At 34.1% G+C, this 72,089-nt stretch overlaps 1 pseudogene; it reads left to right on the plus strand.

The window, feature by feature from the left end:
• The first annotated feature begins 49,961 nt into the window (after nt 1-49,961).
• Nucleotides 49,962-56,685, plus strand: LOC102506376 (annotated as a pseudogene).
• Nucleotides 56,686-72,089: the final 15,404 nt, after the last annotated feature.

Here is a 72,089-nt window from a genome sequence, read left to right on the forward strand (position 1 = left end):
CTCCAGGAGCATCCATGTTGCTGCTAATGGCATTATGTTGTCGGTTTTTATGGCTGAGTAGTATTCCATTGTATAAATATACCACTTCTGCTTTATCCAGTCACCTGTTGATGGACATTTAGGCTGTTTCCATGTTTTGGCTATTGTAAATAGTGCTGCTATGAACATTGGGGTGCAGGTGTCATCCTGAAGTAGATTTCCTTCTGGATACAAGCCCAGGAGTGGGATTCCTGGGTCATAGGGTAAGTCTATTCCTAGTCTTTTGAGGAATCTCCACACTGTTTTCCATAGTGGCTGCACCAAACTGCATTCCCACCAGCAGTGTAGGAGGGTTCCCCTTTCTCCACAGCCTCTCCAGCATTTGTCATTTGTGGATTTTTGAATGACGGCCATTCTGACTGGTGTGAGGTGATACCTCATTGTAGTTTTGATTTGCATTTCTCTGATAATTAGTGATATGGAGCATTTTTTCATGTGCTTTTTGATCATTTGTATGTCTTCCTTGGAGAATTGCTTGTTTAGGTCTTCTGCCCATTTTTGGATTGGGTTGTTTATTTTTTTCTTATTGAGTCGTATGAGCTGCTTATATATTCTGGAGATCAAGCCTTTGTCGGTTTCACTTGCAAAAATTTTCTCCCATTCCGTAGGTTTTCTTCTTGTTTTATTTCTGGTTTCCTTTGCTGTGCAGAAGCTTGTAAGTTTCATTAGGTCCCATCTGTTTATTCTTGCTTTTATTTCTTCTAGGAGAAAATTTTTGAGATGTATGTCAGATAGTGTTTTGCCTATGTTTTCCTCTAGGAGGTTTATTGTATCTTGTCTTATGTTTAAGTCTTTAATCCATTTTGAGTTGATTTTTGTATATGGTGTAAGGGAGTGTTCTAGCTTCATTGTTTTACATGCTGCTGTCCAGTTTTCCCAACACCATTTGCTGAAGAGACTGTCTTTATTCCAATGTATATTCTTGCCTCCTTTGTCAAAGATGAGTTGACCAAAAGTTTGTGGGTTCATTTCTGGGCTCTCTATTCTGTTCCATTGGTCTATATGTCTGTTTTGGTACCAATACCATGCTGTCTTGATGACCGTAGCTCTGTAGTATTTCTGAAGTCTGGGAGAGTTATTCCTCCAGCCTCTTTCTTTCTCTTCAGTAATGCTTTGGCAATTCTAGGTCTTTGATGGTTCCATATGAATTTTATTATGATTTTTTCTAGTTCTGTGAAATATGTCCTGGGTAATTGGATAGGGATTGCATTAAATCTGTAGATTGCCTTGGGCAGTGTGACCATTTTAACAATATTGATTCTTCCAATCCAAGAGCATGGAATATCTTTCCATTTTTTAAAGTCTTCTTTAATTTCCTTCATCAATGGTTTATAGTTTTCTGTGTATAATTCTTTCACCTCCTTGGTTAGACTTATTCCCAGATATTTTATTACTTTGGGTGCTATTTTAAAGGGGATTGTTTCTTTACTTTCTTCTTCTGTTGATTTATCGTTAGTGTAAAGAAATGCAACTGATTTTTGAACGTTAATTTTGTAACCTGCTACCTTGCTGAATTCTTCAATCAGCTCTAGTAGCTTTTGTGTGGACCTTTTAGGGTTTTCTATATATAGTAACATGTCATCAGCATATAATGACACTTCTACCTCTTGTTTTCCAATTTGGATCCCTTTTATTTCTTTCTCTTGCCTGACTGCTGTGGCTAGGACTTCCAGGACTATGTTGAATAGGAGTGGTGATAGTGGGCATCCTTGTCTTGTCCCAGATTTTAGTGGGAAGCTTTTGAGTTTTTCACCGTTGAGTACTATGCTGGCTGTAGGTTTGTCACATATAGCTTTTATTATGTTGAGATACGTTCCCTCTATACCCACTTTGGCGAGAGTTTTTCTCATAAATGGGTGTTGAATTTTATCAAATGCTTTTTCTGCATCGGTTGAGATGATCATGTGGTTTTTGTCCTTTCTCTTGTTGATGTGATGTATTACACTGATTGATTTGCGTATGTTGAACCAGCCTTGTGTCCCTGGGATGAACCCCACTTGGTCATGATGTATAATCTTTTTTATGTGTTGGATTCTATTTGCTAAAATTTTGGTGAGGATTTTGGCGTCTATGTTCATCAGTGATATTGGCCTATAATTCTCTTTTTTTGTAGTGTCTTTGCCTGGTTTTGGTATCAGGGTGATGGTGGCTTCATAGAATGAGTTTGGGAGTATTCCCTCCTTTTCAATCGTCTGGAAGAGTTTGAGAAGGACTGGTATGAGTTCTTCTTTGTATGTTTGGTAGAATTCCCTGGTGAAGCCGTCCGGTCCTGGACTTTTATTTGTAGGGAGGTTTTTAATTGCTATTTCTATTTCCTTTCTAGGGATCGGATTGTTCAAGTGTTCAGATTCTTCTTGATTCAGTTTTGGTGGACAGTATGTTTCCAGAAACTCGTCCATCTCCTCTAGGTTATCCAGTTTGGTTCCATATAGTGTTTCATAATATTCTCGTATGATATTCTGTATTTCTATTTTGTTTGTTGTAATTTCTCCATTTTCCTTTCTTATTTTGCTAATTTGTGCTCTCTCTTTTTTCTTCTTTGTGAGTTTGGCCAGAGGTTTGTCGATTTTATTTACTTTTTCAAAAAACCAGCTTTTGGTTTGGTTGATTTTTTCTATGGTCTTGTTAATCTCTATCGTATTTAATTCCTCTCTGATCTTTATTATTTCCTTCCTTCTGCTGCTTTTTGGGGCTTTTTGTTCTTCTTTTTCTGATTCATTCAGGTGGTGGGTTAAATTGTTTATTTGAGATTGTTCTTCTTTTTTGAGGAAGGCCTGTATCACTATAAACTTCCCTCTTAGCACTGCCTTTGCTGTGTCCCATAGGTTTTGAGTGGTTGTGCTTTCATTATCATTTGTCTCAAGGTATTTTTTAATTTCAGCTTTGATTTCCTCATTGATCCATTGTTTTTTCAATAACATATTGTTTAATCTCCATGCTTTCCTTGTTTTCTCCTTTGTTTCTCTGTTGTTGATTTCCAGTTTCATGGCATTGTGGTCAGTAAAGATGCTTGAGATAATTTCTATCTTCTTAAAATTGTTGAGGTTTCTTTTGTGCCCAAGTACATGATCGATCCTGGAAAATGTTCCATGTGCACTTGAAAAGAATGTATATCCTATTTTTGGGGGGTGTAATGCTCTGAAAATATCCACCAAGTCTAGTTTTTCTATTGTAGTATTTAATTTCTCTGTTGCCTTGTTTATTTTCTGTCTGGAAGATCTGTCTAGTGATGTTAATGCAGTGTTAAAATCTCCAACTATGATTGTATTCCCATCAATATCCCCCTTTATCTCTGTTAGTAATTCTTGTATGTACTTAGGTGCTCCTATATTGGGTGCATATATATTAATGAGTGTAATATCCTCATCTTGTATCACTCCTTTAATCATTATAAAATGTCCTTCTTTATCTTTCTTTATGGCCTTTGTTTTAAAGTCTATTTTGTCTGAAATCAGTACTGCAACACCTGCTTTTTTGGCTTTTCCATTTGCATGGAATATCCTTTTCCATCCTTTCACTCTCAATCTATATGTGTCCTTCTCCCTAAAGTGGGTCTCTTGTATGCAGCATATTGAAGGTTCTTGCTTTATTATCCAGTCTGCCACTCTGTGTCTTTTGACTGGAGCATTTAGTCCATTAACATTTACAGTAATTAATGATAGATGTGTGTTTATTGCCATTTTGAACTTATCTTTGCAGTTGAATTGGTGTATCTTCTTTGTTCCTTTCTTTTTCCTTTTGTGGTTTGGTAATTTTCCTTTGTATTATCATGGATTTTATTTAATTTTTTTGACTCCTTTGTGAGTTTTTGGCTTGTGGTTACCTTTTTTTGTAAATCTATCAACCCATTACTATAACTGTTTTTATTAAACTGATAGTAACATGATCTCAAACCCATCCTACTGTTAAAAAAATTTAAAAAAGAAAGAAAATAATATTCTATATTTCCCTGCCTCCCTCTCCCACTCTCAGTGAATTGTATGTCTTCTTTTATAATTTCATGTTTACTTTATTTGTAATTCATGAGTTATCACCTTTCCAGTTGTGTGTTTCTCATTTCTGTAGCATCCTGCTGCTTTTCTATTTAGAATAGCCCTTTCAATATTTCTTTTAGCATGGGTTTAGTGTTGCTAAACTCCTGCAGCTTTTTTTTTTTGTCTGTGAAACTCTTTATTTCTCCTTGTACCCTCAAGGATAGCCTTGCTGGATAAAGGATCCTAGGCTGCATCTTTTTTTCATTCAGGGCTTTGAATATATCTTGCCACTCCCTTCTGGCCTGTAGTGTTTGTGTAGAGAAATCAGCTGAGAGCCTTATGGGGGGGTTCCCTTGTAACTTACTCTTTGCTTTTTCTCTTGCTGCCTTTAGAATCATTTCTTTATCCTTGACTCTGGCCATCTTGATTATGATATGTCTTGGTGTGGGTCTATTTGGGTTCTTCCTGTTTGGGACCCTCTGAGCTTCCTGTACTTGGATATCTGATTCCTTCTTTAAGTTTGGGAAGTTTTCAGTCATGATTTCTTCAAAAACCTTTTCAATCCCCTTTGATCTTTCTTTTCCTTCTGGGACCCCTATTATGCAAAGATTGGGACGCTTTATATTATCCCATAGGTCCCTTATGCTATTTTCATTATTTTTTATTTGCTTCTCTTGTAGTTCTTCTGAATGGGTGCTTTCTATTGCCCTGTTTTCTAGATCACTAATTCGTTCCTCTGCATTATCTAGTCGGCTTTGCACAGCTATTAGATCATTCCTCATCTCTGTCAATGAGTTTACCCATTCTACTTGGCTCTTCTTTATAGCTTCAATTTCATTTTTGACATACTTTGTATCTCTAAACACACTTTTAATTCCTTCAGCAATTCGATCACTCCTTTTTTGAAATCTTGATCTAGTAGGCTATCGATGTCTATTTCATTGATCTTTCTTTCAGGGGATTTCTCTTGTTCTTTTAATTGGGAAAGGTTTTTCTGCTTCTTCATCTTGCTCATACCTCTTTGGCACTGTGGTTTATGGAGTATCAGTTGTTTATTTTGGTCCTTAAGGGTTTTATCTATCTAATGCCTATTTAGGAATAGAACTTAGGAAAAAAAGAAAAATAAATAAGAGAGAGAAAGAATTTTAAAAGAAGGGAGAAAGAGGGTTTGAAAACAGTGTATAATGAATAATAGAAGAGTGAGTTGAAGCAGATTATTAATCGGGTTGAGATGTCCTTTTGAAAACCTTTACAAAAAAAAGGGGGGGGGGAGATGAATAGATGTATTTGAAACCTGTGTCTAATCAATAGCAGGACATCAAAACCCAAGAGAAATAGAAATGAATTAAGAAGTAAGAATTAAGAGAGTAATAGAAAATAGAACAGGTAAAAACAGATTTAAAAAAAAAGGGGGGGGGTTTGTCGGTGTTCTCCTGGAGTCTGTGTGCTTTCACTGTGAAGTCTTTCTGTCTTCGTCCTGTTTTGGAAGCTCAGCTTGCTGTTTTCAGAGGCCCTCCGTTGGCGCCCTCTTCTGTGCTGCTCCCAGCACCTGTCGGCAAGCAGATCGCGCCTCCTCCTAACACTGGGTCAGGTGCAGCTCTCTGCTGTGGGCGGGCAGGTCGCTGCCCCTCCGGATGCCTCAGTCAGATGTTGCAGACTGGCCAGGTAGGAGGGCGGGTCGTGCCCCCTCCCAGCACCTCGGTCAGGGGCTGTGTTCCTGCCCGAAAGGCGGGGGGGCCGCTCTCCCTCTACCTGCGCCGCCGGTAGCTCCGCTCTCTGTGCGGCTGCGCGCTCCTCCCTGGTTGGCGCTCCGCAGGTTGGCTCGGGGAAGACCAAGGGACAGCCCTGTCCCTGCTCCGAGCCAAAACCCAGCTCCTTGTTTGTTTTTGTGGAGCAAGTTCTCTGAGGGACCAGGATGGAAGGATCCTATCTGCCCTGGGCTGCAGGCCAGTCTCAGTCTGGCCTTTGGGGCTGCTAAGCCCTTCGGTGCGGATGCAGGTTTCGCCCCCGCCCCCGCCTGAGTGCTCAGGGCGGAGGATATGGCGGCTGTGCCTGAGCCCCGCACCTCTTCCCCCGAAAACTTTCCGCGGGTTTTCAGAGATGGGGGTGTGCACCCTTCCCCCGAGAGCACATCAACCTTGCTGTTTTATGGAGGGCCCAGGTTGTTCTGCCCTGTGCACCCACAGCCAAGGCGCGCAGCCCCTTGCGTTCCCCTGGGGCTGCCTCCGTGCAGCCACTTCCGTCCTCCGCCCGGCTTGTGCAGCCTGGCCCTGCCCGCCACTGCCGGCCCGCGTCTCAGGCTGGGTGTCGGGGGGATGCTCTGTGTCCGTTTAACTTAGTTCTGTTAGTCAAGGGCTGCTCTGTACAGATGCGAGCCTTGGAGGCTCCCCTTCCGTCCCGCTGGCCTCTCAGTTGGAGAGGGGAGACCCAGCGAGCGAGCGCCAGTCCTCCTTTGCCGCTCCCTCCCCGCGGGACCTGTCCCGCGCTGCTTTGCCTTTTGTTCTTTCTTTTTTCCTTTTCTCCTACCAGATTTTTGGCGTCTTTATCTTTTGAAGAGGGCGATGTTCTGTCGGAGTTCCACAGGTGCTCTGGTTGGCTGAGTGGGTCTGTAGATGTGGGTCTTGGTGTATTTGTGGGAGAGGGTGACCCTACGAGCGTCCTTCTACTCCGCCATCTTCTCCGTCTCTCCCCAAACAATCTGATGTTGAAGAAATAAGGTAATTTCTGATTAATAAGGGTTAGTAGATGTTGCTACCTCATGTTCTCATATTAGGGAATTATAACATCTTAGTACAGGCTGCCAACATTTTGTGGAAGGATAAACAGTGGCCTAATGAGCCAACAGAAGCTAAGTTTATCTACTCACCTACATTTTATCAGTCTTGTCTTAATGGGAATTTATATGCTTTACCTTTCTCATTCTTAAACTGAATTCATCCTGTGACTTGGAGTACATTTATAAGGTGTTAGTTTTGTAGTGAGAGAAACTCTCTCCTACCTTGCAACCAAGCTGCTGATCCAAGCCTAATTAATGCAGTACTCCATCATACTAGCTACATGGAATATAAATCAAGATCTGAAACTTACACAGGTCTATCTATTTGGGATAAAGGTAAGGATGGTTGGCAAAAGTTTACATGGCTAAATATTTAATAGGGATAGTGTTATGTGTCCTAATCTATTTTTATGATAAATATGACAGTGTATTTTCCGAGGAGAGTTGCAACAGTAGTTCCTATTTCATATGCTCTTTTCTTAATGTGGCTTTGCATTTTTTTCCCATCAAAAACAGGAGTATATTACTTTTTTCCCCTTTATTTTTTTTTTCAATCAGGCAAGTATAGGGTGAGTGTTCTATCATTAGAATATGTCAGGAATGATGCTGGCCTAGCAAGAAGCATCTGCTACTTCTTAGGGGCACTCACTCTTGTGATGCTCTCACTCAGGAACCAAACACCACACTGTGAGAAGAGAAGCCCACTGTGTCAAGGTCACATGCAGGAATTCTGGTCTCCAACTCCAGCTTAGTTCCCAGCCAGAAATCAGGCATAAGTACTACTCAGGTTAGTGCGTCATTTCCTTTGACTGTACCCAAATAGGAAACCTCAAGTGAGAGTCACTCACCTGACCTTAGTCAACTCACTGAACCACAGGAAAGATTTTGTTTGTGTAGATGAGTCACTAAATTTGGGCTATTTGTTATGCAAGGACAAATAAGTGGAATAACAGCAAACACTCCAGCCTGGAAATTGATAACCCCATCATTAAATGAGTTAATAAAGGAGCCTAAGGAGATCTCTGGAATTTTCTGTGGGCTTAGAATATAGAATGTTATATCATCTAATTAAATAAAGCATATATATACCATCACTATCACCCCCAGAAAGTACAAGGAGAGAGTTAGATAAATGGCTTCCAAAAGTTCTTTTAATGATTTTCCGTCTCTCTATTTTACTTGAATATTGAATTTAATTTCCCATTTAGATGATAGGGTCAGGAAATTTTTTTGAATTATCATAATAAATGCTGTATTAAATTCTTTTCTCATCTATGGACCTCTAAAAATTCTGTGGTCACAGTTGAACTGCCCTAATAAAATAGCTTCTTCATTGAATATATTCCATAAAGTAAGATGCCTTTCTTCAATAACAAGTTAACCAAGTTAATTTGTCGCAGGGATAAATTATACTTCCCCTGTTGCTTTGAATTTTAGTTTTTCTTTTTTTCTTTATCTTTTGTAATTGAAGTGTAGTCAATTTACAATGTTACGTTAGTTTCTGTTGTACAGCATAGTGACTCAGTTTTATATATATTACTTTTCCTATCCTTTTTCATTGTAGGCTATTACAAGATATTGAATACAACTCCCTGTGCTATACAGCAGGACCTTGTTGCTTATCTATTTTATATATAGTAGTTAGTATCTGCTAATCTTGAACTCCCATTTTATCCCTTCCTACCCCCTTCCCCCTCCCCCCCCCTCAGTTTGTTTTCTATGTCTTTAGGTCTGTTTCTGTTTGGTTCAATTGTTTCATTTTTAAAAATTCTGTATATAAGTGATATCATATGATACTTTTATTTTTCTGGCTTATTTCACTTAGTATGGTAATCTCTAGGTCCATCCATGTTGCTTCAAATGGCATTATTTAATTATTTTTTATGGCTGAGTAGTATTCCATTGTATAAATATACCACAACTTCTTTATGCAATCATCTGTCATGGACATTTAGATTGCTTCCATGCCTTGGCTATGGTAAATAGTGCTTGTATCTTTTTATTTTAAAATGGTAGAAAATTATCAATAAATTATAAGTCCCTTAACTGAATAGGTCTTGTATTTGAGCACATTTATGATAGCCATCTAAAAGATAGCTAGCAATTTCATTTTTAAAGATATTTTAGGGTTTTATTTTTCTTTTAATTCAGTTACATCAGATACCAGAAGATTAATAAACAATATAATCTGGGCAGTGAATACTGTACAATTATTATAAGCTATTGGAGAAATACAGCTATGGAATTAAAAGATACGAGATAAGCAAAGTTTTAAGAAAATCCAAGAAGATTAATTATATCACAATAAATGTTAAAATGAAGCTATCTTAAAGGTAGAAGATAGATGTTATTCTTTTTTAAAAAGTCAATAAAATGTTCTTCTTTTGGTTAGTGTTTCATTATTTGTTATAACAATCTGGAATTTGAACACATTCATATCCCATTATTGTCAGGAGAATACTTACTTGATGGTATTTGCACCCTTGTGGTATTTTAATACTTAGACACATCTGTAAAGTATTTCAATAAGCTGTTGAAATTAATCTGCTCATGGCAACTGGATTTGTCATTTGCAAAGAGTTGTCATAAATGACAGTGAAACTGGATTGAATCTTAGAAACTTATGTTTAAAATGTTTGGAAATTATAGTGAAAATGCAGGGTACTGTTATATTTAGCGAAAGTTTATCCATACTTTAGTATAAATTAAGTAAACACTTGATAATATATTATGGATTTTGATAGAATGTTAACTTTGAGTGCTGTCTGTCTTTCCAAACTGTTCACAGAGAAACAATAAAATATTTAGGTCGTTGGATCTTGTAAATCTCAAGTTCCCTGCAATTATAAATAAGCAAGTTACCATTAAATTAAGAAACAGATTTTTAAAACTCTATTGTAGTATATCCAAAGTATTAAAACTATTTTTAGTGCAACATCTCATTATTTCTTACCAAATTCTATTTTAGCATGAGGAGAAGAGATTGGAGTCTTCATATTAGTGTTACAGAAACTACTTTTTGCTGCCCGATGTAGATGGAACAAGCAAGAGCAAAAGCAGGGGAGGGGACCATATAAAAGATTATTTTATTCACTTAGTAGTAATAACCTGGGCCAAAACATTGCATGTGGAGATGAAAAGACAGGAAGGACTTTGCAAGGTATTCAGAGTATTGAATTGGACTGTTTGGACATGCAGTTGACCAGATTAATAGGTAAGGTTCTCTGAATATTTAGTGTGCTAATCAGATAAAAATATTTTTAGAATAATAAACAGTAAAATAATTGAAATAAGTTCTTTTGTAAATACTGTCAATATTTCTCAGACTACCAAATAGCAGAAAGGGATAACAAGAGCAGTGCTGAATTACCAAATTGAAAATAAGGGATCTATGTAATACACCATTATTTGTAAGTCAGGTCATCATGCTGCATACCTTGAGCTTATACAGAGCTGATTGTAAATTATATCAGTAAAGTTGGGGGAAATAAGGCACCTACATTCATGTTTCTTCCATGTAAGCATCTGTTTCAGCCCTAAAAATGTCTTCCAGACCCCTGATGCAGTGACTATACCACTTCATGTGTCATGCCCATTTATGTTTGCAGTGAAGCTGTACTCCCAGAGCCTCAACTGCTGTTGCTTGCTAAAGTGTTTCTTCTGAACCATTTTTCTTAACATCTCATGTGATGCAATATGGTCCCTTTTCCTATTTCCAAATACTTGATGGAAGTCACATAGTTACTCTTTTCTTCCTTTAGACCTTATTCTTTCCCTCTGACAAATAATCAGGGTAAGTCAACTTTTTTTCTTCCCTTCCTTTGGCCTTATTCATTTCTTTGCTAAAACTGTCTGAGATCATTATTTTACATCAAATAGTACTTCCAGGCCATTAAGTAATAGCCATTCTTTTTTGGATGTTGTAGTTGCAAGACTGGAAGTTGATACTAATCTTCTTGAAGAACTAAAAATTTTAAGTTCACATTTCAAAGAGTGAAAAAACAGTCTGGGTTTCAAAAAAGTTAAAATCACATCAGACTGAAAAAGAAAAGAGCAGCCCTGCAGTTCAGTGAGGTTGGAAGGATAGAGAGAAAGCCAGCTGCAAAGTTATCAGAAATGTAATTTCTCTCAAGGTCATGTGGTAGCTATAAAATGCTGTAACCAGTCCTTCTCAGTGATACTGCCTTTTAAACACACACAAAACAGTGGTGCCGTTGGATGTCCTTACTCTCATGAGGGCAGCACCCTGTACTTAGTGAATTTCCCTTTCTAATCAGCGTTAGAAGCAAAACCATCTGCAACTCACCCCCACTTCCCTTAAATTCTTCTCAAAACCTTCATTGGGAACCTAAACCTTCGAAATGACACCACTCAGCACTTTCCATAGTTCTTCTGAAGAGGCTGTGCTACTACATTAATCCATAACCCTGATTTCATCAAATTATAGGCTTATTCCTGTAATTACTGCATTTCCAATGCATGTGCATTACAATTGATTATAAATATCTCCACTGGCTAGGATTAATTTATGTAGTAATAGTGAATTCCTTTTCCAAAAGTTGAAATGTACATGGTTGTCAGTTTCATGCTTTCATGCTTTTGGGCTTTAGAATCTTCTAATTCATTTTCTTAGGTTTTTCTAGAAATTGGAACAACTATGAACAAAAATTAGGATACTGTTGTCTCACAGTGTTTAAAAAGTATAAAATAAAAATTTAATTCTCTGGTTAAATGTCTCAGTCTTAGAAGGTAGATATTTTCATTGTTCAGAAGATTTTTAAAATCTTTCTTTTGAATATTTCATTGTTTCATATTTCTTACAATCAAACTATTTTAAGAATGTTTTACCCAAGCTGTGAACCAAGTTGAAGATATCCTGCATTTGGGAAAGTAACAAATGTGCACACTCAACAATTTTTCTACTCATAGATGGAGAATCATATTCATAGGTTCAGAATATCTCAGGAATATTGAAGTAAATAGAGTTGTAGCGAGAATTGAAAGCACCGAGTAGAAATGATTGGGTTGAGTAGAAACAACGGTTATGTTTGCAAAAATGCAAATATAAAATATCCCTAAAAAAGGTATTTAGAAGTAAAGTCAGTCAAATTATAGATTAATTTTGGTAACAATCAAAATAATTGATTAAAGATGAAGAGAACATTTGATAATTTCCTAATTTTACTGAGGGTGGTGCCAGTCCTCACAGTTTAAAGTTAGGTCTTAATAAACAAAAAATACTGGTTTTTGAATGTTTTAAAACAGTCACTAGTAAAATGTAGACCTACCTATAAAGGTGGAAAGCAACAACAACAAAACTAACCAGAAAGAAAAAAAAAAAAAAAAGAAATGAAAGCAAATTAGAAAACATTTTTTTAAAAGAATAACCTAAGATAAGTGAGAACAGTGCTATAGAAAAGAGATTTTTACTTCGATTAGAATCTACTCACATGTATTTAAAATACTCATTATCCTCTCTTGTGATAGGATTCCATTAGTAGCTATACCTTTATGAAAGCAGTGTACACTTAGGAGTCAAAAGTCATGCAAAAAATGAGTAACATGCAGAATCAATCTCATCCTAGAATGTCTATAGAAAATTCTTTATGCAAATAAGAGTAGGTATCATTTTGCCATATAAATATAACCCAAAACACTGTTTACATCTAACAAATCAGCTTTGAAAATATACAATATATAAATTCAAAGAAAACAGACTCCTATTGTATAAAATACAATACATAAGCTATTCATAAGAGGTATACCTAAGTGTAACATAGATATTCAAGAAATGACATATCAAACCAGCACAAATACTTAATTTTGATATTATGAAAGTTTTTTAAAGAAATTGAAATTCAGGGTAAAAGTGATTCAATGTGGTATAAATAACTATTTTCATAATTATAAAACTTCAAGGAAAATTAAAATAGCAATTGATGCTTTTTCTACAAAATAGCCTAGCATCAGAGTATTGTTGGAAACAATAACATATATTAGGAAAAACTTTTTACAAATCCTGTAAACAGAAACTAGATAGAAGATTAATCCTATAATTGAGGACAATGTTTATCTTGTGAGGTGAAACTTTAGTACATGTTTGACAGCATTTAATAATATTGAGGAAAGAATGGGGAGATTTGCATAAAAAGCCAGGGCTTGAGTTGTTAGACTTTTCCAACCATGAATCAATGGTAGACTTTTTTTTTTAACTAATAAAGCCCAAATATAATTTTATTGTGCTTTAAACATTCCATTGACATTATTAAATGGTATTAAAAGTTAAATTTTGATTCAGAGAAAAACTTTGTGTTAAAAGCCGAGTATCGAAAACCAGTGTAGATAATACAGGACTCTCAGCATGTTAGTATCAATATAAAGACAAAACTAATGGGCAAGTTTTTGCATTAAATTTGTCAAAGAAGAAAAATTTCCTGGGTTTGAAATCTGTTGGATGCTGAAAACTGAGAATTGCTATGCCCCAAATGTGTTGGCAGCTTACATCGCAGTGGGGTAGTAGAGTGGGTGAATCTAAGAGCTGCATGTTACCAGTTTTGGCATGGAGCACCACGGGCTGAGAAGAACATTGAGGGAAGGGAGGATCATCTTCTCTTGGACTTTGAAGAAACACTGCACATTTCTAAACTTGGGCTATTGACAGTGAATGGTGCTTAGTTTCTGGGTTTTTGTTTGGTCTACGGGTGAGCTTAGCATTTGCGTTCAAAAAGTCCTGTTTTTCAATCCAACAACTTTACTTGTGAAATGTGACACCTTGAGCAGGCTGTTTAAACTCTCTGAATCATAGATTCCTTGTATATAAAATGGAAATAATATTTTCTGGACAGCGTTGTTATAAGACTAAAGTAAGATATTCTTCCTAAGTTACTTAAAACAGTGATGTATGTCATCTCTATTGTCAATTATGATATTAAGTACAAAGAAACATTCACTAAATTTCCACAACTCTCCTAAATTGTGCATAATATTAAAGCCAACAACAAAATTAATAAAAATAAAATTTGATAGAGCTCTAAGTATTTCAGAACATCCAAATTCAAAACTCTATGTAACTGAGTAAAAAATGCAGTCAAAAAGATAAACAGAATATTATTTTAAAATAAAAAAATAGTGCTAACACTCAAAACTTTGTGTGAGGCAAGTGCAGAATTATATAATTCAGACAATGACTGCTGGAAACATACTAATTAAAAATTTAATCAAAAATGATGGAATAGGATGACCAGATAAAATGCTGGATACCCAGTTCAACTTGAACTTCAGATTTTTTTCTATAAATATATCCTAAATATTGATTGTCATTATTTGTCTGAAATTAAAATTGAACTCGATGTTCTTTATTTTTATTTGACATATTTGGCAGCCTTAAATAGACATCAGTGGACATTAAAGAAAAAATAAGAATGTAAAACAAAACATGTAAATAATTATTCTAGAAATTAGCAAGTATTAACTAAAAATTTAATCTATGGGCAATTAGCATGATAAAAGCTTGAGAACATCAATTATTTTATTAGAAAAGGCAAGTGTAAGATTGCAAAAGAAAGAAGAAATAACTCAAAGAAATAATCCAGATATTACTATGTAATGTTTGTAAAATATTATAGTGTACTTAAATTATTAAAAAGAACCCTGGAGCAGGTTAAATCAGCTATGATGATGTCAAAATGAAGGCTAAATTGTCATTGCGGAAACAGTGAATGACAGAGGAAAACATCTATGCTGTATTACCAAGAGATAAAATCAGTGCATGATAATATAAACAAAAAAATCATAATCATGCTAGTAAGTATGTATTTGAATATAAATTGTTTACAAAATAAAAATATATCAATATTAATTTTTTTAATTAAAAAATTTTTAATTGATGTACAGTCAGTTACAATGTGTCAATTTCTGATATACCGACGAATGTCCCAGTTATGCATAAACATACACATATTCATTTTCATATTATTTTTCATTAAAGGTTATTACAAGATATTGAATATAGTTCCCTGTGTTATACAGAGAAAACTTTCATTTAAAAATATACTTAACTAAATATACTTTCTTTTAAAAATATACTTATATAAATAAATAAAGTATATTTTTAAATATACTTAAATATAGTTTAAATAAATGTGCTAGGTGTGTATCTTTTGTCTTTTTAAATAAGATTTTTTTTCCACAGAGAAGGATAATTTAGTCTGTTTTCTAGCATGGTTGACTAGAATCTGGTTTTTATAATTGGGATTTTTAAGAAGTTTCTTTTAACCTTACACCTCATTAATACAGTGTACATTTTTAAGATTATTGTCAAAGTTGAGGAAAATTCTACTAATTTTCATGCAGGCTGTCAGACTTCAGGGAATTTCAGGTTGTCTTATATTTATTTATCCTCATATCTTTAGCACCAGGTGCTGAAGGCCACATTCATATCATTATGTGATGGCTGACTCTGCTCTTTAGTATCATATTGCCTAGTGAGTCAGCAAAGCACTTGGTAAGCATCCAAAAACCATCTCTAATCTGGTGTGGGTAGCAGTAATTCACTCTGGTAGGCAGAATTCTGAGGTTTCAGCACCTTGATGTACACACCCTGTATAATTCCTTTCTGCTTGAGTCTGGATGGAACTGTGAATATGATGGACAGCACTCTGCTAATTAAGTTTAGTTGTATGATAAAAGAGAAGGGACTCCATGGGTGTAAGTAAGGTCCTAAATCAGTGGACTTTGACTTCATCAAAAGGGTGATCATCCTGGGTTGGCCTGACCTAATTAAGTAAGCCTTAAAGGGGACTGGGCTCTTCCTGAAGTAAGAGAGTCAGAGCATGAAGATCTAAGAAGGCCTACAGAGGGAGCTACATGGGCAAGGAACTATGGATGGCCTCTCAAAACAGAGAACCACTGGCTGACAGGCAGAAAGACAATGGAGACCTCTGTCCTATAAATGCAAAGAGCTAAATCTTACCAGAAATCTCGTGTGCTTAAAAGAGGACCCTGAGTTACGGAAAGGAATAAAGTCAAGCCAACACCTTTATTTATACTTTGTAAAACCCTAGTGATAGATAGAACCCAGCATAGCCACGTTCAGACTTTTGATTTATATAAATTTTAGATAAAAAATCAGTACCGTAAGACTAACATAGTCACAATACACAGAAGTGATACAAAACCTATGCTTATATCTCCTAACCCTAAATATATTTCTAACTTAATTTCCCCTTAGCCTGATCTTGAAAATGTCCTCGTTTCATTGTACTTGGCAAAAAAAAAAAAAAAAAAATGCAGAGGAAATACTAATAGAATGAGATAGGAATCACCAGAGTCAAACTATTTTGACTTTATAAAAATTACACAACATGTAAGAAAATGTGAAGATGTTTCTAAACCCTCTCCTAGGGTGTTGGGAGGGGCCCATAAACATGAAATACTAAAATATGTATTATTTTAGTATTATAAGCTTTCCATGTGTCAAGCACTGGAATAAACAGTTTTGTGCATGATCTCATTGAGTAGTTAAATCAGTGACTGAACAATAAGGATCAGAAGACAAGTTATTTTACTGTGGATCCTCTGATCCTAATTGTTATGCCATATGGTATTGCCTAATTGCGGTCAGGTCAATTTCTCTACGTTACTGGCAGACAAAAAACCGTTAAGAAAACAAACATATGGTGGTCAATATCAAGAAACTTAAATGAAACAGTTTTAGGTTGACTTTAACATTGAGCTTTACTAATAAAGATTTTGTTCTGTTTGTTTTGATATCTTAACATTCAATAAACGTACTCAAACAAATGTATTCATGAGCATTAAAGTCCCAGCATACTAGGCCCTGTGCTGGAGCAAGACCCAGCACGTACAGGGGGAAAGAGATTGCTAATACTGTTTCCTTTTCTAGAAGGAAAGTTGTGGACATTATGTGGATGCACCTTTTAGAAAAAACAATGTGAAACAGCATTGAAATACAAGTTTTAAGCTGAAGAGTAGTAAGAACATTGAGTCAAAATTTCTGCATATTTAAACCTTGGAGTTTTCATTAGGACAATTAAAAATATTTTCCTGGAGGAACAATTTGAATCGCAAACAACATCTGTATAAAATAATTTGTTGTTATGTTAGTTTGGTAACTGAGCTTAAATGGGATTTTCTCAGAAACTTTAGAACTTGAATTGAGAATGAGTTCAGACAATTAACTTTAAAGAAAAAGACAGGTAGAAATCCTCTCTCTTCTGCCAGGTAGACTAATGTTAAATTCATAGCATTTCATTTTTCATACTGGGAACCAACCAACATCATATTCCTCAAAAGATAGCTGTCTGTCCATCTTTTCAATTCAGAACAAATTAAGACTCTGAAAAAAGTCAAAGAAATTGAAGCTATCCTTTTGAGAAATAGAAACTAGATTGGATAGGGGAAACTGGGAATTCATGGAAACAATAATTCTATTTGCAGAGTTCTTAAAAGAGAAAAATGCAAATAGGATATAATTGTTAGGAATTTTAAATAGGGAATTTATAATCTTTTAAGCAACTAGAGTTGTCAGAGAATAAAATGAAAACAATAATATGGATAAGATTGAGAGTGTCTTTCCATTTATTTATTATTGAAAATCACATAATTTAAAATCAAGTTTCTCTGTGATTTTGAATGCATTGATTTAAGACAAAAGCATCAGAACAACATAATTTGCAAAAGATAACTTTCATAGTGATAATTCTAATTGTAAAATCAATAAATTATTTTTTGGATAATTTGTTATGTGGCTATGCTTATTAAGTTATATTAATGAAACAGATACTAGATGATTTAATACAAATATACATACTTGAAGCCTTAAGATACATAAAGTTAAAATCAGGCAATGTTCATTGTTTGTCATTATTTTTAAAAATACTTACACATTTTGCATAATTTTTTTATGTTCAGCATTGATTGATAATTTGAAAAAGCTGGTATTACTAGCCCTCCATAGTGTCATTGTGTAATTGTTCAGACTTTGTAGTGGCTGCCTCTTGTAGAGGAAGCAATGCTTTCCTGCTGCCATTATGTTGCAATCTTCCCCAACTGCTTACATGCTTAGCCTTGAGGCTTTTGAGTTTGATTATTATCTTGCAGACATGCAGGCATATAAATAATTTGGGGTTAATGATAAAAATAGATATATCCTTTCTGTGATGTGTGTTTCTACAATTTGTGACAATGTAAATGTGTTTAACATTTGGACTCTACATATAAAACAAAGAATCTTATCTCACTTGTAAGAAAATGCTTTGCATACCTCTTAGAAGCTTATAAATATGTTAAATTATAAATATGTTAAAACTGAAAATTGTACAACTGAGTAAGCATTTATTTCCTATTTGTGCAATGCCTGGTGCCGACTCCTTTGATATGGCCCCTGATCTCCAGTAGCCTATTCTTTGTATGAGAGATATGTATATATTGCCATGAAACCAAGAGAATTTGAAAAAAACACAACACATAATTATCAAATAGTGATGTGCTTGGAAATTATAATTTTTCTTCAAGAGGAATTAGAGAAGACTTTGTTTTAAAGGTGACACTTAATCCTTGTCTTAAAAGATGACTGGGATTGTATCTAGTGGAGATTATCGATAGTTGAGGTAAAGAATGAGCAAAGGAAAAGAATGCAGAGAACTACCAAGTACTTTGGAGAATGGTATTTTTGTTTCTCATCTTTTAAATAAAACAAAGATGTGTATCAGAAGGTGAAAAAAGTAAATGGAGCCAGAACCAGAGAATATGACACCAAATTTTCATGGTGTATCAGTTAGAATAAGTTAAATTATGCTGCAGTAACAAAAAACAATCCTTAAATCTTAGTAACTCAAATAATAGTTTATTTTTTGCTTATATGCGTATCTTGGGTTACCATAGATAGTTTGTTTCCTGTCATGGTTAATTCTGGAAAGCTAACTCCTGTAGGTGGCATCTGTCATTTAGATTTTTTCTGGTCACTGAGGAAGGATGAAGCAACATAGTGAATCATTTCCTTGAAGACTCCATCTGGAAGACATATTACTTCCGTTCATAATTTATTAATAAAATCAGGCCATTTGGTCATGTCTGTTGAGAGACAATTACCCATACATATCTCACATTTCTGCATAATATGAGCTAAGACATTTATACTTAGGTGAAGTTTGTTAGTATAAGAATACATTCCAGGATATAATAAAGTTTAGAGATGTCTTCCTCCCTGGAGGTGTTCCAGGATAGTACAGATCAACACATTTTCTTACCATTTCTGGGGAAAGATTAGTTTACCCTCCAGAGTGAAGATAAAATCTCTTTCTTTCTGGAAGGAAAGATGGGTATGTTATCAGCATCCTGATATAAGATCAAAATCTCATCAACTCAGAATTCCTCTCCTTTATTACCTTCCAATGCGTGTGCAAATACCATCTAACCCTCACCATGTCACTCTCTGTGGATTGAGACTTGGGAACAGATGCTATGATGTTACTTTGGCTGTTGCTGCTTTTCTCATGAGTAGTAAATTCTTTGTCTCTGATCCAGACACCTCAGATTTTCTGTCAGGGTATAAATATAAAACTCTGGCAGGTTAGTTGCTATCTTGAAAATACAGTAAAACCCCAAAAATGTCACAGTTTCTGAACTAACACTAACATCATGGAGTCAGGGAAGTACAATCTTAACATGAGCCTAGAAAGGAGATCTGGGAATAGCAGTAAACCATTGGAATGACTGACATGTGGAAAAGAAACTGGGGATAATTTTTTTGGTTTCTCACTATTTTATGAAAGGCATCCTGGTTATAGTTACCCTGTACTTATATTTAATACTACAGTTAGACCCAAATAAGAGAGGTTTTTAGGGGCTCTTATCTCCATTCCTATATATCACAAATGCAAAAATATAAATGCTTTAAGAAAATTTGGAGACTTCTGTCACTTGTGTTCTGACGTTCAGCATTAGCATAATGCAGACTAATAAACATAATATTTGTTCTTGGACTAACATCATTCAAGCCCCAAGTAAAAACTTTTCTACATCTTTTTTTCCTTGAAGCAAAAGTTGTTTATATCTGAATGGCATGAATATGCCTGGATTCTGCTGCTATATATGTTGGAAACAAATACTACTTTAGGGTATGGTGAAGATTTGTGCAGAGAAAGTACTTAAATGTAGACAAAATAATGGCCTATCCAAGATTTGCAAGGTCTAATGTCCAGAATTTATTGATATATTAATTTATATAACAAAAGAAATTTTGCAGAAATAATTAATGTTAAGGACCTTGGATTATCCAGGTGGGCCTAACCTAATCACATAGACCTTGAATAAAGCAAAGGATCTTTTCTAGCTGTGACCAAAGGAGATTAAGTATCCATGGAAAATGGGTCAGAGAGATGCAGTTCTTTGTTGGCTTTGAAGATGGAGCTGGGAGACAGGAACCTAGTGATGACAAATTGAAATTATAATGGAGTAATCATAGTTCAGGCATACAAAAATGGAGTTGGGTGACCATTGAGAACCTGGTCTCAGACATGTCCCTGCACCGCTGAAAGTGTAAACTTTCAGCAAACTAGAGACCAGCCATTTTAAAAACATCTGCAAGCTGCAACCTTGTGTCCTTAACATTATGTCTCATATTTGGTTGTAGCAAAATAATAAATTTTCTTGACATTAAGGCTATAAAAATGAGCTTTATGGAATAAAATAAACTGTTAATTATGTATTTCTTTTTTTGTCAGACATCTAAATATTGCTGACCCACTTCGTATATATCATATCATACACAGGAATAAATTCAACATCCTTTGGTATTTTGCCAAATTTTAATCATATAAAAATAACTTTGTATGGATTTTTTATTTTTTCTTTTCGAAAGCATAATTGTTAAATTTGATGTAGAAAACATTACATTTAACAGCTTACTAGTATAATTTTTAATTTTAAAATGTAGAGACATATGTTAAATGGCCCTCCTTTTGTAATCCTGCAAATATTTGCAAATATTAGATGGAGGCCTATATCAACTGTCGCTAAATTTAAATAGTTTCCATTAACTGACCTTGTTCACAGCTCTTCTTATTACTGTCACTTTAGGTTTTGGTCTGTTTTTTAATATTGGTATTTTGTCTGTCAAGGTTATTTTCCATTTGAAGTAGGTTCGACAACAACAAAAAAACCAGAATTAATTAGCATTTAAACTGAAGTGATTTTGTGTATTAGAAAATTAGAAAAACTAATGGAAAATAAATATATGTGAAGTAAATATTTGTTATTGAAGGAATGACCACAATTCCATATTCCCTTCAAAGCAACAACTAAGTGCTTTATGGGGCCTAAGAAATAGAAATCCCCATAGATAAATCTTTGTTATAGTTTCTTACTACATTACATTCAAACTCTGAATGTAAAAAATCATTAAGGAATTTGTTTTTATATATATACACACATATATATATAATACATATTATATTTTATGTGACAAGTAATAAAAACTGTATTTCTTTAAACCTAACATCTTTCAGTAAGTATGAAATAATTCTGAATGATATGAAATTATGGGGTCATAATTTATGTGAAACTATTTATTTTTGTTATTCCTTGGATGTTCATTAAATAAAGCATCTCAAGATCAATGGCATGTTAGGGTAGATAAAATATGATAAACGATAGCTAAGGATGCTTATCCTAGGAATGCAGGGATGTTTTATTATGGAAAATTAATGCAATATACTATTTTAATGGGTTAAAGGGAAAAGCTTAAGAACCTTAATAAATGTAGGAAAGGCATAAGCAAAATTCATCAGTCTTCCATTATTCTAACATTGTAGGAAAATAGGCACATAAGCCATCTTCCATAATCTAACGTAAAACATCTATTACAAAATCAGAAAAAAAAATCATATGTACTGGAAGTTGCCTAGAATCTATCCATTTTATCAGGAACAAGGTCAGGACATCCACTAGCACCACAATTTTGCAACATTGCACTGGTAGGTAGAACCTACCAGTTACAGTAAGCAATACCAAAAGCACAATGGAAAAAAGTGTACATAAATAAGTCACTAGTTTCCAATACACTGTTTTCAAATGAGGATGTAAAACATAATAAAAAGACTCAGTTGACAGTAGTAATCAGAACTATATGGCACCTGAGAATGAAGCTAATAAAATATGTAAAAAGTAAATTGAAAAAACATAATTATTGAATAAAATCATAGATAACCTATTATTGGAACTCTGTAGTGATATCATATATTAATCTGTAAATGTAGTGAACTTTCATTCAAATCTCAAAGGGTTTTACATGAAACTAAACTATTTCTAAAATTTATGTAGAAAATACACACTATGAACAAACAAGAATGTGTGAAGAACAGGATGAGAGTAAATCTTACATATAACTCATATTTTTACAAAGCTGTATTAAGACTATGTGATTGGTATACCAACAGACAAATAGACTAATGAAAGGTAAAAAGCCCAGAAGCATCTCAGTGCAAATACAGAAACTCAATATATGGCAGAGCTGAGAATGTAGACCAGTGGAAAAGAAAATCTATATCCATATCTCATTATATATAACAATCAATTTAAGTGTTACAAGCAACCTATACAACTTTTAGAAAAATAATGAGTATTTTATTAATGTTGGGTAAAATACTACTATTTTATGGGAAAATTTTAAAAGCAAATTTGAATGTAAAGGAAGACGTTGTGTTCATAATATCTAAATTTACAACACAGGACAGCGTGAAATCAGAAGACAAGCAGAGAGTAGGTAAAGATGTGTGCGGTATACATAAACCTTTGGCACAGAATGTTAATTTACAAATCTTAATTAACGGTAAAGGAAAATATTTTCAAAATGGGTATGAACAGGTGCTTCACAGTAGAGGATGTTTATCATCAATAAAGCAGTAGTCTAGTCACTTGTTGCTATGTGACAAACCATCCAAGATTGAGTAGGCTCTTTTGGAAGGTTTTCCCTTAGAATCTTTAAAGCATGCACAGTCAGAATATGAATGGAGCTGGAGTCACTGTTTTCACCTTGTAGCACTCATTCTGGATGGCTAGAAAAGCTGAGGTCGGTCAGGCTTCTCTCCAAAATAGTGAGAGGCTACTTGAGGTTTTGTAACGTCATGCTGGACTTCTTACATGATAGTTGACTGCCCCCAGAATGAGCATTCAAAAAGACATGAAGATTAAAATGCCAGCTTGGGCCTCAGAATTGGAACAGTGTCACTTCTGTCATGTTATTTTGGACGTAGCATTCACGAGCCCACCTGTTTTCAAGGGATGAGGACATATACCTCAACTCTCAGTGGGAAGAGCTTTAAAAAGTTTGTGCCCATCTTTGATCTGCCATGAACTTTGAAAATAACCTGAAACTATAAGAAGTCAAATAAGTAAATTAAAACCATGATGAAATGACATTTAGCCAACATTGTATTGAACCTGGAAGTTTAAACCCTGAAAATGGCAAGTTTTTGGTGAAGATTTTTTTGTCTAAAAAAGTCTCATGCACTCCTGGGTGAGAGGACATGGGTACAACTCTTTGGAGGGCAGCATTTACTCTATCTAGTAAAGTTGAAAATGTTCAAATTCAAACCCTCGGGCTCAGTAATTCCACTTCTTTGTGTATAACCTTGAGACACTCTCACAAATGGGCATTAGGATATTTGTGCAAGAAGTTCATATCAGTCGTTGTTTATAGTAACAAAAAATGCAAATGCTGGATTGATTCTCTCCTAGCAGAGAAAAATGGGAAGAGGAAAAGAATTGAAGTCTCATTTGTATCTGCTCTATTTAATATTTAATTTCATTTCTTAAAAATCTGAGATGAATATAGCATAATGTTAAAATCTACTGAAGTTTATAAATAAGTGTCCATCATATTAATATATTATTCTCAGTGAATAAAAATGATTTCAAAAGTTTAATAAAAGAGAACCTGGAAGAAAACTCAAGTTATACTGGATTCTGTGATTTAGAGTTCAGAAAGTATGTTGTAAAGGAGAAAAGATATTTACATATATTAATGTGGTTAAAACAATTTTTATTTGCAAAGTTTTCTTTAGTCAAGCCCTCAATTTGTACTTTAAGCTGTGCACCCTAAATATATCAAAGATTAAAAAAACCCTAATTTTTGTTTGCTTTCTGCATGTGTAAATATTATATACATATCGTATTTTTTCAAGCTTTAATGCATTGATACAAAGTGAAAATGGACAGCTATGTTTCAGATTATCATTGTTATATCATAAAATATATGCATGAAATAATTTATACTTTGAATCTACTTTAATATAAAGAATTTCTCATGGTACAATTTTAAAGTGATATAATCATGAACCACACAAAATATTTTTATGTTTGTAGTTATAACATTCAAATAGTGATCAGTATATACATTTGCAGATATAAAAAAAAGTAGTCTCGATAAGTTAATTAAGGAATAGTCAATATTTTCTGGAGATGTTCTCTTTGCTTATTTAGTAGTAATTTTTTGAAAATGTGTACTTTGTGCTTTAGAAAACATGCTCCAGATCTAAGATAAGTTTTTTATAGATGTATGTTAGGTCATTCATAATAATTGATTTGTTTAAATCTCTATTTAATTGAGTTTTTATCTGTTCATTTTGTCATTTACTGAGAAAACTGTCTTAAATCCTAACAATATTGATAGGAGATGTATGAATTCCTCTTTGCAGTTCTGTTAATCTTTTTATTATGTAATTGAAGCTAGATTATTAGGGGACATAAATTTTGAATTGTTGTATCACCTTAATTAATGAAACTTCTGCCATTATGGAGTGGTTTATTTTTTTTTTTCTTGTAATGCTTTCCATTAAAGCATTTTTTCCAATATCATCATTTTAGAATAACTGAAATTTGGTTAAAGATGACACAATTTTTCCCATCACTAGACTTCAAATATTTGCTGGGTCCTTATGTTTTCTGCTTTTGTCTTGTAACCTGTATATAACTGATAATTTTTAATTAACTGAAGAGTTTAATCATTCACATTTACTGATATTTTTATATTTATTTATATTGTATTGTGCTCTGTGCTTTTTCCTTTTTTTGCTTTTTCCTTTTAGTCAGTTTCTAAATTGAATTTTTATTCCATTTTCCTCTTTACTACTTAGAAAATTACACACTATATTTGTTTTTTCAGTGGTTATGCTGTAGATTTAAACATGCATATTGATAACAATAAATCCCAAAGTTAATGAATACCTTAAATCACATCCCAGTGAACACAGGTAAATTGTTATTGTGTCTGGCATCTCCTCTCTCAGCAGAAACTTCTTGCCCTTTAATTCTATTTTTCAAACCTACAAAATGTACATTATTATTACTGTTTTATAAATGCAATGCTTATTTAGCTTTTCTTATATCTTCTATTCTTTTGCACACCATTCTTTCCTGCAACTCCAGCCTTCTTTTGTAGATCATTCACCATCTTCCTGAAAAATATCTTTCAAATTAACTTTATCAAGTCTCCTGGTTGTGCTTTTAATGGTGAGTACTCAGTTTTTGTTTGTCTGAAACATGCTCCTGAAAAATAGTTCCATGGGATATAGAATTCTTCAGTGAATTTAAGCATTTAAAAACTGTATTTCCATTGTCTATGGTTTCCATTATCTCTTTCAAGATGAGAGCTGTCAAACTGTCATTCTCTTCTATTTACAACTTTTAAACTCTTACTTTAATTCTTTTGTGTTCTAAAATTTCAGTAAATCCCCAAAGTGGATTTCATTATATTTATTTTCCTCAAAATACATTAGGATTTCAGAGTATAAAACTGTTGTCATTCATCAATTGGGAAGATTTGTTAAGTATAATCTTTCCAAGTACTCTCCCCTTTATATTCTTTTTTTGTTTCCTAATAGAGATCTATTTAGAATTATGGTAGATTTATTTCCCCTTTTCCATCCTCTATGACCCTTAATTTCCATTTCCTGTGCTCTATTTCTTTGTTTTACTTTGCTGCGTTCACGTAATAACTTAACTCTTAATTCTTGTTCAATAATTTGATCTTAAGCTGGATTTAGTCTGCTGTTTTAAATCATTAGCTTACTTGCCATATTTAATCATTTTCCTTTCTAGAAATTTGATTTGCTTTTTATTCAGATCTCTCTGTTAATTTTTATGGACAAATTTTTCTTTATCCTGCTTTCAACATCCTTTTTAATATTTTAATGTAAATATACTCACTAAATTATGTTGAAGGATATGAAATTTGTAACATCATGGCTCAACTGAATATACTGTGTATTTGATAAATCCAATAACTGCTCCTGATTTTTGAAGACTACTCTTAAGGCTCTGTACTTTCTTGTTCTCTTCAGCATTTGGGATTTTTTTTTTTTAATGTGTTTTCCTTTGAAGTTTTTCTGTGACATTTTTGAAGCTTTGTTTTGGATTAATTTCCTCAAAAGAGGATTTGACTTTGCTTCTACCACATATACTTATGACATTTCAAACTTAAGATTGTTCTAAACTTTATTGTAGGCCTGGGATTTTTTTTTTAATAAAGTCTTTCTTTTAGGACAGTTTTAGATTCACAGAAAAGTTGCAAACATAATACCGAAGTTTCCATATAGTTTTCTTAGTATCCCCATTTGTTAATATCTTACTGCTATGGTTGGTGTGTTCTATCCAGGAAAACCACGTTGGTACATTAAACTCTAGGGTTAATTTGAATTTCACTAGTGGTATCACTAATGTCCTTTTCTTTACCAATATACCACTCAGAATCCCATACTGCATTTAGCTTTCATGCCTCCTTAGTCTCCTCCAATCTGTGGCAGTTTTTCTATCTTTCTTTGTTTTTTTTGTGATCTTGATCATTTTGAGGACTCCTGGTCAGATACTTTGTAGAACGTTCCTCAATTTGGGTTTGGATGATGTTTTTCCTCATGTTTAGTCTGGGGTAATGGATTTTGGGAAAGATAACCACAGCGGTGAATTGCCTTTCTCACCTTATCATTTAGTGGGCATTAATATAGCACTAATATGCCTTATCACCTATTTTGTTTTTAAATTCTGCACAGGTAGTATAGATTTAAGTCTCAAATCTATGTGATGAGATGGTTGTCATTAGGATTTCTTAAGCAGGGGCTTCCCTTTTTATTTTATTTTTCTCTTCTTCCAGATCCAAAGGTATATACAAAAGTAATACCAGGCTAGAACTTACCTATTTTCAGAACTTAAAGAAAAATGAAGATACAATTTCTTAATATTCTTTTCCTTTGGCAACTTAGAATTTAAAATTAGAACTCTGAATATATGAAGTTTATGCTGAATGTTTGTGGAAATTTTCATTAGCAATTATCTTATTTCAGGTAACTGTAACAAAATACCATACACTGAATAGCTTAGGCAACAAACATTTTATTTCTTGAAGTCTTAGAAGCTGGGAAGTTCAAGATCATGGGGCCCGGCAGATCTGGTGTCTATTAAGGACCACTTCCTGACTTGTAGGTGACTGTCTTCTCCTTGTATCTTCACACGGCAGAGAGAAGGAGCAAGCTTTCTTCTAACTCTTATGAGGGCACTAATTGCATTCATGAGGGTTCCACACTCATGACCTCATCTAATCCTAATCATCTCCCCAAGGCCCCACTTCCTAATCCATCACATTGGGGATAGGGCTTCATCATACACATTCGGGGAAAACAGGCAGTCTGGAAAAGTAATCATCTTATTTGATCTAGTGTCTTTCAGTTTATTTCTTACTAGCTGTGTGAACAAAAGTTAACTGACGTTTAAGCTCTTCGCCTGCCACATTTACTGTGAGGATAAATTGTACTAATGCATTTAATTTAGCACCATGCTGTCACACTGTATGTGCTCAATATGTCTTGGTAGTTAATATTATTAAAAATAGAAAATGCCACTCTGGTAAAGATAACATGATATTGTTGTTCTGGAACCAAAGATGAAAAGGATCTATTTAATAGTAATTTGTGAACACCTTTAGGATATAACATTTTTTAAAGTAATATACATACAGAATAAATAATTAGGATCAAATTAGAGAGAAATTTACTTTAAAAACCTTTGCTTCTTAACTCTTTAGTCCTTACTAATTACTTATTAAAGCAATTTGTAAATTTGTCTTTATAGAAATGTGTTGTTAATGTAACATAACTGAACTTTTGATAAATGAGAAAAATAATTGATCAGGAAGCTAAAATAATATATAACTTTGGCCAAAATTTAATTTGGTACAGCATATATTAAAATATATATTGCTGTAATTATTATCTTTCTAAATATTTTGTAACCCACAGTTATTTTAGAGATGCAAAAATATTTTACAGGTGTGGGTAATGTCCTATGACTATTCCTGAGCTCTTTTTCAATTTATAGCTTGTATGCCAGCAAAATGTGAGGAATGAAGAATAACCTCATTATTTTTATGCAATTACAATTGATTGGGTTTTTCTAGTCTTTTCTATACGGTTTTTCATCAAATATCTATTTTCTTTGTTGAATATTTGCATGTGTTGCTTAAACTGGCTGTTTCAAATTGATTCTTTCATTCATAGACAGAATTTAAGAAGAATATATTATTTTTAAGGAACTACCATCAGTGCAGAAAGAAATTAAGCCAATAACATAAAAAAAGAACATATATTTTACAGTAAAAGTAAACACCAAGCAGTTGAGCTGATCGTTTGTCAATATGAGAAAAAGTTAAACATAGTTATTTTAAAATTGTAATGAGGCATGGTCTATTAAGGGTTTTGGTTTCTGGTTCTAGGTGTTACTGATATATTAAAAAATTTAAAATAAATATGCTAAATATAAGACCACATGGTTCTAGTAGTATATGTTAATTTGGGATGTTAAGTTAAGTAACTAAACAAGTATTAGCATGGTTATATTCATCCTGGAAACTATCTTTCATCCTTTCTTTTCTTAAATACTTTTCACTTTTCCACTTCTAAAAACAGTGTATAAAAATATACTTAACAAGTAAGAATAGTTTAATTCATTGATTTTTACAGCAAATAAAACTTCCCCCATATTTTGAGGAAGGTCATAAGCAGTATAAAGATGGAGATTTTGAAACAATTCATTAAAAAATCCTTATTCCAAACTGTGATTGCCCTTTTCCTGTAATAAGGGAAGAAGAGAGAGAATTTCCCCTGATTTTACATGTCTCAACATCATGAGTGATAATATTCTTTTTAGACTTTACCTCTGAGTTTAGGTATTTTTCAACATGTTGAGATTATATAGATTTCATGAAAAGATGATTTGCCATTTTAAGGATATCTTTTCAAATAATGAGAAAATTAAGTGGAAGTAAAGAAGTAGCATTTCCTAAGAGGGAAGAGTTTGGGATTTCTCAACACAATAAGTTATATTACAATTGGATATCAGAAATGGAGTTATGGAAAATCCAATCCCGAATTACGTGTGTGTATGTATGGTGTATGTATATGTAAAACCCAGTTTATTTAAAGTGTTAATGAAAGTGCCCCAGACCATCTAACTTTATATTTCCATTGTCTACACTTGTAAGAGCTAAAATTTCTTATAAAGACACTTCCCTCTGATAAACCAGCACTCTTCAACATCTGAACCTGTGAGTACACTTTGAGTTTCAAAACTCAGAGCAGAACTTGATGAGTCAGCACTGATCTTCAGCTACTATAGAAAGCATACTTCTTATTTTCTGTTAATACTATTGACAAGTTTCTCCAGGAGAATTGTGGACAGTATTCCCTTGAGAAGTGGATAATTAAGTTTGTGGAACATAGACTTATGTGGCTTCATTGGCTAAAGTAATTAATTAAATTCTTATATTATTAAAATTGGTTCAGTAATGAAGCAGTGGTAAAAAACCTGTGTGGTAAATTCCTTGTGCCTGATCCATGTATCTATCTCTTTTTGTAGTTAAAATAAAATCTTTACATTTTTAACATACATTTAATAAATAATCAAAAAGCAAGAGAGGATCATTAAATTAAATCTTAAAATGTCCTCTAGATTGTAATGATTATGCCTATGAGACTGCTCTAAAATATGATAATGGTTTTAAATTGTGGTATAAACACGTAATAGTGAATTTACCATCTTCACTACTTTTAAGTGTACAGTTGAATAGTGTTAAGTGTCTTCACATGATTGTGCAATAAATCTCCAGAACTTTTCATTGGCAACACTGAAGTCTACCAAATACTAATTCTCCCTCTTGCCAGCCCCAGGTGACCATCTTTTTACTTTCTGTTTCTCTGATTTTGAGTACATTAAATATCTCATATAAGTGGTATCATACAATATTTGTCCTTTTGTGGCTAATTTATCTTTCTTAGCATGATGTCCTCTATGTTCTACCATTTTGTAGCATGTGACAAGGATTTCTTTTTAAAATTTTTTAATTTTTTTATTGCAGTACAGATGAGTTACAATATTGTGTTAGTTTCAAGTGTACAGGAAAGGGATTCAGCCTCATATATATGTGTGTGTGTATTTCCACTATTGGTTATTACAAGAGACTAAATATAGTTCCCTCTGCTATACTGTAGGTCCTTATTTATCTATTTTATATATGGTAATTTGTATCTGCTAATCCCAAACTCCTAATTTATCCCTCCCTACTCCCTTTCTCCTTTGGTAACCATAAGTTTGTTTTCTATGCCTATGAATCTATTTCTGTTTTATAAATAAGTTTATTTGTGCCTTTTTTTTTTAGATTCTACATATAAGTGGTCTCATATGCTTTTTGTCTTTGACTTATTTCGCTTAGTATGATAATCTCTAGAGCCATCCATGTTGCTACAAATGGCATTATTTCATTCTTTTTTATGGCTGAGCAATATTCCATTATATATAATATATATACATATGTATATAAGTGTGTGTATATATATCTATATATGTATATATAGAAACACAAACTACTTTATCCATTCATCTGTCAATGGACATTTAGGTTGCTTCCATGTCTTAGCTATTGTAAATAGTGCTTCTATGAACACTGGAGTGCATGTATCTTTTCAAATTAGAGTTTTTTCTAGATATATGCCCAGGAGTGGGACTGCAGAATCATATGATAAGTCTATTCTTAATTTTTTAAAGAACCTGCATACTGTCCTCCATAGTGGCTTCACCAATTTACATTCCCAACATGAGGGTAGGAGGGTTCCTTTTTTCTCACCCTCTCCAGCATTTATTATTTGTAGAATTTTTGGTGGTGGTCATTCTGACCTGTGTGAGATGATACCTCATTGTAGTTTTGATTTGCTTTTCCCTAATAATTAGTGATATTAAGCATTTTTTCCTGTGCCTGTTGTCTATCTGTACATATTCTTTGGAGACATGTCTATATAGGTCTTCTATCCATTTTTTTGATTGAATTTTTTTTTGTATTAAGCTGTATGAGCTGTTTATATTTTCAAAATTAATCCCTTATTGGTCGCATCATTTGGAAAAATTTTGTCCTATTCTGTAGGTTGTCTTTTCACTTTATGGTTTCTTTTGCTGTGCAAAAGATTTTTTTAAGTTTAATTAGGTCTGATTTCTTTATTTTTGTTTTTATTTCCATTGCTCTAGGTGGCAGATCCAAAAAAATGCTGCTGCAATTCATGTCAAAGTGTGTTTTGCCTGTGTTTTACTCTAGGAGTTTTAGGGTATCTGGTCTTAACATTTAGGTCTTTATCCCACTTTGAGTTTATTTTTGTATATGATGCTAGAGAATGTTCTAAATTCATTCTTTTACATGTAGCTGTCCAGATTGCCCTAGCACCACTGATTGAAGAGACTGTCCTTTCTCCACAGTATATTCTTACGCCCTTTGTTGTAGACCATAAGTATGTGCATTTATTTCTGGGCCCTCTATCCTGTTCCATTGATGTATGTGTCTGTTTTTGTGCCATTACCATTCTATTTTGATTACTGTAGCTTTGTAGTATACTCAGAAGTCAAGGAGTGTGAACTCTTCCACTTCATTCTTCCTTCTCAAGATTGTTTTGGGTATGCGAGGTCATTCATGTTTCTGTACAAATTTTAAAATTTTTTGTTCTAGTTCTGTGAAAAATGCCATTGGTAATTTGATAGGGATTGCATTGAATCTGTAGATTGCCTTGGGTAGTATGGTCATTTTAACAAATTGATTCTTCCAGGCCAAGAACATGGTATATCTTTCTCTCTGTTTTTGTCATCTTCAATTTCTTTCATCTGTGTCATAGTTTTTGGAGTACAGGTCATGCCACCTGTAGATTTATTCCTAGGTATTCTTTTTTGATGTCGTGGTAAATGAGATTGTTTCCTTAATTTCTATTTCTTATATTTCTTTGTTAGTGAATAGAAATGCAACAGATTTCTGTATGCTAATTTTGTATCCTGCAACTTTACCGAATTTATTAATGACCTTTAACAGTTTTCTGGTGGTGTCTTTAGGATTTTCTATGTATAGTGTAATGTCATCTGCAAACAGTGACAGTTTTACTTCTTTCCAATTTGGATTCCTTTTATTTCATTTTCTTCTCGGATTTCTGTGGCTAGGACTTCCAAAACTATGTTGAAAAAAAGTGGGGAGAGTGAGCAATCTTGTCTTGTTTATGATCTTAGAAGGAATGCCTTCAGTTTTTCACAGTTGAATATGATATTAGCTGTGGGTTTGTCATATATTGCCTTTCTTATGTTGAGGTATGTTCCCTCTGTGCCCACTTTCTGAAATGTTTTTATTATAAATGGATGTTGAATTTTCTCAAAAAGGAGTTCTTTCCTTTTAAAAGCAATCTAACATTCAATTGTATGTATATACCATATTTTTTAATCCATTCATCTGTCAATAGAAATTTGGGTTGCTTCTACTTCTTGGCTACTGTGGGGGAAAAAAAGTTGTGATAAATATGGGTGTGCAAATATCTCTTCAAGATCTTGGATTGAGGTGTTTTTTGTTTTTTTGGTTTTTTTTGATAGATACCCAGAAGTGGGATTGTTGGATCATATGGTAATTCTGTTTTTAAATTTCTGAGGAATTCCTGAATTGCTTTCCATACCAGCTGTACTATTTTATATTCCCAACACTGTACAAGTACCAATACTTGTTTTTTTCTTGTACTTTTGTTAGTGGCCATCCTGATGGATATGAGGTAATATCTTGCTGTGGTTTTGATTTCCATTCCACTAATAATTAGTGATATTGAACATCTTTTCATGTGCTTATTAGCTATTTGTATATCTAATTTGGAGAAATATCTACTTAAGTCCTTTGTCAACTTTAAATTGGGTTTTTTACACTGTTGAGTTATAGACGTTTCTTAGATAGTCTAGATATTATTAACCCATCATTAAATGTATGATTTGCACTTCGTTTTTCCCATTTCATTGGTTACCTTTTCACTCTGTTTTTTCCTTTGTCACACAGAAGTTTAAAGTTTTGTATAATCCCATTTGCCTAATTTTTTTATTTTGTTGCCTGTGCTTTTGGTGTCATAGCAAAAACTCATCCAGATCCAACGTCAGAAAACTTTTTCCCATGTTTTCTTCTAGGAGTATAACAGTTTTAGGTCTTATGCCTAGGTCTTTAAACCATTTTGAGTTAATTTTTGGATATTGTGTAAGGTAAGGGTCAAACTTTATTTCTTTGCATGCAAATGTAGTATTTTCTTTAAAAATCGTTGATTTGATTTATGAAATTTAAATCTCTGTAATAGAAGTTATAAAGAGTGGATGGAGAGTTAGATCTGCTTGACACATAGTATCTTTTACTTTTTTCCCCCTTTATGTATACTGGAGGGTATTTAAAAACAAAAGACTTGGCTACTTCTGTAAGAATTGGTCTCTTCTATGTAGAGATACATATTTCCAATTGCTGTTGCTTGGCACTTTAGAGATCTGGCCCTGTTGGCATGCCAACAACTTTCCTGGAGTCAGATAGCTATTGCATTTTTGGATAAGGAACCAGCAGTCCACTTTACTGTATATTCACCATCATCCCCTGTTGTCATAGCAGCACTTAACTCAAGTGGCAGGTGGCTTTCAGTATCACCTTTCCACTTTCATTCTTCTCATAGTAAACTTAGGAAGAAAGCAAACCACTACTTGTACCCTTATCTATTTCACAAGTGGAAAAAGTAAAAATTGACCTAGAAGGCTATATCTTTCAAGAAAAGGTAAGGAGTGCTTTTTTCCCGTTATAAGTGAAGAATATTTCAACCTGGCATATTTCAAACATTCACATTACCTGCCCACCCCCTGTAGGCATTTGAGTTTGCAAATCTTGCTTTAAACAGTAACTCTTGGTAACAGCGAGAAGTGTGTCATAAATATTCTCAAAAGTTCATCATCGTATATCTTGTTCCTGAGGGAAGCTGAAATGATAAAAAATTTTATAAGTGTAGATAGGAGCACTTCTTCCTTCTATTCAGGGCATTTTTTTTTTTTTTTTTTTTTTGGCCCTAATTGACTTAAAGTCCCCTGGCGTATTAATTCCATGAAGTGTGAGACGTGGTAACAAATTTTTCAAAATATTCAAACTTGACAACTGAAGAAAAGTTTTGCTCAGTTTCCATTGTGAATCTGTTAATAAACTGTTTATCATTAGTAATTAATAACTTTAAGCTGTGTATAGATTTCCAACCTGTTTTAACAAGATTTATTACTTTTCACGTACACGCTTTCCCACACAATGATAGGCTAGGTAATAATAAAATATATGAAAGATAAAAAGATTTCAATAAAACAGTAGTTAATTCTGACCGGTAAATGTTTAAACTTAAAAAGAAATCCTTTTGAGCCATCTAAAGCTCTTGGTGGAAATGTAACATGATAGGAGAATTCTGGTTACCATTTAAATTTGAATACTTCATCCATTATGATGACAAAAGTGGTTTAGCAGCTATCATTGTATTTCTTTAAAATTTCAAAGTGCTCTGGGTCCTTCCAAGATGAATGTCTTTTGTTCCTTTCCTCTTATTTCTTAAATTATTTTCTGAAGATAGCATATCTTGCCAGTTTAATTGGCTCCAACTCTAGGCATCATATCATTGCTTCCTTTTCTTTCCGTATGAATGTACTACAGATATTCTTTTTCTCCAAAAAACTGTCCCTCCTCTGTCCTTCCCTGGTGTTAGCAGGGTCCACCAGGAGCAAATTTCCATTCTTCTGGATAGTACGTAAGGTGTCCTGTTAGTCTCTGACTTCTCACTCTCCTTCCCCTTACACAGACTCGCTCTCCAGCCCACAACAATGTGACTTCTGCTAACAACACCACATTAATCCAAGAGTTCTTAATAGAGAGGCTGTAGGGTCTGGCAGGCCTCCCACGAGCAAGCTCCCCTACCCACACCAGATTCTTTGCACAGCCAGTGCGTTGCAATCTCTGACGAGAGTTCCAGTCAAGGACTACTTTTTTTTTAAGTTATAAAATTATCATCTTTATTTATACTTTGGCATTTGTAAGTTAAATGGTATAAAAGGCATAATAAAATTAAGAAATTTTACCACTTTTAAAGATGCTGTAATAAAACCAATCCCATAAAAAAAAAACTATAGAAAATCAAAAAGAGAATGCGTACATGTAGCATCATCATCAGATAACTATCAAAGTATTTATGCAGTGAGTCTACACTTATTATAGAGTCTCTCAATTATTATGATTTTTCCAAGTAGTTCAGAACCAGTAAAATGATGCTCTGCTTCATATTCAGAGTATTGGAATGGTCTATTACTCTAGTAATTTAATTAAATGCCATTTGGTTTTAATGATCATTGTAAACCTATTTAACATGTGAGCAGAGGTATCTCTGGGATACTTGATGAAATTAATTTCCTAAATCTGCAGATCTAAGGAAGGGAATTTTAACCATGATAAAATCACAAAGTCATTAAAATCTAGAAAAACTGAAATAGTTTTCGTTTCTTTATTTGTTCCTTAAAGGAACATTTCGTTGCTCCACATACTGTCAACCATTCTTCTAGGTGCTGAATTATAGAGTGAAGAGACAGCCTAATTGCTCTTTCAATGGTTTGTGTATTGTAGTGGGAGAAGGCATATAAAACAGAATCTGATCAATTAATTAGCAAGAAAAAATTTCCGGTCTAAGGGTACTCAAATTTGAGTGTACGCTATAATTACCTGTATAGCTTGAAAATTTATGAATGTTTGTGCCCCTCTCCTAGAGATTCTAGGGGGAGTCCTGTGTGTTTGAATTTTTTAAAAGCCCCCATATGATTCAGATATGCAAACTGTATTGAGAAACATTTGCCTAGAAAATTATGTGAACCAGAGAATAAAAGTAGGGGAATGTGATAGAATTCTTCAATTTCCGTGTTTCTAAAGCTCACTAGATGGTCCCCCAAATCACCTTGAAACATATTAAAAGCTTCTCAGAATTGAAAGTGTCTAAACTTCATTAGAGCAGGAATGCAATTGAATGAAAATACAAAGGATGTTTGAAGGAAAATTAAAAAATCTAGAGATCGCTTGCAAAAGATAAAAGAAATTTCTGAAGATTCTGAGAATGAAATTGTGAATTGAAAATACCCACATATTACAGACAAACATGAGCTCAATCAGTTGAAGGGAGGGATTGTAAATGAGTATCAGAATTTTAGTGAGGGCTGAATAGGTAGAAGAGAAGATTAAAATGCTATGGATAGATTGAAAAGAACTTGAATAACCAAAATATTGGGATTAAATTTTTGTACCTCTCTTTATCATGTGCATGATACAGATCAATGCACATACTTTACACATCTACTCTCTTGTATTTATATTGGTAGACTTTTTGGTTCACTTTACTTCTTGGCTCTGTTCCTAGTGTTCTTAAGCTCTCTCTATATATATACATGTATGTGTGTATATATATATATGTGTGTATATATCATATATATGATGTGGACTCGCTGCTTATGAGATATATATGTAGCAAACTCCAATGTGCAATGCAACTCAACTGGACATCCTTGTGTTAGTGTGCAAAGACTAAACTTGCCTTAGGTTGTATCTTGGACAGAAGATCAATTTTTATTAGAGATATGATGTAATAAATTAAGTTTCTGCCCCCTTTTAGTTCCATTTCTCATTCGTTAAAATTTAAGATCCAAATGAGTGAGATGAGTATTATTTCAAAGTCATTATCAGCCTTAGGAGAGCAGCATAGTATGTAACCGTTATGAGCATGGGTTCTAGAACAAGGTTCATAATTCAAAAATGTGTTCTGAATTCTCCCATTTATGGGCTCTGTGACCTCTGGCATGCTAAGCAATTAACCTTTCTGTGTAAATTCCAAGTTAATAGCAGTATAACTAAAGCAGTAAAACATATCAAATGCTTTAAAAAAAATTATTCACTGTAGATTCTACCAGGATTATGTTTTACATTTTTTTGTGTATGAAAGTATTTGATTTAGGAAATTCTCACTCAGATCCAATAGATGATAAAAAAAAATTAAGGATGCATCTTAAATTATAAAATACACAGTTAAATTGTGATACCATGCCACTGATTTATTGCAACTCACTATATCTCAGTAATACATATTTTCATAATTTAAATAGGAAAATATTAACTGGCCAATGTAAAACTAGTTAAGATTTCAGTGACTAACTTTAACAAGGCTACACAATTACTTCTACAAAAGGACCATTTGTTAATATGATCAGTTTATTTAAACAGGTGGACATGGTAAACAGCCAAGTCAGTGGTGTAGCATGTGGCCACCACAGTATAGTTAGAATGAATTTGCAGACATAATACTGCAGAATCATATGGGTAATTTTTAATCATTGGTGGATTTCCTTTATTCCAGTTTATAAGAACCAACAGTGATTAATTGTAAATGTAACTGTAAATAAACTCATTCTTTAAAAGCAGAACTTACACATTTTCCCCAAAGCCTTTCTTTAAAAATAATTACATACTGATTCAATAAAGTATATAAATAGTTGCCTATAAATACCACATAGTCCTGATGTTAACTTCCAGGTATTAAATGAAATAAATATGTCAATCTTAAAGCTATTGGGATTCTCACTCAGCTTTGTATTCCTCATAATAATTCCCAGTGAAACAAATCAGAATTTTATTAACATATTACAGAGTCAGAGTTTTTTTCATTTTAAGTGAAAAACCCTTTAGCTTTGTTCCAAAGGTACTTCTGCTTTCTTCTGCTCTTCACTCTCGACGACTCTGGGAGGGTGTCTCTGAACTCTACACTCTGTGCAGTAGTTTAGTTGATCCATTCCTTGTCATGGTTAGTAAATGCAGGGCTAGGATTTTATCCCAAGTCCACTGACACTAAATCCATCATTACCCCAATGTACCAAATAACTTACTTGCATTTTATATTGATGGAAGTAATACACTGATTTAATATCCCACTTAAAAAAATCTATCAAATAGAAATGGGAAGTCACTGAGTACTCCTTTGACCAGAAATATTGGCCAGCACTTGTATCCTTACCTCTCTCAACTGTACTAGGTTTTAATAAGTGAGAGTCTTGGTAAGTCTTGAAAGTTTAATAAATCTTGAAAAGCTTACATAGTAGCTACCTTGGAAAGGGGCATTTAGTGCAAATATGTACTTGAGTTACAACAGAGCAATCCTGTTCTGACTTAGAATTTTTGCTTTATAGTCCCTAGGTAAGATTAGATTTAAACTAAAAATCTAGTTCTGTTTCAAAACTACAGTGCAAGTTACAGATTGTTTCATAGCTGCCTTTTTTTTTTTAATCCAATGGGTAATTTCTTCAAGGCTCCAAATATATAAAAATTACTTAATCACAATGTGATAATGGCTTTTCCCTCTGGGAACAGATACGGGAATGTGTAGCTCATTACTAATCCTCTGAGTTTCTATCTTCCCAGCAGGACAGCATTCTGCAAAATTTATAAATATGCTAAGCTTTTCCAAATATTTGTCATTGGTTAATAAATTATGCTGGTTAATATCACATCTAATAAAATATTTATTTCAAACATCAGGAGGCATGGTTTCAGCTAAGACTTTAGTTAAACTTCTATGGGTCAGTAGCTTGAGATATTCTCTTTAATCAAAAAGAATAATGAATTGAGTCACACACAGTGGGATACAGGTTGAAAACCTACAGTGAAAGTATCTTAATTTGTCCTGCCCTCATGCTATTAATCTAATTACAATACAGTTTAAAGTTAGTAATAAATACAGGCTTAAATGAGATCAGACTAAAGTGTGGGCAATTATACCAAGAACTGTAATAGAAGACATAGTGAGTTTTATCAATTAATTTCAGTTCTATTTGACTTCCTCTGAAACTCTCAAATTGAAATAGATTAAATCTCAAATTAAAAGGAATAGAATTTTTGATAGAGTTACAATAAGACAATAATGTAAATCACCCCCTGCCTTGTTACCACATTATAGTCCTTTGGAAGAGAAATTTTTAGCATAGTTGAGTTGCAGGTCATGCAATATCACAGCAGAGAAGTAAGATTTATTCCTTGAATAATAATGTTTTAGGCCCTCATTTACACATTAGCAAGAATACTCACTTTATTTTCTATACATCTCACTTTAACTGAAAGCTTTGTTTGATTTCATAAAACAGAACAAAATTACCCTTGGAATTTAAGAATATGTATGAATGTAGCCAGTAATGTTAGTCTGAGAAGAATTCCTTTAGAAGCAGAATTGCAGAATATAGAAGTAGAATTTGCAGAGTGTGTTTTTTATGGACATCATCAAATAAAGATAGTGTAGGCTTTCTTACAAAATTATGCTGTTTCATATGACCATCTCAATTTGAAATTATATGGAACTCTTAAGAATTATATAAAAAGCATGCTGCCACGTTTTAAGTGAAATAATTAGAATTAATAAAAACTATTTGAGAATATACATATAACTAATTGAGATCCAGACAGGGAATTTAAAAAGCTTTGGGGAAAGTGCCTTGAGGAGAAGTGGAGTTTTTCAGTGCATAATTATAACTGCTTAATTTGCAGACCTATTATTAACATGACTTTCCTTCTGATGACATCAGACCCACAACAAACACATTTTGAGTTAGCAGTTTAACATACAGCATGTATTTTCAAGTCATTATCACAGTACCTACTCCAAGCAAACAAATCCATGAAGAGTATAGAAAACTCTGAATGAGCAACCATTGTATACAGCATACAAAAATACACCTCATATAAAAAGAAAATGTCAAACAAGAAGTATATTTGAAAAACAAAGGGTTAGCTCCTATTTTATAGTTCAATATTCTTACAATATTAGTAGATTTTTTTAACATTTTAAAAGTCATAAATCTGCAATTGTAAGTGAACCTGTCTTATTTGCTTAAAGTTAGTGAATTGGAATATAAGGGTTTCTTTTCTTTCTTTGAATTATAAAAAAAAAAAAAAAGATTTCTTCTCTTGTGGCAACTCTATTTCTATTGCTGTGTAAGAAATAACAACAAATTTAGTGGATTAAAAACACCACTCATGTATTATCTCAGAGTTTCAGGAGATCAAAAGTCCAGGCATAGCATAGCTCAGGGGCTCAGGGGACTGAAATCAAGGTGTCACTGGTCTGTGTTCTCATCTGGAACTTTGGGCTGTTTTCCAGGCATGTTCAGGTTGTTGGCAGAGTTCAGTTCCTCTTAATTGAAGTCCCTGTTTTCTTGCTGATTCTAGGGCAGAAGTCACTCTCATTTCCTAGAGGCTGCCCTCAGGTCCTGACCCTCTCAAAACATGGTAGTTCACTTTGAAGCCAGCAGTTGAATCGTACATTTCTAACCTCTTGCTTTAAAGAGACCCAGTTCCTCAGAGGCTTACCTAATTAGGTCATATCTACCCACAATCATTTTCCTTTTGATAAACTCGAAGAAAAATAATTCAGGACCTTCACTTCATCTGCAAATCCTTTCACTTTTTCATGTAACATAATTTAATCATGGAAGTGGACTCCAGCATATTCCCCATGCTACCCACACAAAAGGGGAGAGTATTACATGGAGTGTGTACATCAGGAGGAAAGAGTCTTGGGAGCTATTCTCAGAGGTCTCCTTACTACATAGTGATGTTTTTGAGAAATGGAGAAACTGCCTTATTTTTCTGTTTTGCATATCAGGTGTTAAAATATTTCCTTTTAAGAATGAGATTTAAAAATCACTGATTTTTGTCTGTCTCTAGGTATGTAGAGATGGTAGGTAACCAGGTTGTCCAGGACAGCTAAGTTGAATAATAGAAGAACTAGGACTGCCCTCGTATGTCTGACACCCACCAGTGCTTTGACCAGTATCTCATTGTTCTTACTGCGTGAACAGATAATGAATTTTATTGTGAACATATCCTGCATCTATTGAGAAAGTCATCGTTTCCCCTTTATTTTGTTGGTATGGCTCTTTTCATTGATAGTTTCAACTGTTCTACCCACCTTGCATTCTTTTTTATGGCATCTTTGAAGATTTTCTCTCTACCTTTGGTGGTCAACAGTTTTGTTCTGATTTTTCTTCATAAATTTCTTTTTATACATCCCACTTGATGATTGTTGTTCCTAGAAACTATCAGTTGATTTGTTTCATCAGTTTTGGAGAATTCCTAGCCATTTTCTATTTAAATAAGACTTATGTCCCATCTTCTCCTCTTTTTTCTGGAATTCAGTGATTTTCTCCATCTCTTACCTTTCTTCTATTTTTGTTATGTGCCTCTGTATTTCTATGAATTGTCCTCTCACCTAATTTATGTCCACTGATGCCTTTCAGCATATCTCATCTGCTATTAAATGTATCTAGTGAGTGTGTGTCTATTGGATTTGTATGCAGTAAAATACATATATCTTTAATGTGCAGATTGATGAGATTCGTCAAATTTATCCATCTTTACAAAATTCACACACAAAATACTTCTATCATCTCAGAAAATGTTCATGTTTCCTTCAAGTCAAACCCCCAGTCCCATCCATGGTCATTCAGTTCTGATTTCTATTCTCATATATTAGTTTTCCTTGTTTTTGAATATTACATACAATGAGCCATATAGTAAAAACTCTTTTGTGTCTTCCTTTTTTGTTCAAAAATACCTTTTGTGATTCATCTTTGCTGTTGCTTCATCATTTATTGCTAAAAAGTATTCCTTTGTATGAATATACTACAACTTACTTATCCATTCTCCTGGCTAATGGGTATTTGAGTGTTTTCCAATTTTTAGCCACTATGAAAGGATGTCTATAAAGGTTTTTGTTTAAGTCCTATTGTATATATAAGTCTTCATTTCTTTTGGGTAAGGTATGCATTGTGAAATTGCTAGTTTAGAGGGTAAGCGCATGGTTAACATTATAAGAAACTGCTTTTACCAAGTGGTTATACTATTTTACACTCTTCAGTAATACATGAGAATTCTACTTGTTCCACATCCTCGCCAATGTTTGGTATTGTCAGTCAGTTTTGGTCATTCAAGTGGGTGTGAAGTGATACATCATCATGATGCTATCAATTTATGCTGCTTTGATGAGTAATGATGGGTGAGCACTTTTTCATGTTCTTGTTGGTCATTTGCATATGTTCTTTTGTGAAGGGTTTATTCAAATATTGCTATTTGTCAATTGTAAAATTATAAACGTTCTTTTTATATTCTAAATATAAGTCCTTTGTCAGACATAAGCATTGCATTATTTTTCCTGGTATGTGACTTGCCTCTGAAACAGTCTTTTGACAAAAGTTTATACTTTTGACAAAAGTTTATGAAAGTTTGATTAACTCTAATTTGTTTTTTATGGTAAATGTTGTTAGGCCCTAGGAAACTTTTGTCTTTACAAACTATTCAAAAATATTTTTAATTTTTAAATTTAATTTAGAACTTCACATATAGAACTATAATGTATCTCAAATTAAACATTAAAATTTGTGGTTCTTTTCCTGTTTATATCAGCTCCTGTAATTCATGATAATGGTGTATATTCCTATTTATTTGTTTTCCGTAGTTACTTTCACTCATGTTTTATAGAGGTCTAAATCACTTGTCTTATTTCTTACAGAGTTTTCATGTGTTTGATGCAATTTTAAACAGTAGTTTTGTTTTCCAGTTGTTCTCAGCTAGTAACAGAAATGCATGTGATTGTCAAAGTTGATCTTGAATCCTACAAACTAGCTAACTTCACTTCATAGTTTGAGTAGTTTTCTTTTCCTCAGATTTCATAAGATAGTCTGTGTTAACAATTAGGTCATCTCTGAGTAAAGAGAGTTTTCCTTCTTTGTCTCTAATGTTTACTCCTGTTTTCCTTATACTTGCCTTCTTGAACAAATTAGGGCCTTCAGCCCAACATTGAATAGTTACCAGTAGTGAAAGCAGACATTCTTGATTTTGGTGCTGCCAGGTTTAAGGAGACGTTTTCAACAGTAAGTGTAATGTTAAATGTATGATTTCTAAAGTCATAAAATTATTTTCCAACAAAAGTAAGATATTTATTCATTCATGCAATAAATCAGCCATTCATTTAATATACAAGGCAGATAACAAACCCAGAAAACTTGTGTCTTTGTGGAGCTTATAGTTTGTATAAAGACAAGAGATGAGAGCACAGATAATAAACAAGTAAATAAATAAAATAAAGTGTGTAATAGGGACTTGCTAGCATAAGCAGTTAATTGAGTACTTTTGTCCGATTCTATTACAACTCGATCTTCTTTTTTAAGAGTGGTATTTCCTGTCTACCCAAATAGTGCTCTTGTCTCCATGTGGGTAATGGTCTTTTTTACCTCTGTATCTGATTTGTACATTTATCGAATGCATGAGGGAGTTAAAGAATGGATGAATAACTAATTTCTTTTACTTGGAAAATAATTTTGTGACTTGAGAAATACTTATTTTTTAAGAAATAGAATATTTTCTGTTCCTTTGGAAAGCTTTATCTGAGGAGACATTCTTATCCACTCACCCTTAACGAAGTACTTAGTTCATGTCATCTATCAGATTTTATTGCAGTTTTATACGTGTCTATTTACTCATGATTCTGATTTCTTTGAAGTTTGAAACCAGACAATGCTTGAGAAATAGTGGCTGTCCCATAAATGCATGTTTTAGGATTGAACGGATTAAAAACTATGGACATTGTTGACCCAATGGGCAAAATATTTAAGAAATTCTACATTTTATGATACTTATATGCCAGCAATTTAGTACTTGTCAGCTTTGCTATATTATGTCAGGATCTCATTTTATGGTAAAAATGGAACTTTATAGTGTGTATGTCAGGGAACATTATTTTCTCTTTGATAAGGACACTACTTGCATTTAGAGACAATAACTTTTCTTTCTGTTAATGCCATCGTTCCATCAAGAGTCTAAGGCATTGACATATACATATACTGTTACAAAATAGTAGGTCACAAAGAAAAAGCACTGTAAGACTTTCAGTGTGAACATATAAGTTAAATTGATTATACCTTCCACTTGTTGCTGAAATTAGAAGGATATGTTCACAAGTCAATAATTAAAGCTGAAAATTGTGCAGGGCACAGTTAGTTCACAGAGCTGTTGTGGAGGAGAGCATGGGTATGTAACCAAATATCCAAAATGTCCAAATAATAAGGTTCTACTCAAAATAAATCTCTGGATTAAAAGAAAAGAAGAAAAGGAAAAGAAAACTTGATTCTGTTCAAGGCAGTAAGAATGGTATCAGGGTATCACACATTCATCTATGGTTTCTGTACATTTGAAAATAAGCAGAAGTCTAGTTCAGTATAGAAGCAATATAGCTTTAGTTTCTTAAAACAAGCTGTGTCAATACTTTAAAAAAATCTATTGTTTCTACTTTTAATCTAGTATTTTCTCACATACCCAGAATAAATTTTTAGATTAAATTTCTAAATTAATAATATCATTTCATAATTTCTTCTATATCCAAAATAAATATCCAGCATAAATGAAAATTTGGAGATTGAGGATTTTGTCACACCTAATTTCAATCTGAAATTTAGTCAATCCCTAAATTTTCATTTATTCTGCCCTCTTTCATTAATGACTGATATATTTGCCCCTTGATTTTATGTCTGTGCTGTCTCTGAAGTACAGTTCTGGACACAACTTTTTTTTTATAGTAAACTTTTTAAAAATAAAAGCTTTTTTAAAAAGAGAACATATTTACAATCACAAACCTAATCATTCAAGAGTGGAAAGAAGAGACAATAAAAAGACAGTGTTAATTGAAATAAAATAAGTTACCTTTTATTAAAAGTTAAAGATTAAAAAAAAACTCTATGATTCATTTAAGCATAAATAAGAATACTTTCAGGTACGTGATGAAAGAAATGATAACTGAAAATATGATCATTACTGACATAGTCATTCTGGATTGTTGGGAAAAGGGACAACAATGGAATGGCTTAGGCTACTTGTGGATTTTGAATCATGAAATTACTAATATTTGATTTTTTAATCTAATAACAGAGTAATTTTATGTGGCTCAAACAAATAGTATCTGCCAGGGACTTTGGTAGCTATTTTGCATTAGTAACTTATCTATAAGAAGCTATGCCAACCTCTGAATACTAATGATAACACATTAGAGTTTTTCATTGCATTTAAATATTTCCCAGGGACAAAACTGCTCAATCACTCACCCCCAAATGACTCCTCCATAGGAGAGTTTCTATACCAAATGTTGGAGAGAAAGTGGATTCATATACTTTGCTGATGAGAATGTAAATTGGTTGACTCTCTTAAGAAAAATATTCAGTGTAATTAGATAAAGTCAAGCATTTATAATATAAATGTCTGGAAACCCAGCAATTCCATCCCCTGATAAACACTCAAGGAAAACTCCTGCTCAGCTATTAAAGAGACAAAATAAACGAAAGGTTTGTAATAGCAAACTCTTTAAATGAACCTGAATGCATGATGGCAGGACAATGGATTAATAACCTGTGGTGTATTTAACATGAAATATTTTATAGGAGAAAAAATAAACATAGCTACATGCAACAAACTTAATAAAATGACATACTTTTGAGTGAAAAAGCCTTCCTAATATTACATAGACTATGATATCCTTTTAATAAATTTATAAGTTTTATTAAATGTTAAAAACTAAATTAAAAGAGATAAAATATTGCACATTAAAAAGCAGGAGAATTTTGCACACAAGATTCAGGATAAGGTTAATTTGGAATGGGGGTTTGGTCAGGGAGTACATGTTGATAGATGTAAGATGTTTCCAACTGTCCAGTTTTGTTTTCAGTTGTCTCATGGATGTTTATTATGATAGATAAGTACATAAATAAGACTTCCTGTGGGCAAACTATGAGTGTGTCATAAAGCAAACATTGTGATTAATCCAATGCAATGAATATGTGATTCAAAGAAAGAAAATAAATGAGTAATAGAGTTAAAACTCTGGGAGTTAGGTAATATGTTTCCTATTTACAAAAGAGAAAATCAAGATACAGCCAAGTTTATGACAGTTTTATTAGTCACATGTATCTGTCATACAAGCTGGTTTACAAAAGGAGCACCTGATGGCATATTTGATGAGTGACATGAGATCCTGCCCCGCCACTATCTATCTAATCTATCATCCAGGCAGGGTGCCAGGAATGTACATCATTAAAGAGAATTTCTGAATTTCTGAATTCTGGCTTGTTTTCAGAAATTTTGTTGAGCCAGTCCCACGTAGAGGGCAGTGTGAGCATGCTACCTCAGCTCCTGCCAAGATGGCCTGGCCTTGCTCTGCTCTGCCCTCCACCTAGTGTGCTCTTCCCAAAGATTTTCTGAGATTTTCCTCAATGAATTGCAGTCTGTACTACATCCTCTTTGAAAAGGTCTGACTGATCTCCTTAAACAAAATAGCAACCCAACCCCCTCCACCTTGTTACCATCCATCCTGTTGCTCTACTTTTCCATCTTTCAGCTACCTGTTTTCCTGTATTAAATTTCTTCAACTTCATACTTTAGCACCTATTTATGTAACTGTTCAATTGTTTAATATTTTTTCACTTTTAATCTTATTACTTACTATTTAAAATATAAATATCTTAATCTTATTAGTTATTTATCTTTGGAGGTAGCACCATTTTACTTAAGTTGGTTGTATTTTGAAAGTTGATAACAGAAGGCACTTTTTTAAAGTTACAATTTATGACATTATTTTTGATTTATTTGCATATGGTTATGGAAACATATAAAAATGCACCTCTACATCTTTGGTTCTCTGATGGAAAGTTAATACAGTGAAGAATTCCAACCAGGAAAACTTAATACTGTAAACCTGTATACTTAGCAGCAAAATCTTCATCATTATTTTCCTTGACAAGCATACCTGCCTAGTGATTTGTAGATTTCAAGAAAGTAGCTTTCCTGTGTGTTGCATTGCCTATAAGCCAGATCATAAAATTGTTGTCTGCAGAAGCTCCTAGAGAATTAGATGACCCTACAAATAGCTTTTGTGTTATTTATATGAGTATCAGTTTGGGGAAAATATTGAACTAAGCGTATCACCATTTATCATGGAAATTAAGATACTTGAAAGATTGTTCTCTGGCTTTGCCCTTTTCTCAAAAGCTTTCTTGCCAAGTTCAGTGCACTGCAGGAACTCTTTCAAATATTTTATACTGATTTGAATTTAGCTTTGGTGTATTGCTTCATTAGGAGCAATAATGAGGCTTGAATAATGACACTTGCTAATGGAATAAAAATACTGCAGAACAACACAGCTGTTCCCTCTATCCCTCTCTCCTGATAGGGCAATAAACACTGTTTTAAGGTTTTAACACAGAGGGGGATATCATATATGCATTGGATCAGGTTTCTGCTGTGCTGTTTCTATTATTGCTAATGACAACTCACTGTTCAAACTACATTTTATCCAGTCAGCATTATCCCATAATATAGATCGCCTAAATTTTAGCAGCTGAAATGTGTGTAGTCTAGACTATAGGACACAAAATATACAATTTTTAGCAATGTGAAATACAACTGAGACTTCTGTATTTATGTTCTAATTTCTCTTGAATAATACTTGTTTAGGAAATTAAGGAGACTTTATTCACCTTACTGTGCCAAGTATAGCTTATATTTGTACAATCTGTTGGCTTTTTAGTCTGTTTTCCAAAAACATAGATCAGATTTATAGATGGGGCTTTATTTTTTACAAAGAATTATAATATTATATGTAGCAGCAGAATGTTTGAGCTGGAAATAAATTTCAGTGATTTAGTTCAACATTCTCTTTATAGAGTAGGAAACTATCAATTTTGATTTCAAAATGGAATTGATCTGAACTGCTAACTTTAGCTGACTAGAAAATGTATTTTCTCTTTAATCAAACACATGTATGATCAAAGAATACTGAGATATACTCCCTATATTACATATTCTGAAGTTTGACACCCCACTAAGATCTTCATAGGAATATTTTAATTACAATAAGTTTTGTGATCATTACATCTCAACCCTTTCAACATTGCTGTTTCTCTTTTCTCATACACTTGGATAAATGCCAAGTAAGAAGCATCTTTAAAGGGAAGACATGTGGAAATATTTGACAGATTTCAGATCATATGTGGAACACTGAAATCAGTTAACTGCAGTTCAAAGTGTTTGTAGTCAAATAAGAAAGTATGTCAGCAACTTAATTAGATTCCGTGAGTTTGAATGGATTTTCTGTGCGTGGTTGTTAACCTGTGGTACTTAAAACGGGCTGGTGCTACTCCAGTCCTTTTGCTCCTTCAGAAAGAGGACTTCTCAAATGAAAAATAGTGGAGAGGGCCTGTCGAGGTTTATAGAGAATTATATAGTACATTATTTTTCTGACTTTTGTCTATATGCTTTATTTACCAAAAATGTAAATCTTCGTGAAGCTTCAAACATCATTAAACGTGAATTATTCTAAAACATCTTGATCCCTTGAAGGCTCTGAAAATACAAACTGGGTGACAATTAGATCTTTTTTTCAGATCTATGCATGTTACTAACAGAAGAGTTCCAAATATGTGCTTTACCTTCAAAGGAATGTATAGACACTAATTATATAGGCTCTAGCAGTTAAGAAAATGTAGCAATTGGTATTATTTGAACATATTATAAATAAAAATACACACACACACACATATATACAATATGTGCAGTGTGTGTACATTGGCTGACTACAAAAGTACACAGGTGCAAACCAAAAGGATGGACAGGGATGCCACTAGTAACTAGCGATGGGAATAATCTCAACTTAGTTTTGACACGCTGGGAAATATTTAGTGAAGAGATGAATACATTTATAGAAGAGATGGAAAAAAACGGAAACATTGCCAACAAGGCGTATACAAGAAGTCTGAAACCACAGGAGATAACAGTAAAAAGAACAGGGGTTTTATTCAAACAGCCCTAGGTTTGACTCCCAACTCAGGCCACTTAGTTGTCATATTTTTGACAAGTTTCCAAGAGTTTTGAGCCTTGATATCTGTCTTAGTTAGCTTGGGCTGCCATAAAGTACTGTAGACTTAAGGCGACTTAAGCTGCAAATGAAGTTCACACAGTTCTGGAGGCTGGAAAGTCTAAGATCAAGGTGCTGGCCCATATGGAGTTGGTGAGGGCTCTCTTTCTGGCTTGCAGGTGGCTTCTTTCTGGCTGTGTCCTCCCATGACCCTTCCTCGGTGTGTGCATGTGAAGGGAGAGAGAGAGAAAAAGATATCTCCACAACATTGTAAAATGATTATAAATCAATAAAAAATGTAAAAAAAAAAAAAAAAAAGAAAGAAAAAGAGACATCTCTCTTTCTATTCTTATGAGGGCACTAATGCCATCATGAGGACCCCACCCTACCTAATCTAACCCAAATTAACTCCCAAAGTCCCCCCTTCCTAATACTGTCACCTTGTGGTTTGGGGCTTCAGCATATAAATTTGGTGGAGATTGAGGCAAAAACATTCAGTCTGTAACAGTATCCTCTTCTGAAAATGGCATAAAACAGACCTTGCTTGGATTTGTGATGATCGGAACACAGTAAACTTGGTGGTGCTGTACTGGTACTGCTGCTGCAGTTTGCGACCATCCAATGAGGGAGTCAACAACTGATCAAAACAAAATGGCCCCATTTAGCTGAGGTTTATGGCCAAGAACATTATTTGCTTGAAGTTGCAGAACAGAGAGCAGGACAAAGGTACACATTTCCCTTGGGTCAGAATTTGTCAGGTGCTGAAAGAACCTTGCCCAACTGGGCTAGGATTGAGATGACTACATGAGTGTCTTGTTAGATCCAAAGCTGAGTAAGGATGAGGGCTGGCATAAAAGGTCAGCTGGAGAAGACATCAGTAACAAGAAAGCTGGAGTTGGAATTCACCAGGGTATCAGAGGGGATTATCTGAAAACACAGAGAAAATAAAGTTAGCATGGAATATACAGCCAGGTTCAAAGGGGACCAATAGAAAATCAAAATAGAATTTGGCTACACTCCTCACCCTTGAATCATCTCTCATCTGACTTAACTCTTGAAAGGGGACTGTGGGACCAGAAGATGAGTGAGAGAAGACTTGGAAAAGGAGGAAATAAGTTGACATTTTCTTTTCACTAAGTGAAGATTTGCAGACCTGTAACAGCATTCAGTAGGAGAAGGAGAGAAGCTTTAATGTAATTGAGGTTCAGAGTTCTGATTATTATACTAACTCATCATTTTACCTCATGAAATGGAACTATTTTGAGGCTTAGAAATACCTTGGGACCTACTCATGAATTTATCCCAGAAGCACACAGAAGCAAGTTAATGAGTAAATTTGAAGAGACTGGGAAGAGAAATAAAGTTGGTTTATGACTTGCATATGAAGAACAGTATGTTTAATAAACTGGTTACATTACTACATAGTGATTAATATTAATACTTCTATATTAAACAGTTTATGCCAGTGTTCTTTTTATAATTTCAGGAAGTGGTATATACTTAACACAGATTCTTCCATCTCGTAAAATTAAAGTGAACTCTTTTAAGATTTTGGCATATAAGCATATTGTGAGAATTCTATATGTGTAGTAATTTGAGCCTGTTGCCTTCATTCCCAAAAGTTAGGAATTACTGTCCCTGGGCATGTATTCACAAAACTTAAGGACAATACTACTCACGGATCCAAAAAATACAGATTTCATTAACTGTCTAATATTCTTTTGGGCTTAAAGATTCACATAAGTTGATATTCAAGTCTTTGAGTTTCAGTTCTATTTGCATTTATGATGCTATTCAGAGGCAACCCCCCACCCCAGGAATATCAATTATTAAAGAAATGTCTTTGGGAGAGCAGATAATCAGTAAGGGAACCAACAAATAAAGCAACCTAAGGGATATGTTATTCCAGCTTCCTGTCTGAAATCCAAGGAATTTATTTGATTTACATAGTAATTGTTGACAGTGTCACTAAGAACAAAGCAGTAAAGATACCAGGATTCTTTGAAGTGCATTTGATTGTCCTTTTTGATATATAGAAATAATATTTGTCTCTAGTGATAAAAATATGAAGAGAAAAATGAACATCAATCTAGGTTTCTAATTTTTTGAGAAGTAGGAAAAGCAAAAATCTTGAGCTTTATAATGGTGTCAAATTTAAGCTGTTATCAATTTAAAATAGACTGCTACAGCTACAGATTGTTATATATCAGCCTCGTGGTAAACACAAAGCAAACACCTATAGAAAATATAGAAGAGGTAAAAAGAAAGGAATATAAGCATACCACTAAAGAAAGTCATCAAACCACAAAGGAGGAGAGCAAGAGAGCAAGAAAGGAACAGAGAGGAACTACAAAAATAGCTAGAAAACAATTAACAAAATGCTAATAAGCACATGACTATCAATAATTACTTTAAATGTAAACTGACTAAATTCTCCAATCAAAAGATCTAGAATGGCTGAATGGATTAAAAAACAGACCCAATACTGCCAATGATACACTACTTTAGATGTAAGAACACATAGACTGAAATGAAGAGATAGAAAAAGATATTCCATGCAAATGGAAACCAAAAAAAGCTGGAGTTCTATATTTATGTCAGACAAAATAAACTTTAAAACAAAGACTGCAATAAGACAAAAAGGGGATGTTACATAATGATAAAGGAATAAATCCAACAGGAGTATGTAACAGTTGTAAATATTTATGTATCCAACATGGAAGCACCTAAATATACAAAGCAAATATTAACAGACCTAAAGGGAGAAATAGAAAGCAATACAATTAATAGTAGCAGATTTTAATAGCCCACATACATCAATGGATAGATCACTCAGACAGAAAATCAAAGGAAACATCAGCCTTAAACAACATGTTAGGCCAGGTGGACTTAACAGATATTTAAAGAACATTCCCTCCAAAAGCAACAGAATACACATTCTTCTCAAGAGAACATAAAACGTTTTCCAATATAGATCATATGTTAGGTCACGAAATAAGTCCTAATAAATTTGAGTATTGAAATCATATTAAGCTTCTTTTCCATCTAGGATGGTTTGACTAGAAATTAATTACATGAGACAAACCTGGAAATTTACAAATTGGTGATTAAATAACATGCTATTAAATAGCAAATGGATCAAAGAAGAAATTAAAAGAGAAATCAAAAATACCTTAAAACAAATAAAAATGGAAATGTAATATACCAAAATTTGGGATGCAGCAAAAGAAGTTCTAAGATTTTAATAGTGATAAATGCCTATCTCCAGAAAGAAGAAAAGTCTCAAATAAACAACCCATTTTTACACTTCAAGGATCTAGAAGAGAACAAATTTATCCTAAAGTTAGTAGAAAGAAGGAAATAATGTTTTAGAGCAGAAATAAAATATAGACTAAAAAGGCAACAGAAAAGATCAGTGAAACTAAGAGCTAGTTCTTTGAAAAAATAAACAAAATTGACAAACCTTTGGCTAGACTCACCAAGATAAAAGAGAAGTCAAATAAAATCAGAAATGAAAAAAGAGACTTTATAATTGATACTATAGAAAAAGGATAATAAGAGACTACTACAAACAATCATATGCCCACAAACTTGACAACCTGAAAGAAAGGATAAATTCCTAGAGACAAACAACCTCCAAGACTGAATCATGATGAAATGGAAAATGTGAACAAACCACTACTAGGGAGGAGATTGAGTCAGTAATCTAAAACCTCCCAAGTAACAAAAGTCCTTGACCAGACATCTTCACTGGTTTATTCTACCAAACATTCAAAGAATCAACACCAATTCTTCTCAGACCCTTCCAAAAAATAGAAGGGGAAGAGATGCTCCAAACTCATTCTACAAGACCATCATTATCCTAATACCAAAACCAAATAAAGACACTACAAAAAAAGAACATTACAAGCCAGTATCTCTGGTGAACATATATCCAAAAATTCTCAACAAATATTAGCAAGCCAAATTAAAAAACAAAAGAATCATACAGCATGATCATGTGGGATCAATTCCAGGGATGAAGAGATGGTTCAATATCCGCAAATGAGTGTGATACATCACATTATCAAAATGAAGAATAAAAGACAAAATAAAAAAGACCTTTTCATGTACCTGTTGGCCATCTGTATGTCTTCTTTGGAAAAAATGTCTATTCAGATCCTCTGCCCATTTTTTAATATGACTATTTTGTTATTGAGTTGTATGATAATATTTTGGATATTAGTCCATTATTAGATATATGATTTGCAAATTATTTTTTTTTTCCTATTTAGTAGGTTGTCTTTTTTTGTTTTTGTTTTTGGTTACCTTTGCTTTTTAGTTTGATGTAGTCCCACTTGTTTATTTTTGGTTTTCTTACTTTTGCAAGATTTTCTTGATTTTGGCATCAAATTAAAAAAATATCACCAAGACATATGTCAGAGAGCTTACTGCCCATGTTCTCTTCTAAGAATTTCATGATTTCAGTCTTAAGTTCAGGTCTTTAAAACATCTGGAGTTAATTTTTGTGTATAAGATGTAAGTGGTCTAGTTTTATTTTTTTATGTGGCTGCCAATTTTCCCAACACTATTAAAGAAACTGTTTTCCCAACATATATTCTTAGCACCTTGGTCATAAATTAATTGACTACATATACATGGGTTTATTTCTGGGTTCTCAATTCTGTTCCACTGATATATGTGTCTGTTTTTATGCCAATACCAAACTGCTTTTGATAACTATAGATTTGTTTTGTAGTTTCAAGTGAGAAAGCATGATGCCTTTGGCTTTTTCCTTCTTTCTCAAGATATCTTTGCCTATTTGTGGTCTTTTGTGGTTCTATACAAATTTTAGGATTGTGTGTTCTATGTCTGTAAAAAATGCCATTGGAGTTTTGATAGAGATTGCTTTGAATCTATAGACTGCTTTGGGCAATGAGGACAGTTTAACAACATTAGTTCTTCCAGTCTGTGAGCATAGGATACCTTTTCATTTATTTGTGTCTTCTCCAAATTCTTTAATAAATGTCTTGTAGTTTTTAATATAGAAGTCTGGTGCTCAATATTATTAATCATCAGCGAAATGCAAATCAGAACTACAATGAGATATTACCTCACACCTGTAAGAATGAATATTATCAAAAAGACAAGAAATAACATTTGTTGGTAAGGATGTGGAGAACTGTTGGTTGGGTTGTAAATTGGTATATTCACATACTCTAAAAAACAGTATTGGGGGTTCTTGAAAAAATTAAAATACTAAAATTAAAAACTATCATATCCATCAGTTCCACTTCTGAGTATTTATCCAAAGGAAACAAAAACACTATTTCAAAAAGATATATGCACCCATATGTTCATTGCATCATTATTTACAATAGCCAAATTATGGAAACAACATAAGTGTCCATTAATGGATGAATGGATAAAAAATTGTGGTATGTACACAATGGAATAATATTCAGCCATAAAAAGATGAGATCTTGCCATTAGTGACACCAGGGATAGACCTCGAGAACATTATGCTAATTAGAATAAATCAAACACTGAAAGACAAATACAAAATGATCTGTTATATTTGGAATCTGAAGGGAAAAACAAACCATGTCCATAGAGAAAACAAATGAGTTATTGCAAGAGGTGGTGGTGAATGGGAGAAATGAGTGAACTGTTTTGTTGTTTTTTTAAATAAACTGAATAAAAATTTTAAATGTAAAGAGAACAGTGGACATCAATCTAGGTTCCTACTTCTTTGAAAGTGCTGTTTTAATAATATTAATGTTTTTATTTTTTAAAATGCAGTGTCTCTACAAATATTGAATAAATTTTTTCTTTTATTATGAGTAGGGTATCACTTTGACTCTATAGTTTATCTGTAAAACTATGTAAAGACATTAGTAAACTTCAAGGTTGCTAAGTATAAATAGGTGATATTGTGCATAAAATATTTTCATACTAAAAATCTTTACTATATTGATTTGGATTTGCAGTTATTACCAATTATCACAAATATACACATACAATTTTTTTCACTATTGTCTCTATACTATGTGTTAAAATGTATAATTTTAAAGCTAAATTTTGGAAATAACTGAAAAATTGAATTTTAAATGTAATAATATTGACTCTGCTCTAGTTATAGAGATTTATGCATGGATTTATGTAACCTATAGCTTGGGAAGTTAAAATATGTAGCTCCAGTATATTATTTAATCTTTAAGAATAATATAGGATCATAATGTTATAACTCAGAATAATTTAGATTATCAATCTTAAGAGGGTAGAGGTTTCTGTTTTTTCATTAATGTGTTCTATTTCTTAGAACAGTGGTTCTAAGCAGTTCTGTACATGTTTATTGAATGAATGTAAAAGGACAGTCATAACTAATAATACAGTATTGGTATCAAGTACCAGTAAATAGCACTTTTTTGGAGTCAGACAGAAAACAGCTTAAATCCCAGCTCAGCCACTATCTACTTTTGTTTCTTAAAGAAAGATAATTAATTAATCTGGAACTTAATTTCTGTTAACTCTAGAATGGTAAATACCACCTAATTTATGACATCATTTGATTGGAGTGTCCAGCCTGTAAATCAGCATTGAAAGGTACATATGGAATCTGCTCAAGTGCACACCTCAGTGGAGAGGTTCCTCAGCTGTACAGCCTTCTGCTGCTGTCCCAGGTCTGTACCACTCGAGCCAGGACATGCCTCTGTCCTTGCCACCTACATGGCCTCCACTCCCCTCACCATAGGCACACACACCATGACAAAGAAAAGTCATTCAGTCAGAGCCTGGAAGAGTGTAAATTCTTCATCTATCACCAAACCACTTTAGAGTTCCTGGGGCACTCTGCAAAGAGCTGGGACTTGATCTTGCTCATCTGCCTAGTCTTTCATATATTTCTGCCTGTGCTCTTTTCAGGCATGCTTTGGACTCTGAATAATGGGGTTCCAAAATATCATGACCAGATTCCTGGTCCAGGGCTTAAGGGTTTTTCCAAAACCAGTGACTGAGTTGGAATGTACCACCAATATGTCTGATCCAAATTCCTGTAAGGAGGACACTATAGACCTTAAGATGTTTCTAAAGGTATATGATTTAGAAGAAAAGAAGAATTACACAGTTTGCCCTGATGGAGCACTTTTGAACAGAAAGATCCATTTTATGTAGCATGTCACTTTCCTGTTTTTACTACGATCATGCAGTTATATGGATGATCTTAATTATGGGTATTCCAATGGCAACCCTTCTATTTTTGTGACAATGAATAAAATAATTAGATTAAAGCCTCTAGGATAAACAAAGATAACATGTATTTCAAAGGATGAAAACACAATAGTTTTATCAACTATCTTTCCAATGGAATTTTAGACTTAAAGTATTTCCCATATTATGGGAGAAACTGTATGTGAGATGTCTATGGCCATTGATTGTTGTCCTGGTCATCTTTGGTTTTAACAGTACTAGGAGAGAAATAACAGTCAAGTGCAGGACTGATAGATCACCTAAACTGAAAAACCAGGATGATGATGTCAAGTTTTTATGATATGTTTAAATATCATAATGTGTACATAGTATGAGTAGGATGTTTGCACAGATTAATTGTCTTGTCTTCATTTTGTATTAACTGTACCTGCCACTGTACAATTATAAGACCACCTTGGAGAAAGGTGGGAAGTTTTGGGACTGGGTAACATAATAATATGCTTCCAGATCATTGTGTTCAGTGTCTTCCAAAGTAAATGCCTGTTGCCCCTACTGCCTTTTGAACAACTGTATGGTGGCCAGATAGGGATGGTGAACACCTGATTCTGACTATGTAGAATGGGAGTCTTACCTTCTTTTACGTGGTTTAATTGCCATATTTAAAGCTTAATGTGCTGTGCTATGTAAGAATTTTATGGCTTTAATACTAGTTAACTATCATATTTTGACGTCAACAAAAGTTGGGAGATGAAAAGCGTACCTGACCAATATCAACTGACTTTTTGAGCTATAAGAAATGTGATGTGTGGAGAAGTTCTGTATGTGAGGAGGAAAAGGTGGATTTGAAAGTGTTGTCTTGGATTTTTGATAAACTATTATAAAGACTGATATTTTATAATAAATGACTTAAGGTAATCAAAATGTAACAAATTTTGCTAAATAGGCCATTTATTGGTAATATTCAAATGAAAGAAGTTATTATGTAATAGAACTTTGGACAGCTTTTAAAAGATTATTATAATTAGTTCAACTAGCATTAGCCTGCAACTCAGGAAGTTTTCCTGAGGCTTTGACATCATTTTTTGTCTTAATGATATTATTGCCTAGATTCCAAACTTTTAGATGTAGAAACTTAATTTCTTTTAATTAGAGATTAAAGATTTATACCTGAGGGGGTTAAAACTTAAAATCACATTTTTCATAATGCTTCTGAAAGTCTTACTCTCTGATGAATATTTAATGTAAAGTGGCAAACTTGTATTTAAATTCTGATAGCACCTTCCCCTGAATTTGGATGATTTACATAAACTCTACCAACCTTAGATGATTATCTTTAAAATAGAAACACCTCACAATATCTCAGGGAAATAGAGACAATGTTCATCTACTAGGATTCCTGCCACAGAATAGGTAATCAATAATTTTAGTGTTTTTTTTTCCTTGATAATGCTCATTTTGCAAATACAGATGATCCTTAGTAACTAAGTCTACAGTTTTCTTTGTGGAAGAGCTTTTGAAAAATAATTAGATTTGTAAAGCTGTAAATACTTTCAATACACTTTTCTGTCTCACTGTGCATCTCCCTTTGATCTTCTATTTCTTGCTAAATTGTCTCTTCTGCGAGAAAACTGAGATAGATTTTTCGGTGCTTGTGTTCTCAAAGTATTGTTTAGTATGTTAACATATGTAAAGGCATAATAACATTAAAATTCAGAAAGTAAACAGAATCAAGATCTTTTGAGGGTAGAGCTGGATCATTCAGCATAAAGACTCCGTCCACACACAGGTTCTCAAACTTTTAGGGAAGAAACGTGGGAAAAAGGTGAGCGAGTTTAGTAATCTGTAATATATTATTCATGATGCCTTGCAATATGCCATCAGCACCATACTTCTGGGTCTTATTTAATTTCATCCTCTCCCAAATCCAATTATTGCCAAGAATTGTCGATTCTACATCCTACACTTGCTGACTATATCCATTTATGTTCATCCTCATTATCACCACCCTAGGCAGATACTTTATTTCAGGTTGTTCTGCTCAAATACGCAGCACAAATGAACTTCCCAGCAGGTCCATCGAAGGATGTTTGCTGTTGACTGAGTGTGTTCCCCACCCCGACCCCAGTCAGGTTGAAGACCTAATCCCCAGTGTGGTGGTATTTGGAGGTTGGGCCTTTGGCATGTAATTGGGTTTGGAGGAGTTTGTGGGTGTGGTGCACCCATAATGGGATTGGTGCCTATGGTAGTTAATTTTATGTGTCAACTTGAATGGATCTTAGGTGACCAGACATTTGACTAAACATTATTTCTGGGTGTGTCTGGGAGGGTGTTTCTGAATGAAATTGCATTTGAATTGGTGGACTCAGTAAAGCAGTTTCCCCTCCCCAGTGTGAGTGAGCATCCCCACTCTTTGAGGGCCTAAATACAATAAAAAGGCAGAGGAAGCAAGAATTCAGCCTTTCTTTTCTGACCTATTGAAAGGAATATCATTATTCTGCTTCCCTTAGTACTTGTGGTTCTAAGATCTTCACACTCGAATTGGAATCTACATCATTGGGTCTGCTGGTTCTCATGCCTTTGTATTTGTACTGACACCATGGCTTTCCTGAGTCTCCAGTTTGTAGATGGCAGATCTTGGGACTTCTCAGCCTCTGTAATTATGCAATTATCTTTATAATAAATCTGATATATTACTGGCTCTTTTTTTCTGACTAATCCAAACTGTGGTACTGAGAGCAGTTTTAGAGAAACAGAATTTTAGAGTAATTTTTCTGAATTGAGGTTTCTGGAATTGGCTGTCTAACATGATAAGATTTAAAGACCCTAAAGACTGTCTGGAAGTAAGCAGCTCTAACAGCCCATGGTGTGAACTATTACAGAGATACACAAATGATCTGCATTAGATACTCCTAATCAACCACTTAAAAGAAACAAAGCAAAGAGCCAGGTGATTCTGTATTTGTTACTTTTGAACATTTTTTTGAAAATGCATGAAACTAAGGACTTTGATGCTCCTCATGTCCCTGAGCAAAGTGATGAAAGAAAAGGTGAGTTCAGGGATTCAGATTCTCAGCTCAAGCTTAATATAAATGGAACCAGAGCTTCAATGTGTGCCTGAAGGAGAGTCTTATCTCCTGTAGCAACAGGATTAGACGTTGCTGACAATTAAATGTAGAGCCTCATCCTGTGACTGGCTAAATTATAACCCCAGTTGAACTCTTAGCCTTGCAGGGTGTCTACTGTTAAAGTGGGCATTGATTAGGAAAGAATGGGATCCTGCCAGTTAGAATAGGTATGGAGCCCTTAAATTCTCTTGAGTTGTCTTTGCCTGTGGAAGAGTTATCTCCAATTAGCCATCCCACCTCCAGCAGAAGTGGTCTTCCCAGCTCAAACAGAAGTGACCCCCAACCCCTAGTGGCAGCAGCATCGCACTCCCAGTGATACTGACCTCTCCACTCACAGTGGTATTAGACTTTCCACCTCTGTCTGAGATGATTAACACTGCACTGCCTGAGAGAACTGTAATGACCTCCCCTGAGGCAACTGCCATGCGAAACAGTGCTGATTTTCCTTAGGACCCACCCCACCACTCCCCTTTGTTTTTAAACAGATAATTAGACTCAAATACCAGCAGGACCCTTAAAGTGAGTTGTACTGCACTCTAAAAGAGCTAGAGTTTTCTAATTTATACAGATAGTGTCTGGGGACATGTGTAGGAACAAATGCAAAGGATGTGGGGATAAACATAAGTTAGAATCATGCCTAATTTATGGATTTGGAATCACAAAGTGGAAATTCTGAATTTAACTTTGCAAATCAAAAATTAGAAAGAGCTCTAACAGTTTGCCTCATTGAATGGCTAGAACATGGACCAAAAGATGACCCACCATGAGCAAACTGGAAATGCCCAACAAGCCTTGGTTTAATGTAGAGGAAGAGATTCAAAGGCTTAGGGCTTGTTAAAGTGGCTTTATCATTTAAGACCTGCTCACCCATGTTGGGAGAGCCCAGAAGACTGAGAAATAAATTTGGGAGGGGAGCTCCAGCATCGTTGAAGTGCTCTTTGATTATTCTCTATAGGCCAAACCTTAAAAGGAGAATTAAAGCCTAAAAGCTGGGAAACCTAAATGCAATGGGAGTAAGTTAGATCTGGTGGTAGCAGGGGCCAGGTGGCAGCACTCAACCACCAAAGGCAAGGTGGGTATGGTTACTGTAACGGACGACATAGTGAAGGCAGTTATCAGCATAGTATGACTTGTGTAGACCTACTGTGTTAGCTAATTAATTGTGGTGCTCTTAAAATAGATAAGGGAGCATACTAGATTCTTACTTTATTTGTAAAAGCATAAAAGTTCTGGGTCATATGAACGAAATCTAACCTGAATCATAAATACAGGGAGTCACAGCTCCTCAGTCAGTTCCCAGACTTGAACCAGTTTAAAGATCCAGAACTCCTTTAATGAAGGGGAGGCCAGGTGCCCTGAGAAAGGACCCAGTTATGCTACTCATTCTCCACAGATTACAACTTTCCTTTTAAGAAACAGCTCTTGACTTCCTACTTGGCCTTACTAGAGACTGAATGCTTAGCCACGGGCCATGAAGTAACCACGATACCTGGGCTGTCCATTATGAGCTGGGTGTTAGCTAACCCACCAAGCCATAAAGTTGGGCATATGCAGTAACATCTAATCATCAAATGGAAGTGGTATATACTTGATCAGACCTTGAAGACACAAGTTACGTGAAGAAATGGCCCAAACGCCTATGGTCCCCACTTCTGCTATATTGCCTTCTTTCTCCCAGACTATACCTACGGCCTCATGGGAAGTTCCCTATGATCAGTTGACAAAGGAAGAGAAAATTTAGGCCTGATTTACAAATGTTTATGCACAATATGCAAGCACCACCACCCAAGAGTGGACAGCTGTAGTACCATTGCCACTTTCTGGAACATCCCTGAAGGATAATGGTGAAAGGAAATCCTCTGAGTGAGCAGAACTTTCACATGTACCTGACTGTTCACTTTTCTTGGAAAGAGAAATGGCAGGTGTGTAATTATACGGAGATTCTGTAGCTAATGATTTGCTATAACTAGTCAGGGACTTGGAAAGAATATATTGGAAACTGGTGACAGAAAATTGGGGCAAGGATCTGTAAGTATAACTCTCTGAATAGGAAAATAAAATGAAGATATTTGGGTCCCATGTGAATGCTCACCAAAGAAAGATTTCTTCTTAGCAGAGAGATTTCTTCTTAGCAGAGAAAGATTTTAATATATAAAGGGACAAGATGATTCATTCTGTGGTTACTAGTCAGCCTCTTTCCCCAGCTACTCCTGCCATTGTCATATGGACTCAGTGACATGGACTTCCATTCACCAAGACTGACCTGGCTGTAGCCACTAGCAAGTGCCTGTGTCAGCAGCAGAGATCAGCACTTAGTCCCTAATATGGCACTGTTCCCTATTGATCAGCTGGCTACCTAGTGCTTAATTGTTTACATTAAACCACTTCTATCATTTAAGAAGCACTGCTTTGTCCTAACTAGAATAGACAGCTACTCTGAGTAAAGATTTTCTGTCCCTTCACATAATGCTTCGATGGAGTTACAGAGTGCCTTCTTTACCATTCATGGTATTCCATTCAGCATTTATTTGAATTAAGTTGCTCACTTCATAGCAAAAGAAGTGTGGCAATAGGCTGGTGTTCATGGAATTAACTGTTCTTACCATTTCCCGACCATCCTGAAGCAGCTAGTTTCACAGAAGGTAGAATTGCCTTTCGAAAACTCAATTACAATGCTACCTAGGTAGTAATACCTTGTATGTCTGGGGCAGGGTTCTTCAGAACCTTGTATATGCTCTGAATCAGTGTCCAATATATGTTGAGTTTTCTCTGATAGCCAGGATGCAGGATCCAGGAGTCAAGAGGTGGAAATGGGAGTGATACCACTAGCAGAATTTTTGCTTATTATTCCCATGACTTTATACTCTGCAGGCGATAGTTCTTAGCTCCAAAGAGAGGAATGCTTCCACTAGGTTAAAAAACAATGATTTCAATTAACTTGAAGTTACATCCCAGCTGCTTTGGACTCCTCATGCCTCTGAATCAACAGAAAAATTAGTGAGTAACTGTGCTGGCTGGAGTGATTGATCCTCACTACCAAGGGGGAAACTGGACTACTACTCCACAATGAAAGTAAGGAAGGGTATGTCTAGAACACAGGAGAGTTCCTTAGGGTGTTTTTTTGTTTGTTTGTTTTAAAGTATTATCATGCTCTGTGATTAAGGTTAATGGAAAACTAGAACAATTCAATACAGGAAGGGCAGGGCTACTAATGGCCCAGACCCTTCAGGAATGAAAGTTTGAATCACCCTTTAGGTAAAGAACCTCAACCCACTGAGGTGCTTGTGGAAAGTAAAGGAAATTCATAATGGGTAGTGGAAGAAGTTGGTTATAAGCACCAGCTATGACCACATGACCAGATAACATTATTATACATTACTTTATTACAAAAATGAAGACTGTTACTGTTATGAGTATTTTGTCCTTATGCTGTTGTGAATACACTTTGTATTTTTTCTTCCCTCTCTTATTCCCTTGTTATGTAACATAAGATGTATTGACTTTATTTATCTTATTACTTAAGGTACAAGATATCAAAAAGAATAAACATCACTCAAGAACTTCATTTCCTAGGGAAAGGGTTAGTGCATTTTTGGTTGTACACAGGATAGTTGTACCATATTAGGCCTTATTACTATCTTTACTTGGAAATTAAGTGTGGTTTAGGGCATATGGTTGCCAAGTTGATCACGAGTGGACTTGTGATGGTTAATTTAATGTGTCAGTTTGAATCTCTGGTGCCGAGATATTTGTCTTTTGGGTATGTCTGTGGAGATGTTTCTGGATGAAATTAGCATTTGAATCAGTTGACTCAGTAAAGTGGTTTGCCCTGTGCAATGTAAATGGACATCCTCTAATCCTTTGAGGACTTGAATAGAACAAAAAGAGAAAGGAAGACTTGAATTATCGCTTGAGCTAGGATGTTGATATTCCCCTGCCCTTGGCACTCCTAGTTCTCAGCCCTTCAGACTCAAGCTAAATTATACTAACCTGCTCTCCTGGGTCTCCTGTTTGAAGATGGCAGGTAGACTTCTCAGCCTCTGTAACTGTGTGAGCCAATTCCTTATCATAAATCTTCTGAGATATATATATCTATATATCTTTAGATATATATATATATCTCCTATTAGTTCTGATTCTCTAGGGAACCTTAATACTGTGCCCTTATAATGGGATGGAAAGACCACAGAGTGTTCTCCCCGAACCATGTGAGGATACAGTAAGAAGGTGGTCATCTGCAAATCAGGAAGAAGTTTCTTACCAGGAACTGAATTGACCAGCCCATTGATCTTGGACTTCACAAACTCCAGAACTTCCAGAAATAAATTTTTGTTGATTAACCCACTTAGTCTACTATATTTATTATTGCAACCTAAACTAAGACAATGTTATTCCACCTCAAAAAATGTTCCCATAGCTTCCTGTGCTCCATCTTGCCAATCTTTTCAGTTGAATCTCTAGCCATTCTTACCTTTATAACTAGTCATACAGAAATTATTTCCTCCTGTGAAAACACTAGGTTCTTTCTAGACTCTGAATTGTCATGCTGAGTAAACTCTTCTCACCCTTTCTTAACCTCTGCTTAAAGGCAACTTCCTCTGAGAAGTCTTTCATGACCCTGTTAGGCCAGATAATTTTCAGTGCTTCTCATTCCTGCCACATTCCAGCCCAACATTTCCTCTATCTTAATATCTGTAATCTGTATTTCACTTACTTCATTTTCTTTTTGGCTCATATTTTTTCTCCACTGGATAGTAGGTTCTCTAAAGCAAAGATTCCGTCCTGTTAAAAGAGAGATACTGAATTTTTAGTGCAATGCCTAAGATTATGGACAGCTACTAAGGACAACTGGTAAAAAATAAATAAATGCAAACATTATACAAGCACATCTTGGAGATATTGCAAGTTCAGTTCCAGACCACCACAATCAAGTGAATATCATGAAAATGTGAGTCACATGAATTTATTTCCCAGTGCCTATAAAAGTTACGTTTGTACTATACTGCAGTCTATTAAGTGTGCAATAGCATTATGTCTAAAAAACAATGTACATACCTTAGTTAAAAAATACTTTCACTACTAAAAATGCTAACCATCATTTGAGTGTTCAGCAAGTTGTAATCCTTTGGCTGGTAGGGAGTCTGGCCTCAATGTTGATGGCTGCTGACCGATCAGTGCAGTAGATGCTGAAGGCTGGGGTGGCTGTGGCAATTTCTTAAAATAAGACAACAGTGATGTTTGCCACATTGACTCTTCCTTTCATGAATGATTTCTCTGTAGCATGTAACGCTTTTTGATAACACTTTACCCACAGTAGGACTTCTTTCAAAATTGAAGTCAATCCTCTCAAACCCTGCCACTGTTTTCTCAACTTAGTTTACGTAACAGTCTAAATCCTTTGCTGTCATTTCAACAAGCTTCATAGCACCTTGACCAGGGGTAGATTCCCTCTCAAGAAACCACTTTCTTTGCTCATCAAAAGGAAGCAACTTCTCATTTGTTAAAGTTTTATCATGAAGTTGAAGCAACTCAGTCATGTCTTTAGGCTCCACTTCTAATTCTAGTTCTCTCACTGTTTTCACCATATCTGTAGTTACTTCCTCTGCTGAAATCTTGAACCCCTCAAAGTCATCTATGAAGATGAGAATCAACTTCTTCCAAACTCCTGTTAATGTTGATATTTTTTATCATCTTCCCATGAATCATAAATGTTCTTAATGACACGTAGAATGGTGAATCTTTTCCAGAAAGTTTTAAATTAACTTTGCTCAGATCCATCAGAGGAATCAATATCTATGGCAGCTCTGGCCTTATGAAATGTATTTTTTAACTAATAAGTCTTGAAAGTCAAAATTACTCCTTAATCCCTGGGTTGCAAAATGGATGTGTTAGCAGGCATGAAAACAATAATCTCATTGTACATCTCCATCAGAGCTCTTGGGTGACCGACCAGATACATTGTCAGTGAGCAGTAATATTTTGAAATGAATCTTTTTTTTCTGAATAGTAAGTCTCAATAGTGGACTTAAAATATTAAGTAAACCATGTTGTAAACAGATGTGCTGTTTTCCAGGCTTTCTCATTCCATTTCTAGAGCACAGGCACAAGAGACTGAGAATAATTCTTAAGGGCCCTAGAATTTTTGGAATGGCAAATAAGCACTGGCTTCAACTTAAATTCATCAGCTGCATTAGCCCCTAACAAGATCGTCAGCTTGTCCTTTACTCTTTGAAACCAGGTATTGACCTCTCCTCTTTACGTATGAAAGTCCTAAATGGCATCCTCTTCCAATACAAGGCTGTTTTGTCTACACTGAAAATCTGTTATTATTTACTGTAGCCACCTTCATTAACTATCTCAGCTAGACCATCTGGATAACTTGCTACAGCTTCTACATTAGCATTTGCTGCTTCAACTTGCATTTTTATGTTTATGGAGATGGCTTCTTCCTTAAACTTTATGAACCTACCTCTGCTAGCTTCAGACTTTTCTTATGAAGCTTTTCTACCTCAGCCTTCATGGAATTGAAGAGATGTAGGGTATTGCTCTGGATTAGGCTTTGGCTTAAGGGAATGTTTTTCGGGTTTGATCTTCTATCCAGAGCACTAAAAACTTTCTCCATTATCAGCAACAAAGCTGTTTTGCTTTTTATCTTTTGTGTGCTCATTGGAGTAGGACTTTTCATCTCCTTCAAGAACTTCCCATTTGCATTTACAGCTTGGCTAACTGTTTGATGCAGGAGGCCTAGTTTTAGGCATATCTCAGCTTTTGACATGCCTTCCTCACTAAGCTTAATCATTTCTAGCTTTTGATTGAAGTGAGAGAGACGCGAATCTTCCTTTTACATGAACACTAGAGGCCACTTGTAGAGTATCAATTGTCCCGATTTTAGTTTTATTTTTTTGGGGGAGGGAGGCCTCAGGGAATAGGGAAGCCTGAAGTGGGGAAGAGAGATAGGGAATGGCTGGTCCGTGGAGCAGCCAGAACACATATAACATCTATCAGTTAAGTTTGCTGTCTTACATGGGCATAGCTCATGGTGCCCCAAACAGTTAAAATAGTAACATCAAGAATCACTGATCACAGATCACTGTAACGACAAATATAATAATAATGAAAAAAATGGACATATTGCAAGAATTACCAACATGTGACATAGAGACACAAAATGAGCAAATGTTGTTGGAAAATGGCACTGATACAATTGCTTGATGTAGAGTTGCCACAAACTTTCAATTTGTGAAAAACAATACCTGCAAAACGCAATAAAGCAAAGGGCAATAAAGCCAGGTATGCCTGTATACAATATCCATGCACTGGGTGGTGGATGATGAGGATCATGTTAAAATGAGGTCTCTGTTTCCATGTCAGCAGTCTCTAGTTGATGCTGATAAGATCAAAGTATAAATGTAATCATTTCTCTTTCTTCTCTGTGTTCCCCTCGTGAACCTTTTCTTTTGTTGCTTTATAATTCAGATTCTAAGATCAGACAAAAAATGAAAGTAGAATAGAGCAATAAAGGCATGAAACCTGGGAATAAAGAGGAGTTTTTCTGAGTGTTAAAGTTACAAAATTAAATTACAAAAATAATAATAGTTAAATTAGAAAATAAATTACAAAAAATAATAGTTAAATTACAAAAATAATTTTAGTCTTTGGGAAAAAGAAAACAAAAGGATTTTAAAAATATTGTCATATCCTTACAATCTTAACATGAAATGCTTAACAATCTTAGAATAAAAGCCCTTCCTAGAATAAAAGGTATTTATTGCCATATGTAAGTATAATTTAAATACAAAAATACTGTATATTATATTTTAAACATATAAAAACATACATATACTATACAGAAATTTAGGTCTGGGAGAGAAGTGGGAAGAGCAGAGGTGATAGAACAATAGCTATTTCTTTTAACAAAGAAATTGGAACAAATATAGACATATCTGAGTTGTACATGGCTGCCATATTCTGTTGGTATGTTCACTATATTTTGTAATTAAAGGTGAATATAAATATTTCCACTTCATTCAACAAACATTTATTAAAGGCCTACTGTATGCTGGTCACTGCTCTTGGTACTGGGGCTACAGCTGTGAAAAGCGGTAGAATCCTTATTCCCATTGAACTTACACTCTCAGGAATCAGTAAGGTTACCTTTGAAATTATCTTGCTCAAGAGCATTAGAACAGAAGAGCAAGTGACAGGTTTTTAAAATACAGTTAAATGTTCCTCAATGGCTCACAAATTTTTATTAAATACCTACTATCTTCCAGACACTGATCTAGGACTTGAGAACACAAAGGTTATTAGAATAGAATATATTTTGAATTAATATTTATTATCTTTGGTCTGTGAAATTGATTATAAGAATGATTGAGTCCCTACTGTTATTAAATATTTTCCTAAGAAAGAGAATTTAGCAAATGGTAATTAAGCATGTGATCCTCTATCAGGGCATTAAGTTAGTAAGTGAATATGAAGAAAGCCTTAATGATAATCTTCAAGATGTGTGCTTGGAGATGTTAATACTACATTGAAAAAGGAATCCCTTTTAGCAGAGGGAGGTGGAAAATAATATACTCCTCAGGATTGTTAAGGCAGATACACCCTTTCTGACTTTAATATTTTCCAGAATTTAGTCTTGTTCTTCAACTCTAATGGGACTCTTGTTGGCAAACCATAGTGAGCAAGTCATGGAGATACTCAGAACTTATCTGTCCCCGCCACATCAATTCTGAGGAAGAATAGTAGAATTAAAAGTGCTCCTGTCTTCAAGTCAGGAAGCCAGATACAGGAGACCAGAGAGAAAATGCTGCAGTTGTCACTTTCGGCTTTCTTTATAGAGAACAATATGGCATGTTTTCATCTTCCTCTTTTTTTCATCCCATTCTTCCCCTTCCTCTTCATCCTCTTTCTGTTCCTCCTTTTGTTGCCATCCTCTTCTTTTTCCCTCCTCCAAATATATTAGACATGTAGTTATTATTAGTTTCAGGCATAACACGTAATGATTTTATACATATATATAGTGAGTTGATCACCACAATAAGTCAACTAACATCCATCACCATGTGACATTTTTCTTGTGATAAGAATATTTAAGATCTACTCCCTTAGCAACTTTTAAATATACAATATAATATAATTAACTATAGTCACCATGCCATACATTACCTCCTCAAGGCTTATTTGTTTTATAACTACAAGTTTATACCTTTGACCACTTTCAACCATTTTAGCCTCCCCCCCAACCCTCCTCTGCTGACCACCAACCTGTTCTCTGTATCTATGAGCTCAGTTTTTGTTTTGTTTTGTTTTGTTTTGTTTTAGATTCCACATGTAAGTGAGCTATTACAGTATTTGTCTTTCTCTCTCTGATTTATTTCACTTAGCTTATTGCCCTCAGGAACATCTATGTTGTAGCAAATGTCAAGATTTCCTTTTTTATGGCTGAATAACATTCCATTATGTGTGTGCCCATTCATCCACTGATGGACACCTACTCTGATTCCATATCTTGCTTATTGTAAATCATGCTATAATGAGCATGGGATGCATATATCTTTGAGTTAAGGTCTTTGTTTCCTTCAGAAAAATATTTAGAAGTAGGATTGCTGAATCATAAAGTAGTTCTATTTTTAATATTTTGAAGAACTTCCATACTGTTTTCCATAGTGACTGCAGCAATTCCTACCAACAGTGCACAGAGGTTCCCTTTTCTCCACATTCTAGCCAAAACTCATTTATTGTCTTTTTGACAGTAGCCATTCTAACAGATAGGAGGTATTAATTTCATTAAGGTTGCATTTCTATCATGATTAGGAATGTTGAGCACCTTTTTATGTACCTGTTGACCATCTGTATGTCTTTGGAATTGTCTGTTCAGATACTCTGCCCATTTTTTAAGAACATTGTTTAATTTTTGCTATTGATTTGTATGAGTTATTTATACTTTTTGCATATTAACCCTTTTTCAGGTGTATTATTAGCATTATTTTCTCCCATTTAGTAGGTAATCTTTTTCATTTTGTTGATGGTTACCTTTGCTATGCAGAAGCTTTCTATTTTGAAGTAGATGTACTTGTTTGTTTTTTTTTTTCTTTCTCTTTGCTATTGGTGTCAAATCTAAAAAGTCTGTTAAGGAGTTGACTACCTATATTTTTTTTCTGGAAGTTTTATGGTTTCCAGTCTTTAAGTTCATGTGTATCCATTTTGAGTTAATTTTTGTGTATGGCATAAGATGGCAGTCCAGTTTCATTCATTTGCATGCAGCTGTCCAATTTTCCCAGCACCATTTATTGAAGAGGCTGTCCTTTCCCCATTGCATACTTCTGGTTGCTTTGTCATAAGTTAATTGACCATGTGTATGGATTTATTTCTGAGCTATCTATTCTGTTCCATTGACTTATGTGTCTAATTTTATGCCAGTACCAAATTGTTTTTGATGACTATAGCTTTGTAATATAGTTTGAAATCAGGAAGTGCGATCCTCTAGTTTTGTTCTTTTTTCGCCAGAATTACTTTGGCTATTTGGGGTCTTTTATGATTCCATACAAGTTATAGAATTATTTGCTCTATTTCTGTGAAAGATGCCATTGGTATTTTGATAGGGATTGCATTGAATATGTAGATTGGTTTGACTATTGTGGACACTTTACAAATACTGATTCTTCCAACTCATGAGCATGGAATATCTTTGCATTTATTTGTGTCTTCTTCAGTGTCTTTCATCAATGGCTCATAGTTTTCAGGGCAGGAGTCTTTCTCCTCAAGTAAATTTATTCCTAGTTATTTTATTCTTTTTGATGCAGTTGTAAATGGTATTTTTTTTAAAATTTCCCTTCTGATAGTTCAATGTTAATAGAAATACAACAGGTTTTTTTTTAATATTCATTTTGTATCCTACAACTTTATTCTAACAGTATTTTGGTAGTCTTTAGGTTTTCTGTATATAAAATTATGTCATCTGCAAATAGTGACAGTTTAACTTCTTCCTTTCCAATTTGGATGTCTTTTCTTTCTTTTTCCTGCCTAACTGCTCTAGGTAGGACTTACCAGTTCTATGTTAAAAAGTGGCAAAAGTGGACATCCTGTCTTGTTCCTGACGTTAGAGGAATTTATCAATTTATCTTGTCTCTTTTTTTTCTTGGTGAGTCTATGAAAATTTTCTTGGTGAATTTGTTATTTTGTTTATATTCTCAAAACACTAGCTCTTAGTTTCCAAGATCTGTTCTGTTTTCTTTTTGTCTCTATTTTATTTCTGTTTGATTTTTGTTATTTTCCTCTTTTTACTAACTTTGGGCTTTATCTGTTTTTCTTTTTCTAGTTCTTTGATGTGTAAAGTTAGATTAATAATTTGAGATCTTTATTGTTTCTTGGGGCAGGCAGTTAGCCCTGTAAACATTTCTCTTAGAACTGCTTCTGCTTGCATCCCATAAATATTGGCATTTTGTTCTCCCAATTTCATTTGTCTTAGGTATTTTTAAATTTCTCTTTCAATTTTTTCTTGGTCCCATTGGTTGTTCAGTAGCATGTTTAATCTCCACATATGTGTGAATTTTCCAGTTTTCTTTGTGTAATAATTTCTATTGTCTTACCACTGTGATCAGAAAAACATGCTTGATATAATTTCAGTCATATTAAACTTAGTAAGACTTGTTTTGTGGCCTATGATCTGTGCTGGAGAATGTGCCATATGATTTTGAGAAAAATGCGTATTATACTACTCTTGTATGGAGTGTTCTGTGTACATCTGTTAAGTTGTCTGATCTAACGTGTCCTTTAAGGCTAGTGTTTGCTTACTGATTTTCTGTTTGGATGATCCATCCACTGATGAAAGTGGGGTATTAAGATCCCCTACTACTGTGTTGCTATTTCTCCCTTTAGGTATGTTAATATTTGCTTTATATATTTAGGTGTTTCTATGTTGGGTACACATACTTGCATTTCCTATATTACATTCTGTTGTTGGAATGACTGTTTTGTCATTATACAATGAGCTTTTTTGTCTCTTATTGCAGTGTATGTAGTCTATTTTGTCTGAAATACAGTTACCACAGTTTTCCTCTACATGGAATATCTATCTTTTCACTTTCAGTCTTGTATGTCCTTATATCTGAAGTGAGTCTCTTGTAGGTATCATATAAAGGGTTCATATATCATATATAGGTATGTATTTATTGCCATTTTGTCAACTGTTTTTAGCTGTTTTATAAATTTCTCTGTTTGTCTTTTCTTGCTCTTTTTTTTTTTTTCCCATGATGAATATTTTCGTAGTGGTATGCTCGGATTCCTCTTTTTTATCATTTGTGTATCTACTATAGGGTTTTGCTTTGTGGTTACCATGAGGCTGACTTAAAACAGTTTATATTTGTAATGATATATTTTAACTTGATAGCAGCTTAAGTTTAAATGCATTCTAAAGCTCTACATTTTTCCTCTTCTTCCATACATTGTTTTTGATGTCTTTTTATCTTGCGTATCCTTTAAATTATTGTAATTATTTTTACTACTTTTGTCTCTTAACCTTTATACTAACTTTGTAAGTAATTAACCTACCACTAGTTCAACATTAAATAATTGTGAATTTTACTATCTGTTTACCTTTACAGTGTAACTTCTA

Source organism: Camelus ferus, chromosome 1 (genome assembly GCF_009834535.1).
Source record: "Camelus ferus isolate YT-003-E chromosome 1, BCGSAC_Cfer_1.0, whole genome shotgun sequence".
NCBI classification, from domain to species: domain Eukaryota; kingdom Metazoa; phylum Chordata; class Mammalia; order Artiodactyla; family Camelidae; genus Camelus; species Camelus ferus.